Genomic DNA, 72,089 nt, shown 5'->3' on the forward strand with positions numbered 1-72,089 from the left:
AGACTGTCATCTTAAGGATGACACAGGAGGCATTTCAGAGTCCTACACAAAAGACTGGAATATTTTAGGCTAAGGTGGCAGAGATGGACAAAAGTAACAGATCTGAGATGTAAACAAAATTCATCTAGTGAATTGACCACAGACAGATAAATTAAAGAGGTTAATAGGTCATAGTTAAGCTATCTTAGCATGTCCTGGAGGGATGTTCTAAAGTTCTTTCCCAAACTGCCACCATCTTCATATCCACCACTTCCTTTCTGCCACATACATTCCATTCACATGGAACCATTTACCATTTCCTAAACATGGTTCACTCTAACATATCTACTTTTCCCCTTACACTGTTTATATGTTTTCACTCAAGGTTTACTAGCTTAAATTTTACCTCTTCTGTGAGTTTATTTAAATTTTATTTATATAGATTTATTTGCTCTCAAGAACACCATTGAAAACTTTTCTGTGCCTTACCAGATGTTATAGACTGAACTGTGTCCTATCAAATTTTATATGCTGAAGCCCTAACTCCCCAGTGTCTTAAAAAGTGACTGCATTTGCCAATAGGGACTTTATATAACTAATTAAGTTTAAATGAGGTAATCAGGATGGGACCCTAATCCAGTTGGCCTGGTTACCTTAAAAGACACAACAGGGATGCACGTTCACAGAGGAAAGTCCATGGGAAGACAAAGGAAAGAAGACAGCCATTGCAAGTCAAGATGAGAGACCTCAGGAGAAACCAAACTTGCTGACACCTTGATCTTGGACTTCTAGTGTCTAGAACTGAAAAGCCTGTGTTACTCCAGGAGTATTCAAAGTCAATCGTCCATTACCTGTCTAAGGTCATTAGAATAAGGAAATTTGGTTCTGAAACTTACCTCAAAATAAATATTTGAAATTATTTAAAGTAGCACTCATTTTTGTTTTATGCTAACAAATGTCTCAACAGAAATCTCTTGCCCTTTTCTGAAGTTGAACCTGGAGAAAAATCAGCTGACCAGTTCTGAAGCTAAGATAAGTGGACAACTAAAACTTATTAGATGTCTTAAGTTGTTGGTCAATTGTCAGTTCATTGCCAAAGAGAAGAAAATGAAGTAAAATAGTTTTCCATAAAATTGATGTCTATCTTCAAAACCAGTTAGAATAGTATTTTATAACATTTGTGAATTAGCTATCTTGGTATAAAGTTAATAGTAAACTTTATTACTAAATCAAATGTTCCACTGATCAATGGAACTCAGAGATAATCTCTCAAACATCTTTTTGTCCAATAGCAACAACAAATAACATTATGTGAGCTGTGCACTCTTTGGTTAATGCAGTTATAATGTCTTTTCTATTATAGTTTGAAAAGCAAAATGATGAACAAACAGGAAACAGACTGGTATTGGGAAGGGGGCAAAGGAGATTATCCCCAATAAGGTAGTCAATTTTCAGGTAACCAAAAATTGACTGCATACAGAGTCTGCACCTTGCTAATTTCTAGTAATGATTCTTAAATGTGGCAGTTCTCCACTTATATTAGCCTTGAAATTGATCAGCTGATTTTTCTCCAGGTTCAACTTCAGAAAAGGTAATGGACAACTGACTTTGACTATTCCTGGAATGACACAGGCTTTTATTTTGGAATATTATTTATTTTCTATGGACTCCCTCAGAAGAAATGGAGTAGCCATCGTGGTCAACTAAAGAGTCTGAAATGCAGTACTTTGATGCATCTTCAAAAACAACAGAATGATCTCTGTTCATTTGCAAGGCAAACCATTCAATATCACAGTAATCCAAGTCTATGCTGCAACCAGTAATGCTGAAGAAGCTGAAGTTGAACGGTTCTATGAACACCTACAAGACCTTTTAGAACTAACACCCAAAAAGATATAGTTTTCATTATAGGGGACTGGAATGCAAAAGTAGGAAGTCAAGAAACACCTGGAGTAACAGGCAAATATGGGCTTGGAATGCAGAATGAAGTAGGGCAAAGACTAATACAGTTTTGCCAAGAAAATGCACTGGTCATAGCAAACTCCCTCTTCAACACACAAGAGAAGACCCTACGCATGGATATCACCAGATGGTCAACACCAAAATCAGATTAATTATATTCTTTGCAGCCAAAGATGGAGAAGCTCTATACAATCAACAAAAACAAGACCAGGAGCTGACTGTGGCTCAGATCATGAACTCCTTATTACCAAATTCAGACTTAAATTGACAAAAGTAGGGTAAACCACTAGACCATTCAGGTATGACCTAAATCAAATCGCTATGATCATACAGTGGAAGTGAGAAATAGATTTAAGGGACTAGATCTGATAGATAGCATGCCTGATGAATTATGGACGGAAGTTTGTGACATTGTACAGGAGACAGGGATCAAGACCATCCCCATGGAAAACAAATGCAAAAAAGCAAAATAGCTGTTTAAGGAGGCATTACAAATAGCTGTGAAAAGAAGAGAAGTGAAAAGCAAAGGAGAAAAGGAAAGATATAAGCATCTGAATGCAGAGTTCCAGAGAATAGCAAGAAGAGATAAGAAAGCCTTCCTCAGTGATCAATGCAAATAAATAGAGGAAAACAATAGAATGGGAAAGACTAGAGATCTCTTCAAGAAAATTAGAGATCCCAAGGGAACATTTCATGCAAAAATGGGCTTGATAAAGGATAGAAATGGTATGGACCTAACAGAAGCAGAAGATATTAAGAAGAGGTGGCAAAATACACATATCTTGATCGCCACTACCAAGATAATCATGATGGTGTGATCACTCACCTAGAGCCAGACATCCTGGAATGTGAAGTCAAGCAGGCCTTGGAAAACATCACTACAAACAAAGCTAGTGGAGGTGATGGAATTCCAGTTGAGCTGTTTCAAATCCTGAAAGATGATGCTGTGAAAGTGTTGCACTCAATATGCCAACAAATTTGGAAAACTCAGCAGTGGCCACAGGACTGGAAAAGGTCAGTTTTCATTCCAATCCCAAAGAAAGGCAATGCCAAAGAATACTCAAACTATCACACAATTGCACTCATCTCACACGCCCTGGGGTTTTTCTTTGGAAGGAATGATGCTAAAGCTGAAACTCCAGTACTTTGGCCACCTCATGCGAAGAGCTGACTCACTGGAAAAGACTCTGATGCTGGGAGGGATTGGGGGCAGGAGGAGAAGGGGACGACAGAGGATGAGATGGCGGGATGGCATCACTGACTCAATGGACATGAGTCAGAGTGAACTCCCGGTGTTGGTGATAGACAAGGGGGCCTGGCATGCTGCGATTCATGGGGTCGCAAAGAGTCAGACACGACTGAGCAACTGAAATGAACTGAACTGAACTGCACACACTAGTAAAGTAATGCTCAAAATTCTCCAAGCCAGGCTTCAGCAATACGTGAACCATGAATTTCCAGATGTTCAAGCTGGTTTTAGAAAAGGCAGAGGAACCAGAGATCAAATTGCCAACTTCCACTGGATCATGGAAAAAGCAAGAGAGTTCCAGAAAAACATCTATTTCTGCTTTATTGACTATGCCAAAGCCTTTGACTGTGTGGATCACAATAAACTGTGGAAAATTCTGAAAGAGATGGGAATACCAGACCACCTGACCTGCCTCTTGAGAAACCTGTATGCAGGTCAGGAAGCAACAGTTAGAACTGGACATGGAACAACAGACTGGTTCCAAATAGGAAAAGGAGTAAGTCAAGGCTGTATATTGTCACCTTGCTTGTTTAACTTCTATGCAGAGTACATCATGAGAAACGCTGGGCTGGAGGAAGCACAAGGTGGACTCAAGATTGCCGGGAGAAATATCAATAACCTCAGATATGCAGATGACACCACCCTTATGGCAGAAAGTGAAGAGGAACTAAAAAGCTTCTTGATGAAAGTGAAAGTGGAGAGTGAAAATTTGGCTTACAGCTCAACATTCAAAAAACGAAGATCATGGCATCTGGTCCCATCACTTCATGGCAAACAGCTGGTGGAAACAGTGGCAGACTTTATTTTTTGGGGCTCCAAAATCACTGCAGATGGTGACTGCAGCCATGAAATTAAAAGACACTTACTCCTTGGAAGAAAAGTTATGACCAACCTAGATAGCATATTCAAAAGCAGAGACATTACTTTGCCGAGTAAGGTCCGTCTAGTCAAGGCTATGGTTTTTCCAGTGGTCATGTATGGATGTGAGAGTTGGACTGTGAAGAAGGCTGAGTGCCGAAGAATTGATGCTTTTGAACTGTGGTGTTGGAGAAGACTCTTGAGAGTCCCTTGGACTGCAAGGAGATCCAACCAGTCCATTCTGAAGGAGATCAGCCCTGGGGTTTCTTTGGAAGGAATGATGCTAAAGTTGAAACTCCAGTACTTTGGCTACCTCATGCGAAATGTTGACTCATTGGAAAAGACTCTGATGCCGGGTAGGATTGGGGGCAGGAGGAAAGGGTAGAAGAGAGGGTGAGATGGCTGGATGGCATCACTGACTCGATGAACGTGAGTCTGAGTGAACTCCAGGAGTTGATGATGGGCAGGGAGGCCTGGTGATTCATGGGGTAGCAAAGAGTCAGACATGACTGAGCAACTGAACTGATCTGAACTGAATCTTCTACTTACATGTTTAGGTAACTTGGATATTTTTATTTTTGGTGTCAGTCTCCATGAAGCATTTTTAATCAGCTTAAATGCCAATTATAAAAGTACTGTACTTTGAAACATTTAATCTTCAAATATTTCATTTTAAAATCTACAAACAGTGAGAGTTTTACTTCTTCTTTTCCAATTCAGATCCCTTTTATTTCTTTTTCTGCTCTGATTGCTGTGGCCAAAACTTCCAGTACTATGTTGAATAGTAATGGTGAAAGTGGGCACCCTTGTCTTGTTCCTGACTTTAGGGGAAATGCTTTCAATTTTTCACCATTGAGGATAATGTTTGCTGTGGGTTTGTCATATATAGCTTTTATTATGTTGAGGTGTGTTCCTTCTATTCCTGCTTTCTGGACAGTTTTTATCATAAATGGATGTTGAATTTTGTCAAAGGCTTTCTCTGCATCTATTGAGATAATCATATGGTCTTTATTTTTCAATTTGTTAATGTGGTGAATTATATTGATTGATTTGCAGATATTAAAGAATCCTTGCATCCCTGAGATAAAGCCCACTTGGTCATGGTGTATGATCTTTTTAATGTGTTGTTGGATTCTGATTGCTAGAATTTTGTTGAGGATTTTTACATCTATGTTCATCAGTGATGTTGGCCTGTAGTTTCCTTTTTTTTGTGGCATCTTTGTCAGGTTTTGGTTTAGGGTGATGGTGGCCTCATAGAATGAGTTTGGAAATTTACCTTCCTCTGCAATTTTCTGGAAGAGTTTGAGTAGGATAGACCAGAAACTATAAAGCTCCTAGAAGAGAACATAGGCAAAACACTCTCCAACATACATCAGGATCCTCTATGACCCATCTACCAGAATATTGGAAAGAAAAGCAAAATTAAACAAATGGGAACTAATTAAAATTAAAATCTTCTGCACAACAAAGGAAACTATAAGCAAGGTGAAAAGACAGCCTTCAGAATGGGAGAAAGTAATAGCAAATGAAGCAACTGACAAACAACTAATCTCAAAAATATACAAGCAACTCCTACAGCTCAATTCCAGAAAAATAAACGATCCAATCAAAAAATGGGCCAAAGAACTAAACAGACATTTCTCTAAAGAAGACATACAGATGGCTAACAAACACATGAAAAGATGCTCAACATCACTCATTATTAGATAAATGCAAATCAAAACCACAATGAGGTACCGTTTCATGCTAGTCAGAATGGCTGCGATCAAAAAGTCTATAAGCAATAAATGCTGGAGAGGGTGTGGAGAAAAGAGAACCCTCTTACACTGTTGATGGGAATGCAAACTAGTACAGCCACTATGGAGAACAGTGTGGAGATTCCTTAAAAAACTGGAAATAGAACTGCCTTATGATCCAGCAATCCCACTGCTGGGCATACACACTGAGGAAACCAGAATTGAAAGAGACAGATGTACCCCAATGTTCATTGCAGCACTGTTTATAATAGCTAGGACATGGAAGCAACCCAGATGTCCATCAGCAGATGAATGGATAAGAAGGCTGTGGTACATATACACAATGGAGTATTACTCAGCCATTAAAAAGAATATATTTAAATCAGTTCTAATGAGATGGATGAAACTGGAACCTCTTATACAGAGTGAAGTAAGCCAGAAAGAAAAATATCAATACAGTATACTAACGCATATATATGGAATTTAGAAAGATGGTAATGATAACCCTGTATGCAAGACAGCAAAAGAGACACAGATGTATAGAACAGTCTTTTGGACTCTGTGGGAGAGGGAGAGGGTGGGATGATTTGGGAGAATGGCATTGAAACATGTATAATATCATATATGAAACGAGTTGCCGGCCCAGGTTCAATGCATGATACTGGATGCTTGGGGCTGGTGCACTGGGATGACCCAGAGGGATGGAATGGGGAGGGAGGAGGGAGGGGGGTTCAGGAAGGGGAACACGCGTATACCTGTGGCGGATTCATGTTGATGTATGGCAAAACCAATACAATATTAAAGTAATTAACCTCCAATTAAAATAAATAAATTTATTATAAAATAAAAATACAATAACAAATCAAAAATAGCCTACCTGAATTCACATGTTATTATTGCAATGGCTTCCTCTCCAGTCATTTTTCTAGCTCTGATATTTTAACATCAAAACAACTGATCCCACATCTTATTTCCTATTTGTTTAAAGTTTATGTGAAATCCTCTTCAATTTTTTCATATGCAGGGGTTGAAGAGATGAAGGAAAGGTGCAACCTATTATGTCTTGCTTCAGTTTTGTTTTTATTATTATATTTTTATTTTTTCTGAGCTCAACTTTCTAGAAAAAGAAAATAAGTTGTGATCCATACACCTACTGTATGGAAAGATTTCACTGACAAGTGGTTTCTAAAGTGTTCACTTGAACATCAGGCAATAGCATCTGTACAAGGATTGTATATTAAACTATCAGACAGGGTAGGCAAGCAGTCTAAGTTATTTTTAGTTTAAAAATATTTTAGAAATAATTTTTCATAGATTTTTAACCCTTAGAAATATTTCACTGACCATTTCAGTACTACATGAAGAATTACTAAAATTTTCAGTAAACTGTTCCACATGTCAGAATATCTTTCATGCTTATCACTATTAGCCCACTAGTCTGCAAATTTGAGGTCATTTTGTTGACTCCATTTTATCAGCCACGATTTATTTCTTTATTCATATCTGCTGCATGTCCGCACAGACACTAGGCACCTATGCTTAAGAAGACCTAGTCAACATTGAAAAATATACTATATAAATTAGCTTTAATAGTATACCCTCAACATGCTATTTTAAGTGACTACAGATTCCATTTTTATCTGCTACACTATAGCCTGAATTACTAAACCTTTTACTGTACAGACAGCATGAAGCCAAGTTTCACAGAGATTTTTTTTAATAACACAGGCTTCATGACACATTTATTAATAACTATGCATCCTGAAAGAAGCAAAGTTATTATTGCAATATGATCTCCATAGTGCAAATAAGTAAAAGATTTTTAAAAACCCATGCAGTACACACAGCAGGTTCATTGGAGTAAGAACGGATTCATATGTGCACAAAATTTAGACAAGTATGAAAAACATCTCTCATTTTGTAATTTTTGCTTTTCTTTCTATTCTTTAACTTCCTCAGGAAAGACTGAAAAATATTTTTGTAACATCTGATAAGCCTTGCATTTTTGTCTTCTTTTCTCTGACAGTGAGAAATTTTACACAAAAGTGAGAAAAGCATTTCTAATAAGTAATGTGTTGCTAAGGGCAGTCCAAACTGTCCAAAAATAAATTGTAGTGAATCACATGCTGTTTTCAATGATTAAAGAATTTAAGGGTACTAAGAGCAATACGTGAACCATGAACTTGCACATGTTCAAGCTGGTTTTCAAAAAGGCAGAGGAAACAGAGATCAAATTGTCAATATCCAATGGATCATCGAAAAATCAAGAGAGTTCCAGAAAAACATCTATTTCTGCTTTATTGACTATGCCAAAGCCTTTGACTGTGTGGATCACAATAAACTGTGGAAAATTCTTCAAGAGATGGGAATACCAGACCACCTGACCTGCCTCTTGAAAAGCCTGTATGCAGGTCAGGAAGCAACAGTTAGAACTGGACATGGAAAAACAGATTGATTCCAAATAGAAAAAGGAGTACGTCAAGGCAGTATATTGTCACCCTGCTTATTTAACTTATATGCAGAGTACATCATGAGAAACGCTGTGCTGGAGGAAGCACAAGGTGGAATCAAGATTGGCAGGAGAAATACCAGTAAGCTCAGATATGCAGATGACACCACCCTTATGGCAGAAAGTGAAGAGGAACTAAAAAGCCTCTTGATGAAAGTGAAAGAGGAGAGTGAAAAAGTTGGCTTAAAGCTCAACATTCAGAAAACTAAGATCATGGCATCTGGTTCCATCACTTCATGGCAAATAGATGGGGAAACAGTGGAAACAGTGGCTGACTATATTTCTCTGGACTCCAAAATCACTGCAGACAGTGATTGCAGCTGTGAAATTAAAAGATGCTTACTCCTTGGAAGAAAAGTTATGACCAACCTAGACAGCATATTCAAAAGCAGAGACATTACTTTGTCAACAAAAGTCTGTCTAGTCAAGGCTATGGTTTTTCCAGTGGTCGTGTATGGATGTGAGAGTTGGACTGTGAAGAAAGCTGAGCGCCGAATAATTGATGCTTTTGAACTGTGGTGTTGGAGAAGACTCTTGAGAGTCCCTTGGACTGCAAGGAGACCCGACCAGTCCATTCTAAAGGATATCAGTCCTGGGTGTTCTTTGAAAGGACTGATGCTAAAGCTGAAACTCCAATACTTTGGCCACCTCATGTGAAGAGTTGACTCATTGGAAAAGACTTTGATGCTTTGATGTCACAGTCTAAATTTTCATAATCTCATCAACTCACAGTCCAAACCCTAAATCAGACCCATGGAAAGATGAGTCTTCTCCATAATTAAGGACAGCTGCTAAGGAATAATTCATCTCCATCTATTGACATATGAAACTAAAGAAACAAGTTAGCTGACTACATCTGACACAACTCAAATGTAGTTGAAACAAAGAGTAATAGTTATAAAAATTCCAGTTCAAAAATTGGAGAGGTGAATGTGAAAAAGACATAATAGTTCTGAATTCTAGCTGGAAAAATGTTAGGTTTTTCTGGATTAAGTTTCAAACTCTGGGAAATTTTTCTAGTGATTCTCAGCTCTACCTTCTGGGCTCTTGGCTCTGCCCTTAGAGTCATCCTTCCATTTTCATGAAAGACGTTCATTTTTCATAACTTTCCCAAAAAAACTAAATCGTAAACTGCATAATGTTTTAAGTGACAGAAGAATTTGTCTTCTTAAATCAAATATTTTCTCAATCTTCTAAATATTTGCATAATATTCCATTATATAAATGTAACCATTTTTAATTTAACTAGTCCATAGCAATGATTATTTTGATTGCTAATAAATTTTCTTAATTAGAAACAATGTTGTAATTAGCATCCTTGTGTATGTGTGTGTGTGTATATATATGTGTGAAATATAGGTATATACATATATATATCTATGTAATTATACAAGTATTTGTAGTGAAACAGGCTGGGACCTAGGACCCTTTGCTGTAGTGCTTGCACCTGGACAAACATCTCCTAAAGTGACAAAATACAAAGAAACTATAAGGGTCTAAAAACAACCATATGCATACACAGTTGGGTCAAATTATGGACAATAAGATTTAAAAAGACCAAAAGCCCAACTGCTACTTCTGAGAAGCTGGGAGCCAAAGCAGGGTACTGCGGATGCACCCAGCAGATAATACCACCAAAGGGGTGGGCAGGCCATCTAAGCCACCCCTCTGGCCTGACCTCTTGACCCACCCCTACCATCACCCCATATAAGAAACCAGCTTGCCCACCTAAGTAAGTGAGCTTGGGAACCTGTTACTTGTTTTCCTCCCCACTGCTGCAGCAGAAACTCCAATGAAACCTTGCCTGAATTTCTTGTCTGGCTTCTTACCAATTTCTATTGATTAAGGAACACCAGGAACTCTGATCAGTACAGTAGGATAAATTCCTAGAAATGAAATAACTGGGGTAAATGTTTTGCTCACTTAAAATTTTAATACATATTACAAAATTATTCTTAAAGGAGTTAAAACAGTTTATATTCCCACCTGTTAGTCATAGTTTCTGTGTTCCACAAACTGTGTAATTTTTTTAAAAATAAACCTATCATGTTTCAACATTATGCAAAATTTTACTAGTAAATTTTAGCAATGCTATTGTATTAACTTCTTTGTAAACATACATGCATGTCTTTTGTTCTCCTGTCTTTGAGGTTGTTGATCCTTTTCGTGTTGATTTATATAAGCTTTTATATAGCAAGAAAATTGCCCCTGGTCATATGTATCATTAATGTATTCATATTTGTTTCATTATTAAAATTTTGTACAAGTAAATTTTATTAGTATAACTATGTAAAATGTATAGATGTGTTCTTACTCATATGGGAAACACTGATCATAATTTTATTAAATAGGCCATGTTAAACCCCAATAGAGAACACTGACTGTTCTTGATTCTGATATTGATGGATACTGTAATAAATTCAATCTTATCAGCAATTCTTAGTGTTTTTCTCAAGGCTCTGCTATAAGGTGTTGGCAAGAAATTGAGTCTTTAACAAAGAAGGACCATTTCAAAGCTTTGGTAGAAAAGCATGTATTAGATATACTAAACTATTCTGCGGTGAGTAGAATTTGGAGTTCTAAATTCTTGTTTGGAGTTCTAAAAAAAAAAAAAAAAAAACTGGCTAAACTAGTTCAAAGAACTCAGGTAACCAGGTAAGCTGTGGTCATTACCATGTATGGACCACAATGAGCTGGCACCAGGTAATAAATTTTCAGAACTCTTTTTAGTCTGGAACCAGATGATATTAGAAAGGATAATGGTAAACCAAGGTCCAGAAGGACAAGAAATAATCAAAAGGACTGAATTAAATGAGAAAGATTAATTGTGTTGATTTGGGTTAGAACATTGTTGGCATTTAAATTTTTTTCTATCTCCTGACAAGCATCTCTGGAAGTCATTTCTCTTACTGATATATCTCTAAGTCTCACTTTAGACATACACTTTTTTTTAGTTTTGTTTTTTAGATTCTTTGGCAGTTTGAATGTAAGTTTTATTATTTTGATAAACTGACAGGATAGTCTTGAGTAATTAACTCATAATAAAAATGAAAACATTTCAAAAATAAAAAGATTTTGATCCTCCTACAAAATGAAAACATTTTGAAGCAATAATAATAATAATTGGTATAATAAAGTATTCATCAATAAATATATCTGAATTTCTACTCATACAAGGTAGTTATCAGACTAAAAGAATACAGAGAAAAGTAAGGCATAAAGTTTCCTTTTTTCTTTGCTGCTCTGCCCAGCTTGTGGGAATTTAGTCCCTGGACCAAGGATTGAACCCCAGGCTTGTGGCAGTGAAAGCCTAGAGTCCTAACAACTGGATCATCAGGGAACTCCCATAAATGAACCTATTTACAAAACAGAAAAGAGTCACAGAAGCAGAAGACAAACAGTTACCAAGTAAGAGAGAGGCGAGGGAAAAACTAAAAGACTGGGATTGACATAAACACTACTATACCTAAGAAATTACTTAGTATTCTGCAATGACTTGTATGGGAGCAGGACCTAAAAAAGAGTGGTGGTGGTTTAGTCACAAAGTTGTGTCCAACTCTTGTGATCCCATGGACTGTAGCTCGCCAGGTCCTCTGTCCACGAAATTTTCCAGACAAGAATACTGGAGTGGGTTCCCATTTTCTTCTCTAAGGTATCTTCCTGATCCAAGGATCTAACCCAGGTCTCCTGGATTGCAGGTTGTCTCCTGCATTGCAGGAAGATTTTTATGGACTGAGAGCTACCAGTGGATATATTTATCTATCTAAATAAACATACAACGGATTTGTTTTGCTGTATAGCAGAAACTAACACAATATTGGAAATCAATTATATTCCAATAAAAATTAATTTTAAAAAGCATAAAATAATCTTGTCTTCACTGAACTGACATTCTGATAACAGGAGACAGATAATATTTAAGTCAGTAGACAAGTAATCAAGAACATTTTCCAATGTAAAAAGTATTTGGAAGGATGTCAACGAGATTAAAGAACCTGGAAAAACAAATAGACAAATCAAGGAAAACCTATTTAATGAGCTGTGACCTGAAAATGATAAATGTTCAGCTGTATAAAGATGCTAAGAAAGAATAACAAAATAAATGTTAGACAAATTAGAACATCAATGTTTTAAAAGAAAGAAACTATTAAAAAATAGAAAATAAATGAATACTGTATATTGTAAGCATAAAAAAACAAAGTAAAACACATATGAATAAAATTTTGATGGATCTGACTGCCTGAAATATGACATTTTACCTGTGGGAAAATGTAACCAGAAGGAAAAGCAATAAACTGGACAAAGTATTTGCTGTGGCTATAACTGAAAAAAAATATTACTGTTAATATATAAATATGTTATAAATCAATTTTATAAGAAATAATAATTTCTTAATAATAATAAATTCTTATTTCCCAGTAGAAAGTGGCCAAAATACATGGAAAGGAAATTCACAAAGGAAAAACAAAGAGAAACCATGTCTAAAATACTCAAATTCTGAGTTAATCACATGAGCAGTAAACCAGTTAGTTACATATAATTTAAAAGATAAAATGTGATGTTTGTAAGTATGAATAAAAATCTTAGATATACACCTGAATAGACATTTCTTCCAAAGAAAACACACAAGGCCAACAGGCACATGAAAAGATGCTCAGCACCATTAATCACCAGAGAAAGGTATATCAAATCACAAGATAATCAAGGCTTCGCTGGTGGCCAGTGGTAAAAAGTCTGCCTGCTAGCACTGTTTACAATAGGCAGGACATGGAAGCAACCTAGATGTCCATGAATAAAGAAGCTGTTGTACACACACATGCATGTGTACACACACACACACACACACATATACATATAAATACATGCATTCAATGAATATTACTCAACCATTGAAAAGAATGAATTTGAGTCGGTTCTAGTGAGGTGGACGAACCTAGAACCTGTTGTACAGAGTGAAGTCAGAAAGACAAAAACAAATCATATATTAATGCATATATATGGAATGTAGAAAAATGTAGTGATGAACCTATCTGCAGGGCAACAATAGTGACACAGACATAGAGAAGAGACTTGTGGACACAATAGGAAAAGGAGAGGGTGGGACAAATTGAGAGAATAGCATTAAAACATTTACATTACCTTATGTAAAATAGCCAGTAGAAATTAACTGTATGACACTGGGAGCTCCACCTGGTTTTCTGTGACAACCTAGATGGGTGAGATGGGGTGAGAAGTGGGAGGGAGTTTCAAAGGAAAGGGGACATATGCTAATTCATGTTGATATATGGCAGAAGACAACACAGCATTGTAAAGCAATTATCGTCCAATTAAAATTAATTTATTAATTTAAAAAAAAGAATCCACCTGCCAATGAAGGAGACATAGGTTCAACTCCTGATCCAGGAAGATCCCACATGCCATGGAGCAACTAAGCCCATGCAACCCAATTACAGAGGCTGTGCACTAGCGTCCCGGAGCTACAACCATTGAGCCCACGTGCCACAACTACGGACGCCCATGCATCCGGGAGCCCGAGCTCTGCAACAAGAGAAGCCACCACAAGTAGAAGCCTGTGCACTGAACCCAGAGTAGCCCCTACTTGCCACAGCTAGAGAAAAGCTTGCACAGCAATGATATTTGATATTTTGATTTATTATTATTTTGAGTTGCAGTAGTACTTTTCAGATATTCTTAGTTTTTCTTTAATGACAATTATGAGTTTGCTATATTAGTTTATGATCATTTTAATATTTGCTAAACATTATGAGATGCATGCTGTAAGCATTTAAAGCTACTCCTCTATAGTTCGAGTTTCTATGAAATCTGCTATACAGATTTGTATATGTAGATATAGCCCTGTATTTACATATACATTATTTGTTAGAAAGAACCACTCTAAGCTTTTACTTTTTTATCTAGCACATCCATCTCTTATGGTAAGTGAACTAAAAGCTAAGCTGATGGTTCACAAAATCCCCTGAAGTAAAATCATTTTAGGTTGCTCTCCCAATTCATTTTTGCACACGACATGTTTTACAGAGGTCATCAAAGTCATGTTTTCATTTGGTGTGAATTAAAAAAGATAAAATATAAAATCCAGCAGCATAAAAATCTAAACATCTTGTTGATATGCCATTTAACAAAGCTAATTATAATCTCATATTTTACTCAGAGAATCATATGTCACATTTTGAGATTTTCTTGTTTGTGGATGGAGGAAAGTCTGAAAAATACTCAGTTAATCTTTGTGTAAGTAGTGTGATATATGGGGAAAAAAAATGTGGACTTCAGATAAGTGAGGGTTTCAACACTATCTTGAATACTTAACCTCCTCAAATGACAATCTTCTTAGCCATTAAAACACAAAAATTGGTTTTTGCAAGGTTGTTTTGAAGACTTAATGAGATAAGATGGGTAAAGTGCATAGCAAGTGACTAGTGTGCAATGTAGAAACAGACTCTCTGACAGGGAGTTGTAGGTAATCATGAACTTACAAAATATAATATTGCAAATAATAATAATAACCCTTTACATTAAAAAATAATTATATATATTATCATAACAGTACAAGGATGAAAACTTTGTAATGATGTAAAATGTAAAACTTCACATTTTACAAAAAAGAAAAATGAGGGACAGAAAGTTTACCTAAACTGAGAGCAGGGTGATGACATAATAAAATTAAAATTTAGTCTTTTTTAGAATATTTGCAACACCCCAAAAAGAACCTCCATACCCATTATCAATCACTCGTCATTCCTCTACAATTTTCCCACCTTCTAAAGAAAATGTTTAACTATTTTCATCTCTATGCTGCTGCTGCTGTCGCTTCAGTTGTGTCCAACTCTGTGCACCCACATAGAAGGCAGCCCACCAGGCTCCCCCATCCTTGGGATTCTCCAGGCAAGAACACTGGAGTGGGTTGGCATTTCCTTCTCCAATGCATGAAAGTGACAAGTGAAAGTGAAGTCGCTCAGTCGTGTCTGACTCTGCGACCCCAGGTGGGTTGCCATTGCCTTCTCCGTTTCATCTCTATAGAGCTGCTTAAACTAGACATTTCTCATAAAGGGAGAGTGGCTTTTTGTGAGTGGCTTTTCACCTAGCACAATGGTTTGATGTTGCAGCATGTATCATTCTCCTTTGACTGACAAATAATAACCATTCTATGAATATACCATATTTTGTTTATTCATCAGTAGAAGAGTATTTGGCAGGTCTGCTGCTCTCTACCCCATTATCCATTCTGTCTTCCCTCTTACTAACTAAGCCCTTCTCATTGTGGAGAATGATAATTTTGCTTGATAGAAAACATTTCCATTCCATTTTGCAGATTAGTTGGCCACATAACACAATTAGAATCAATTAGTCAAAGGTTAAAGTTGTTGAGTGGGGCTTTAGTGCCTTAAAAGATACTATCAAGTAAGTAAAAAGATAACCTTCAGAATGGGGAAATTATTTGCAAATTATATACCCAATAAAAGACTTGTATCTAGAACATATAAGGGACTCTTACAACTCAACAACAAAAAGACAACTCAATTTAAAAATAGGCAAAGGTTTTGAATAGACATTTCTTCAAATAAGACATATCCAAGTTACCAAGAAGTACACGAAAAGATATCCAGCATCATTAGTCATTAGGGAATTGCAAAATCAAACTGCAATTAGGTACCATGTCACAAGCACTAAGATGGCTATATTTAAAAAGTCACACAATGCATTGCCAGTGATACTGAGACACTGGAATTCTTTTGCATTGCTGATGGGAATGTAAAATGATGCATTCACTTTGGAAAGCATTTGGCAGGTTTTCAAAAAGTTTAACATAGATTTACTATATGGCAGAAAGTGAAGAACTAAAGAACTTCTTGATGAAAGTGAAAGAGGAGAGTGGAAAAAGTTGGCTTAAAGCTCAACATTCAGAAAACTAAGATCATGGCATCTGGTCCCATCAGTTCATGGCAAATAGTGGAAGCAGTGGCTGATTTTATTTTTCTGAGCTCCAAAATCACTGCAGATGGTGATTGCAGCCATGAAATTAAAAGACACTTACTCCTTGAAAGGAAAGTTATGATCAACCTAGACAGCATATTAAAAAACAGAGATATTACTTTGTCCACAAAGGTCTGTCTAGTCAAGGCTATGGTTTTTCCAGTGGTCATGAATGGATGTGAGAGTTAGACTATAAAGAAATCTAAACACCAAAGAATTGATGCTTTTGAACTGTGGTGTTGGAGAAGACTCTTGAGAGTCCCTTGGACTGCAAGGAGATCCAACCAGTCCATCCTAAAGGAGATCAGTCCTGGGTGTTCATTGGAAGGACTGATGTTGAAGCTAAAACTCCAATACTTTGGCCACCTGATGTGAAGAGCTGATTCATTTGGAAAGACCCTGATGCTGGGGAAGATTGAGGGCAGGAGGAGAAGGGGATGACAGAGGATGAAATGGTTAAATGGCATCACCAACTCAATGGACATGGGTTTGGGTAGACTCTGGGAGTTGGTGATGGACAGGGAGGCCTGGCTGCTGCAGTTCATGGAGTCACAAAGAATCGGACATGACTGAGCGACTGAACTGAAAAAGACAGGTATAAACAGTAGAGGGAAATATAACTCTTATACACTAACACTACAGTGGTCATTGTAAATGTTACTATTGCACTTCTCATGTTTGTGTCTATACTTTAAAGAGTGCTGGATTTGCTGCAGGTAAGCATGTTTCACTTTTGAAATAAATATTTCTGTTTAATCCAGTGTTCCAGTTCATATAGCATACTTTATACTCATTTTACTCATCAACATATTCAAGAAAGTTTTTTCATTTCCAGCAAGATCAGTGAATTTTTGCCATGGATCCTATATGAGATATATGAGACTATGTCAATATCTAGTACTATATTTAGTACACAGTGTTTAGAGAAAAGCTACTGAACCCAAATTGAAATGTAATTAATATCATAGTTAACACAACTGAGCGACTTCACTTTTACTTTTCACTTTCATGCATTGGAGAAGGAAATGACAACCCACTCCAGTACTCTTGCCTGGAAAATCTCATGGATGGAGGAGCCTGGTAGGTTGCAGTCCATGGGGTCGCTAAGAGTTGGACAGGACTGAGCGACTTCACTTTCACTTTTCACTTTCATGCATTGGAGAAGGAAGTGGCAACCCACTCCAGTGTTCTTGCCTGGAGAATCCCAGGGACGGGGGAGCCTGGTGGGCTGCCATCTCTGGGGTCGCACAGAGTCGGACATGACTGAAGCGACTTAGCAGCAGCAACATATTGTTATATTCAGAACAACAAAATGTATTTACATGAAGGATCAGCCTATGAAAGATACCAAAATTTTATCTATTCAAGAACGTAATACAGGAATACATAAAGAAATTTTAGTCTAGGTTAAATCCTATAAATTTGATAATTTGGAGAAAAATCTGATGTATTTGTTCTTAAATTTGAAATAATTTTTATGCCGAGATGTGCAACATCAAGAACATGTCCTAAAAAGGATGTGTGAAGTGTCATATGGTAAACCTAGATTTCTTTAAATTGGCAAAGTTCTTGAAGGCCATTGTGCACATCCATAAGTCACGTCCTACTGTTTATGACTGTATGGACTGTAGCCTGCCAGACTCTTCTGTCCATGAAATTATCCAGGCAAGGATATTGGAAAGGGTCATACCTTCCTCCAGGGGATCTCCCTGACCCTGGGATTGAACCCACATCCCTTAGGTCTCCTACATCTGCAGGCAGGTTCTTTACCACTAGAGCCACCTGGGAAGCCCACTTGGACACCATTATGTAACATCAATTCATCCTTTTGAAACATCCTACCTTCATTGAATTGTTATAAATTCACAGTGCTTTATCTTCCAATGTAGACAATAAAATACACCATGATAAGAGTTGCAAAACATTTACATTTAATAGAATTCTAGCCTCAGAAATGAATATAAATGTGCTTTCTGCTAACATATGACTTGTAACATCTACAATATATTGGATTGGCCCAAAACTTCATTCAAGTTTTTCTGTAACATCTTACAGAAAAATTCAAACAGTTTTTTGGCCAACCCAATATATAAATTGTGGAGAAGAATTTTATATAGTATACAATTCTAACCATTGTTATACTTATTTTATAGTCACATTCATCCAATTTAAACACACTGATCATATGGTCTATTATTTGTGTTTGACACATTGACTTCTCTGAAGTCTACTTGGAGAATCTACAGCATCTCAGTATGTTATGAAGGCATATATTTATTTAAACTATTAAGTAAATTAGGAAAAATACAACATATTTTTAGTTTATTCTCTTTACCATTTTCAACTTCTACCTTAAATATTTTTTCCTTCTTTGACACAAAGGTTTGTTTTTTTCCTTTAACTCTAGAAAAGTAGTCAATGACTTCTCTGGAGTTTTCAACATTAGGTATCTATAAATGACATATAAATACTTAAAATATACTTTGCTAGCCAGTTAAAGTGTTCCAATTACAAGACTGATAATAAGCAGATAGAGATGACAAGACCTTGTAGGAACTATCTGAATGTAAATGTGGTAAATTATTTTATTATCTCATATCTAAATACAATTTAAAGGGAGCTATATTGTTTCATTGTTGAGAGTAAAATTTTTAATATCTTAAAAATGCTTATCAAACATGTGTTTCACAGATATTTTTCAAAGTCACAGAAAATGCATCCACTACAAAGAAGTGCTCTATGTCAGTGGGCTCTGGAATCAGAAAATCCTATGTTCAAATCCTCATTTATCATGTAATCCTGGTAAAATCAATTAACTTCCCAAGATAAATATCTCATTTGTAAAGCAGGAGTAATATTACATACTTACTTCGTGGTATTGTTGGGAGGATTAGTCGCAAACACAAGTGTAAAGAGTTAAGCAAGTGCCTAACCAAGGATAAACACTTAATAAATGTTAGATTTTCTTTGCATCAGAAGGCTAAGAGATAGACATGACAGTAAAATAAGTAAATTCTGACTATAAGACTATTAAGATAATAAAGAGAACTACCAAGGATCTTTTAAAACTTCCTGTGTCTTCCCAAAATAGGTAAAACTGTTTCTCTGATAGGCTAGGTATTAACCTTATATCTCAACAGATTCACTTGCCTCTTTGTTGAACTTCAACTTCCTGTTACTTCCACGTATGATTTAACAGCTAGAAGCATCTTGCTTAAGGAAGAAAAGAGTTTCTATTTCTAGAAGAGTGAAGAGCTTTTAACTCAAAATTCATGACATGAAATCAAAATCCTTCACTATTGCTCCATCTTGATCATGTTTATCTCCTGAGCTTATGGTTCAATATATTGGATTCTTTCATATTAATTTCTTGCTGGTTAACTCTTACCAGAATGCAAAACAAAAGAGCATAGGTTTGAAATGAAGAACTTAATTTTAGGTCTTGGTTCCAGCATTGTTCCTGAGCATCAGGCTCTACATTTGTGAAAAAATAACTACCTTTCCTCCGTCACAGGAGAAAGTCAATGTTCACGTCATGGAGAAGGTAAAAGACATTGAAGATATGACATGAAAAACATTTTAGACAAAGCTTAGACTGTTAATAGAGAATTCCAGGCAAGCAGTCAAGTCGGTGAAGGGTGCCATGATGAGGGAAGCTTATGCTTTAGTTTTATAGTACTATAAACCTAATATAGGATATCTCTTCTTCTACTAAGATATTTTTTCCTGTTTTTACTAAAATGTTCTAATTTTAAACTAGGTAAGATCAACAACTAAATAAAAGTCAAAACTCACCAATCCCATCTACAAAAGCTTCCATAGGCTCCTTTTACTTTTCTGTGTATGTGTGTGTCCATGTACATACAAGCATATCCATTTGTTTATCTGAAACTAAGGCTGATTTTAATTACATGGACACTTTTACTTGTATATCTTTGTCTGTTTGGTTTGTCATTCTTATTATGTAAAGTATTTCACTTTCCTTTATGACTCCTCATTATCCTAAAGTGTTTCAAGTAACAGTGTTTTTAAAAAGTAATTTCCTCTTGGAATTTGGTAAAGGAAGAACAAATATATTAGGTACATATATAATTTTTCTTGACATTCATTTTTGAATTTTAAAAATAAACTATGAATTCTAGTTTCTTGAGCACTCAGTTTTCACTAGAACACACAGTGACAATTCCAGATCAAACTTAAGGCAGAAATACTTTAAAAGCTTTTCTTATATATTATATCATTATGTAAGCAATAAACATGTATTGTTTAAAAAATAGTAGAAACTAAAGGGAAGTTAAAAAGAATCACCTCTAATTCTACCACAGATTTTGCAGTATATGTTTCACAATTTTTACGTGCATGAATATACCATACTTTAAAAGTGTAATCATATTAATCCTAGTCTTATAATTAGTTTATTTCACTTATATGTGCTGTCTCTTCATGACAATAACCATGTATGTATATAGTAACTATAATGCCTTCACTATATATTGCATATACCAAATTTTATTTACCAATTCAACAAAACTGGACATTTACATTGCTTTTTTATATAAATAATATTATGATAAATATGTCCAAATCTTTGAATGATTGTCCAATTAATTCCCTTAGGATAAGTGTCTAACAGAATTATTTATGCCAAAGGACTTATCTTTTTAGCTTTTTAGTGTAGTTTGACAAAATCCTCCAAAGTGTTTCACTTTATTTTCACTCTCAACAGCAGGGCTGAAGAGAGCCTCTTTTCTATATTCTCACCAATACTGTTTTTTTTTTTTAATTATCTGTATATGGACTATCTTGCTTAACTCACATATCATTTATTACTATTAAGGTTAATCTTAGCTAGCCCTTGATCTTGTTCTATAAAATGCCATTTCCCATCCTTTGCTTATTTTTTCAAATGGTTTTCTTTGCATTGCTTAATAAAGAACTTTTTGTATATTAATGTAGATAACCTTTTATTTTGTATTATATATTTGTTTTTCAAGGTTTTCTCCTTTTAAGTTTATTTACTGTAGTTTTTGATATATAGAGGTCATAAAATCATATATGCCACTCATGTTATTGTTTCTGTTAACAAGGTCTTCTCAGTGCTATGACAGAAATATATATATATATACACACATACATACATATACAGTGGAGAACCTCAAGTCTCCTTGGGCTTGAGAGTCAGAGTTAGTGTCCCCTCCCTAGGACCCTTGGTTGGTATGAGGGCACACCTGTTACACATCCAAGGCTGCTCTGCTTCTCAAACACATTTAGCAAGCTATACTACCAATGTCCACTTACTTTTCTGTCTCCATCTCAGACTATAAGCTCCTTTAGGTTATGAACAGGCTTACCTATATATTGGCATAAATGGAAACTTTGCTAAGTTAGCCCTCTCAGTTATTGTTTAGCAGCATTCATAACCTGTGTTTGAACCTGCTGGCATAAGTTGCATTAACCCTGCATTACTGATACAAGTATTTAATTACATAAGCACTTGATAACCATTGTACTTCTCAAAAATATGTCATAATTATATTAGTTATACAAATGCTATGTTAATATTGGCTGCTTCTCAAGAGAGAAATTGTCTATTTTTTACATTTCTGGATCATCATTTTATTTCATTAACTGAGAATAACTGAGAATTGTAAATGAATGAATCAACAAATAAATACACAGTTCATAATCAAGGACCCCTAAACAAAATATATATCATATATATATCAAACAAAATATATATCAGTATATATCATAATTGCTCTAAATTTCCTGAAATTAATTTAAAATATTTTAGTTTCTCTATCCATATTATGATAGGACAGACCATAAAGAAGATTTCTAGTTTAATTTCTGCATTCATTATTGTGTCATATTGAAATAACCCAAGGAGCCTACAATATTTAAATTTTAAAATAACCATCAATGCCATGCTATCAAACACTTTACAGCAAAAGCATTTTGTCTCAAGTTGCCAATGAATTTTTATATTTTTTGTTAAATCATGGACTTATATGTATAAATAGCCTAGTGCAATGCTGGACAGGAGAATAATAAAAACAGATGGAAGACATTTTCACTTGAATGACCTTTTAGTTCACAGGCTTGAATAAGGCTGAATCTAGTTATGCAAAATAACTAGTGGTACTTCTGAGCACCTGTTCAGTCTTCTAATGTATTTAACCTTTGCTTCTAGGTTGTTGAGAATAACTGTGTTCTGTGATGGAAGGCAGATGTGCTTTGATGTTGATGTGGCTGTACAAGCCTATTCTAGTAAATTCTCTAGGGTAAAAAATGTACAACCTTGAAGATGACAAAAATTTGCTTCTGGCCTTTTCTCACTATGGAAAAAAACTTAAATGAGGAGAGTAAATGCTATATTTATTTTTCATCTTTTAGCATGAGAGGCAACAGCAAAATCAAATTGGGTTTATTCACAAGTTTTAATAACATATACAGATTAAGAGTATGTTAAAGTCACTTTTAGCAAACTAAAAAACTGATTTATTTAACAGAAGAGGACAGTAGCTCAGATGCTAGAGTCAGTATCCCGAAACCCAAATCTTGGTTCCAGCTCTTTACTGTATTAGCTGTATGAACTTGGAAAAGTTCCTGAAATTCTAGGTCTTCTTGGCTATAAAATGGGGTTTATAATACTATTAATCATTACTTCAATTCTTTAGACAATGCTAATAATTTTCATAGTGCACATTTAAGCATTCAATAATTATCCATTATTAAGGTTATTTATTATGTGAATGAAAGCCTAAATTATAACAGCTTCATGAATTCTTATGTATCCTTCAAAATCCAGATCAAAAGTCACTAGTTTTGAGAATCTTTCTTACCCAGAGGAGATCTAATTTTCTTTTCATCTGCACTTCTATTTATTCATTATCAGTTAATATGAGATTAATTTGTTGAATTACTATTTCAAGAAGCATTTGGGCTAGGGCTCAGTTTAGTTCAGTCACTCAGTCATGTCCGACTCTTTGCGACCCCATGAATCGCAGCACGCCAGGCCTCCCTGTCCATCACCAACTCCCGGAGTTCACTCAGACTCACATCCATTTAGTCAGTGATGCCATCCAGCCATCTCATCCTCTGTCATCCCCTTCTCCTCCTGCCCCCAATCCCTTCCAGCATCAGAGTCTTTTCCAATGAGTCAACTCTTCCCATGAGGTGGCCAAAGTACTGGAACCCTTCAAATAGGATTCCTCGAGGAGCACCAAGTATTCACAGTTCCATTTATTTGGGGGCTTTTGCTTTATGGAAAGAAGTGGCCAGGCAAAACTATTAGTGTAATTATGGAGATATAACAAGTCTGTGTATAAAAGGAAAAAATGAATAAATGAGGTGGCAGAGAGACTTGAGAAACCTTGGAGAGAAAAACCTGTATACCAGAAGAAATCTGTTAACTTTCTGGCATATATTGTGCAATGTGAGCTCTCTTCTTCACTAAATATTTAGCAAAATATCTATTTCTTATCAAAACCTTGTTTGATGGGTTTGGAACAGTGGTATAACAAAGTACCATTTTCATCCTGAATAGTTCAAAGAGAGAAAGAAGACCACCGATGAGCATTCTGACATCTGCCTATTTCCATGGCTAGCCTGTGAATTCCTGCAGCTGAGACAAAGTTTTTGATAGTTGATCCCTGCCAAAAGGTCTAAACACATGCTAGGGATTAAAAGAAAAGCTCCTATGTGTCTTTAACCATTCCAAACTATGAAATCCTATCTTACATTAATATTGTAAGATGAACTTGTAAATGTAGTCATATTATTCCTTTAAAAGGAAGTGAGATTCTGATAATATACCTAAACTGATCACAAACACTATAAGCAGAAATACCCATGATCACATACATAAATAAGAAAATATTAACCTATTTTTAAGCTTTATATAAAGTTTTCAAAAAATTTAGAGTTTGAACATGGCATTCTAAAGGCTGATTTTTAGAGCCAGGGTTTATGTTAAAAACCAAACAGTGTTTATGTTAAAAAAAATTATTAATTACACAGGTACGTTCCAACATTATTTAGTTAAATACACCAAACATATTCTTTGCCTGCTAAATATTATGCCTGTTTCAGCTGGGTTGGGACTGGTGAAGCTAAAGCAAAATTAAGGGCTCAAGCGTGCTAAAGGTGGGTGAAAAAACATATAAAATATACCATTAGGGCAGAGGCAAACTACAGAAGCAAACCTAAACACATTGCAATACATGTTTTTGTTTGCTCTTTTTTTAAAGTATAATTGACTTTTTATATTAGTTTCAGGTGTATAGCATAGTAACTTGATGTTTTTATACATTATGTTCCTATGCTGAACATTATGTTCCTATGCTGAACATTACATCCTTGTGACTTATTTATTCTATTTCCTCCATCCCACACCCCATTCCCCTCTGCCAATCAATAGTTTGTTCTCTGTATCTATGTCCGTTGTTGTTCTTCACATTCAACATATAAATGAAAATATATGTCTTTCTCTGACTTATTTCACTTAGTATAATGCCATGTGTGTCCATCTATGTCATCAAAAATGGCAAGATTTCATCCTTTTCTTATGGTATATGCACACACAATGAAATACTACTCACAATTATTCACAATTTCTTTCTTCATTCACCTTTTGATGGACACTAAGGTTGCTTCCATATCTTGACTACTGAATTGGGGGTGCATATCGTTTTTCAAATTAGTGTTTTTCTTTTCTTTAGATAAATACCCAAAAGCGAAACTGCTGGGTAATGTGGTAGTTCTATTTTTGATTTTTTGAGGAAGCTCCATACTGTTTTTCAGAGTGGCTGCACCAATTTACACTCCCAACCACAGTGCACAAGCATCTCTTTTTCTCCACATCTCTGAATTCCAGGTAAAGTTTTTTAAATTACTTCTAAAAATAGTCATTCTTACCAATTTATTACAAAAATCCTTTGGTACTTACAATTAAAACATTAACACCTCTTGCACACCTAATTATATCATGGCAGATTTGTCAATATATACACTTTCTATAATATAGACAGACTTGCTAGATTGTGTTTGTTTTGTCCATCGTCCACCAATGAATTTAGGCAAGGATACTTTTAGCTACAGCAGGAAGAAAATTACGGAATGAGACCAGTAATATGGTACTCCACTTGGGATGGTTAAAACCACACAATGTCTCAACACATGGCTTGGCCACTTGAATGAACTCATATTCAAAGTGCCACCAGTTTTGCTATTTAGAGCTGCTGAACCAAAGTTGATGAAACCAGCATCCATGGAAAGCAAAGAATTCTGGAGCTACTCATTCCTGACACTCCACAAGACATTTTAGAGATGAGCAAACAACTAGGAAAGGTAAAAAGTCACACACATGACTTTTAATGTTTCCAGTGTGTGCATATTCTACGAACGTCCATGCCTACACCCAACTGCAATGCTATCTCTAAAGGCTTAAGGAGATTACATAACTGAACAAAACTGTCACATCTTTTAAAATTACTAGCTGCAGGAGTTTTGTTTTTTTTTTTTTTTTCTTCAATCAACCAAAGCCTTTTATATTAGGATCCTACTACCTGGCTTTGGGATGATGACAATATATTAATAGCTTGGTCACTTCAATTACAGCATTTTGTCTGTTGTTTTCCTCTCATGCACTTAATGCCTGCTTTGTACAAGATGAAAGACACTTAGTGCAAATGCCCCTTGAAAACGAACACAAATAAGTTCACATAGTCAAAAATTAAAGACAGACAATCTTTCATTTCTACCTGTTTGTATTCTTTTGTCTGAGTGCTCCATTAGTCCCTCTCATCTGAAGTTTCAAATAAAGAAAATGCAATGCCACCTTTAAGTATAATTAGAATGGATAAATGAACAGAAAAGGAAGAAGCATTCACAGTCATTAATTGTCCTAACGGGTTCAATCTTGAAAACGTGAATAATGGATATTCTAAACAAAAGAGAAAGTGCACATTATGCTTAGAAGCAAAGTAAAAATCAGTGAGAGGATTGTCAGACAGGAGAAAAATACACGGTGCACATTGCTAGGCATCACTTAGAAATATATTTTTCCTCCTTATGACATTGTTATCATAATGGAATGACAGCCATACTGGTAGAAAGCTTTGGGTTTGAGTGAGTGAGTTCTGGAAAACTCCTCTTACTGAGAGGGCTATTATTAAGATGCTAAATTCTTTTCTGTGTTTAGACTGTATTTACATATTCTAACCATTTGATCATTTTTTGTTTGGTTAAAAAGAGATTCTGTTCTTTGTATGTGTTAAAAGATAAAGTGAAGTGTATGAAAGTTTTTGAGTTCATTTAGGCGGCCCCAAACTGAAAGTGTTTACGAGAAAGAAGCTTACAGAGACTTTTACAGAGAAAAGGCAGAAGCAAAGCAAGGAAAATGATTGGCTGTAGGATTGGAGGCAAGAGGAGAAGGGGACGACAGAGGATGAGACGGCTGGATGGCATCACGGACTTGATGGACGTGAGTCTGAGTGAACTCCGGGAGTTGGTGATGGACAGGGAGGCCTGGCGTGCTGCGATTCATGGGGTCGCAAAGAGTCGGGCAGGACTGAGCGACTGAACTGAACTGAACTGAAAAGCCTAGTTAGCTGTGATTGGCTGTCCCTTGAATTCATAATATTGAGGCATTTGAAAGCTTAGATTTTGGTTGGCTCCTGTAGTGCCGGAGTCCAACTTTCTGCGACCCTACGGACCTGTAGCCTGCCAGGCTCCTCTGTCCATGGGATTCTCCAGGCAAGAATACTGGACTGGGTTGCCATGCCCTCCTCTAACGGATCTTCTGGACCCAGGGATCAAACTCCTTTCTCTTATGTCTCCTGCATTGGCTGGCGAATTCTTTACCCCTAGCTCCACCTGGGAAGTCCGGCTGCTGTAGGCTGCTGCGGCTGCTAAGTTGCTTCAATCGTGTCCGACTCTGTGAGACCCCATAGACGGCAGCCCACCAGGCTCCCCTGTCCCTGCGATTCTCCAGGCAAGAACACTGGAGTGGGTTGCCATTTCCTTCTCCAATTCATGAAAATGAAAAGTGAAAGTGAAGTCGCTCAGTCGTGTCCGACTCTTCGCGACCCCATGGACTGCAGCCTACCAGGCTCCTCCGTCAATGGGATTTCCCAGGCAAGAGTACTGGAGTGGGGTGCCATTGCCTTCTCCACTCCTGTTGGCTACCACAGCGTTAAAGCCACCTCAGTCTAATGGCCTCCATGTTTAATTAACACATATGTTTGCTGTGTTTATGTGGATCTGTGATTATGTAGGTTAACTTTTCAAGTAGGCTCAGTTGCTAGCATTCTGGTAAAGAATTTATAGCAAGAGATGAGGGAGCAACTGCACATCCAAAAACCAAAATCCATAATTTTTTTTCCTATCAGAGAAACAGTGTGGTTAGGGAGTTAAGACTTGGTAAGCCTTATTCCTGGGGGGCTCATATCTCAGCTCTGTCACATTCTCTTGTGCTCTTGACCAAATTGTTTTCTCGGCATGCCTGTTTCCTTTGCAAACTGAGGATGTTAGTAGGTAGCTAATGGGATTTTGTGAGGAATGAATGATTGGATATACAAGCACTTGCTTGGAACAGTGCATAGCCCATGGCAAACAGCCCTTACCTATCAGAATAAATATAAAATATCATGATGATACATAGTACTGACAGCTGTGTTCTGAAGGTGATGTTAGAAGGTGGCATTACGTTTTTACATAATACTCCAGGATTCAAGTAATCTATCCAGAGTCTGAAGGGAAAGGTGTTTGAAAAATATAAAAATACTAAAGATTATTATTTATACTACAGGACTGATACATTGAGCTGGAAATAGTAGGTTTCCAGTTCAGTTCAGTTCATTTGCTCAGTTGTGTCCAATTCTTTGTGACTCCATGAACTGCACCAGGCCAGGCCTCCCTGTCCATCACCAACTACTGGAGTTTACCCAAACTCATGTCCATTGAGTCGGTGATGCCATCTAACATCTCATCCTCTGTCATTTCCCCTTCTCCTCCTGCCTTCAGTCTTTCCCAACATCAGGGTCTTTTCAAATGAGTCAACTCTTCGCATCAGGTGGCCAAAATATTGGAGTTCCAGCTGCCGGGGTCCAGCCCCGGTGGATCCAGGAAATTCGAAGGTGGGGACGGCGTCAGCGTCCTTGGAAAAATACATATTTAATTACAGATGTATAGAGAGATTAGAAATGGATAGTGTAGTAGGAGAATTAGTCAACAAAAGGAGGCTGAATCTAGATGGGAATTCAGCCAGAGAAATGGGAGCAAGAAAGAAGCAACATGGGGGAATCAGTCTTTCTGGAAACTGATCCAATTCCTTTATTTTGGGGTTTGCTTATATACCTTTTGTTACACATAGGGATGAATACAGAGTCACGTGGGGGTCAGCAGTCCTGACCTTTATCAAAATCAGGTGCTTCACATAAATGTATAAAAAAAAGGTCTTAGGGATATTACATCATCTTCTGTCCATGAGTGAGACCTGCTGACATTTTATGATCCTTTCTTTCTGATAACCAAAAAACTTATTTTTTCAAGGGTGTTTTTTTCTTAAACCAGGCACCACCCTCCAAATAAAGTTACATTCCTATAGGGTGAGGGTGTAGTGAGTTACAATCAAGAAAGGAATTTATTTAACCCAAGGTTAACATGATTAATCTTAAAGGTTAATACTTATTTCTCCTATATGCTTAAAGGTTAATGCTTATTTCTCCTATCTAGTTATATTCATTATAAGGGCAGGGAACATGGAGATTTAGCAGCAAACATCAGCCCAACAAATGAAAATCCTTTCACCAATGCTCCCCTTAAGATCTATCACGTCTTAAGATAGTGATAAAGTTACATTTTTACATGGCAAGGACACAGGGATTTATAATAAAGTACAGTGATCTATTACAAAAGAGAAAATTCATTAACTCAAAAAGTCTAGTATTGCTAACCTTAAAAACTATTATATTTCCTTTTCTATATTCCAAATACATTGATTAATATATTCCCAGGTGCCTAAGGATATGGAGGCCTAGCGGCAATCATTGACTCAACAATGAGAAAAGCCCTATGCTAATTAAGACTCTCAAAATACTCCAAAATTCTGTGCTGTTTATGGTTGAGAGGTAGTAAACAATCATGTGCTAGTGGCAGGAGTATGGATAATCCTGTCACACAAGCTAGTCTGTCAGCAGAGAGGTTTGACCTGAAACACCCTTGTCACACCCAGGGTAGGGAATAAGCAGCAATTATTGGCACAACAAATGAAAAACCCTTCACCAATATAATTCCTAACCAACCCATATACTAATAATTTCTAACTCCCCAAAAGAATTTGCCTTTAGTAAGTCTAAAACATCTCGTGCCTCTCAGATTGGGAAGCTGTAAACAATCACATGTGGCTGGACGAACCTATACAGGCGGGCTAGATAACCTTAGAGGAGTCTGTAAGCTGAAACACTCTTGTCACGGCCAGGAATTTTTATTGCCTTGGAGCTGCAAGTTAACTCCTTTTCCGAGAGAAATGGTTATGGGGGAGAACATAAAACAGACTCTGGTTTTGGGGTAGATGCTCAGGAACAGGGGGTTTCCTGAGGCTTGATCACGCCTTTGCATATGCCAAGCCTCCTTCCTCATGACCTTTGCTATGGGCGGAGTTCCTCACGCTGGCCCCCGGCATTCAGCTTCAACATCAGTCCTTCCAATGAACACCCAGGACTGATCTCCTTTAGGATGGACTGGTTGGATCTCCTTGCAGTCCAAGGGATTCTCAAGAGTCTTCTCCGACACCACAGTTCAAAAGCATCAATTCTTCAGCACTCAGCTTTCTTTATGGTCCAACTCTCACATCCATACATGACCACAGGAAAAACCATAGCCTTGACTAGATGGACCTTTGTTGGCAAAGTAATGTCTCTTCTTTTTAATATGCTGTCTAGGTTGGTCATAACTTTCCTTCCAAGGAGTAAGTGTCTTTTAATTTCATGGCTGCACTCACCATCCACAGTGATTTTGGAACCCCCAAAATAAAGTCAGCCACTGTTTCCACTGTTTCCCCATCTATTTGCCATGAAGTGATGGGACTGGATCCCATGATCTTAGTTTCTGAATGTTGAGCTTTAAGCCAACTTTTTCACTCTCCTCTTTCACTTGCATCAAGAGGTTCTTTAGTTCTTCTTCAGTTTCTGCCATAAGGGTGGTGTCATTTGCATATCTGAAGTTATTTATATTTCTCCTGGCAATCTTGATTCCACCTTGTGCTTCATCCAGTCCAGCATTTCTCATGATGTACTCTGTATATAAGTTAAATAAGCAGGGTGACAATATACAACCTTGACGTATTCCTTTTCCTATTTGGAACCAGTCTATTGTTCCATGTCCAGTTCTAACAGTTGCTTCTTTACCTGCATACAGGTTTCTCAAGAGGCAGGTCAGATGGTCTAGTAGTCCCATCTCTCTCAGAATTTTCCACAATTTATTGTGATCCTCATAGCCAAAGGCTTTGTCATAGTCAATAAATCAGAAATAGATGTTTTTCTGGAACTCTCTTGCTTTCTCAATGATCCAGCCGATGTTGGCAATTGGATCTCTGGTTCCCCTGCCTTTTCTAAAACCAGCTTGAACATTTGGAAGTTTACAGTTCAGGTATTGCTGAAGCCTGGCTTGCAGAATTTTGAGCATTACTTTAGTAGTGTGTGAGATAAGTGCAATTGTGTGGTAGTTTGAGCATTCTTTGACATTGCCTTGCTTTGGGATTGGAATGAAAACTGACCTTTTCCAGACCTGTGGCCAGTGCTGAGTTTTCCAGATTTGCTGGCATATGGATTGCTGTACTTTCACAACATCATCTTTTAGAATTTGAAATAGCTCAACTGGAATTCCATCACCTCCACTAGCTTTGTTCATAGTGATGCTTTCTAAGGCCCACTTACTTCACATTCCAGGATATCTGGCTCTAGGTGAGTGATCTCACCATCATGATTATCTTGGTCGTGAAGATCTTTTTTGTACAGTTCTTCTGTGTATTCTTGCCACCTTTTCTTAATATCTTCTGCTTCTGTTAGGTCCATACCATTTCTGTCCTTTATTGAGCCCATCTTTGCATGAAATTTTCCCTTGGTATCTCTAATTTTCTTGAAGAGTTCTCTAGCAGATTTTACCAAGATCATAAAGATAAGCTTTTTATAATATAATAGAGCCTATGGGGACATTGCTTTTCCTGTTATCTCTGAGTCTTTCTAGTTTTAGTTTGAAATATTCAGTAAATTAAATTTCATGTAAACTGATAACCAAATGTAAACTGGGTAAGTCTAAAGTACCTAATTCATTTTGATATGCCCCTTGTCTTGCATTTCAGGAATTCATCAATAGACAAAAAGTGACAAGTTTTCACCATAAGTAGAGAACTAGCCCTATATGGAGAATCATTTTGGAGTACATCTTAACACAATGGTCTTTATTAGTAAGCAGGTTTCTCCCTCTTGCCCCCACCCACCATCAAGACAATGAAGCATAGCCAATGAGGAATTAGAAGATGTGACTTAGTCAGAGATCTACCAGGCATGAAGAGGAAGTAGGAAGCAATGTATACCCTAGTCTTTCCAACCTGTGGATTTTGGAAGGAAAAAGCAAAATGGAGAGAAATTGAGGAAAGCATGCTTCTATTCCTGTCTCTTATTCTAGTTTAAACCTGATGTGTTCTGTGAAAGGGGGGTAGGGGGCAAACTATAGAAATATCCAGATAGGAATAGGGAAGCATGCCCTGGACATGGCATGAGGGAGTCTATAAGCTCCTAAGAGACATCCTTCAGGGACTAGAGTAAGACACTCATTATGACATGGGAGTAACAGCAGTTTTCACAATTGCCATAGGGAACATACAAAGGTGCCAATGGGCTTCCCAGGTGGCACTGGTAATAAAGAACCTGCCTGCCAATGTAGGAGACTGTGTAGAGACTTGGATTTGATCCCAGGTTGGAAAGATCCCCTGGAGGAGGGCATAACAATTCACTACAGTATTCTTGCCTGGATAATTCCATGCACAGAGGAGCCTGGTGGGCTACAGTCTGCAGGGCCGCAAAGAATCGAACACGACTGAAGGGGCTTAGCATTGCTGACACAGAAGACTGCAATTGAGAAGAGCAGCCAGTGGCAGAGACCCAATATCTGAAGGCAAGGGCCAAGTTAGCCCTCGTGGACCATTACATTCCAAAAGGCAAAGTGACACACATAGCCCAGCAGAGCAAGTTCAGAGATGGAGCTGACAGGGCCAGCCCTCCTAGATGGACAAGGGCCAGGTTACACAGACTGAAACCTCTCTCCAGTGTTGCTGGGTACCAACTCACCACCCTGCCCCCCCAAAGACTTGAACACATTCAGGGTGCTTAAGACCAAAAAAGACTAACACATTTTTAAGTTTTAGTTGAAAATACACTTCTATACTTCTATGCAACAGTGCCCCCAATCCAGCTAGTGGGGTTTATATTAATAATTAAATCAGATATAGAAAACAGAGAAACTACATCTTCTTTCTTGGTATCAGTGTTCATAAAAATGTGACCCCTTACACTCCTTCACCATGAAAGGCAATTGTACTGAAATACATGAAAATTGATTTTCTCCAAACTATCCAATGGCCAAATGTGTTCTCACTTAAGAGTCAAATAGTGGCTTTTCTTAGCACAAAGAAATACTTTGTATTATTGTACTTTTCATCTTTACATAAGATGAAAAAACTTATGTATCTTTCAATAAATGGAGAATTGAGATTGTTTTAGGTTTTGGTTGGTTTAGGGAGATTGGTTTCGAGGTGTTTTAAACTGAGTCATAGCTTTTGGTTTTCTTAGATACATAGTGTCCAAGGTACAAGAAAGCAAAAAGGACACACCAGAAGAGAATAGTAAGGTTTCCCAGGTTAGAATTTTCATGTGATTTGTAAGCAGTGGGAACTCAGGGGCCAAGAGTGAACATTTGGTTTGCATTACTTAACATGCTGTGCTGTGCTGTACTTAGTTGTTCAGTCATATTCAACTATTTGCAACTCCATAGACTAGCCATACAGGCTCCTCTGTTCATGGGGATTCTCCAGGCAATAATACTGGAATGGGTTGCCATGCCCTCCTCCAGGAGATCTTCCCAACCCAGGGATCGAACCAGGTCTCCCACATTGCAGGCAGATTCTTTACCATTTAAGCCACCAGAGAAGCCCAAGAATACTGGAATGGGTAGCCTACCCCTTTTCCAGTGGATCTTCCCAACCCAGAAATCAAACCAGGGTCTGCTTCACTGCAGGCAGATTCTTTATCAGCTGAGCTACCAGGAAAGTCCATTTAACATGCTGGGTTTCCCTTAAACAGTCTACAAAACAGAAGGAAAAAAAAACAACTTTTTTTAACTTTTCTTTTTACTGAATATTGCTTAACAAATCTTTTCCTAGAAAAAATGGGAATCATACTTCTCATTTTGAATTATAACCTCTGATACTTACCCAATCAAAAGCCAAGATTATTATAATCCATGAGGAAAAAGGGAGAAAAAATATTCTTAAATATTCCAATATGACTCATACAAAATTTAGCCAGATTGTCTTAAATAACTATAAGATATCCCTAAAAATTTTTTTAAGTAAATAAAAACAAAGATAATTTTGTATAAGTTTAGGGAGATGGATTGTTTACTTTTCTTACTAAATATCCAAAATAGGTTACCTAAACTGTCATATATAATATTATATATAAGCTGAAGTCTGAATATTTTTCAGAATTATACTATGGAAAGAATACAGATTTAACAGAATAGTGTTGATTCAAGTTCAATAGGGACACAAATTTAATATATACACAACTCAGAATTTCAAAGACATTAATATCCAATGAGTGTATTAAACAAGAGCATATGAGTTTTTCAACATTTAAGGTACAAGAGAAACACAGTAACAGGTAGATATGAAAGCTCGGTCTCTAGAGTTGAGTCTTAAGAGTCCAGCATGCTTTAATGGGATAGAGATATCAGGCATATCTTCTCATGGCTTTCCGTTTCAGCCATCCCTGAAGGACTACAGCAAACCTAATAGGCCAGTGAGAAGTTTAAAGCCAGGTGTTCTTAGTATGTATGGAGCCATGTCCACATCAGAAGTTGGGCGATTTCTTGACTCCTTTGACTCCTTGTTTGTTAAAACCTTGCATCGGTCTATATGCTCACAGTCTTATTTATCTCCTTCCGATACTTGCAAGAAGGGCATGATTTGTAATAAAATCAAAAAATAATAAACGAGATGTTATTTTTTATACCCAATCTCATCTTTCCCTTCAGTTCAGTTCAGTTCAGTCGCTCAGTCATGTCCGACTCTTTGCGACCCCATGAATCGCAGCACGCCAGGCCTCCCTGTCCATCATCAACTCCCGGAGTTCACCGAAACTCATGTGCATCGAGTCAGTGATGCCATCCAGCCATCTCATCCTCTGTCATCCCCTTCTCCTCCTGTCCCCAATCCCTCCCAGCATCACAGTCTTTTCCAATGAGTCAACTCTTCGCATGAGGTGGCCAAAGTACTGGAGTTTCAGCTTCAGCATCATTCCTTCCAAAGAAATCCCAGGGCTGATCTCCTTCAGAATGGACTGGTTGGATCTCCTTGCAGTCCAAGGGACTCTCAAGAGTCTTCTCGAACACCACGGTTCAAAAGCATCAATTCTTCGGCACTCATCCTTCTTCACAGTCCAACTCTCACATCCATACATGACCACAGGAAAAACCATAGCCTTGACTAGACGGACCTTACTCGGCAAAGTAATGTCTCTGCTTTTGAATATGCTGTCTAGGTTGGTCATAACTTTTCTTCCAAGGAGTAAGCGTCTTTTAATTTCATGGCTGCAGTCACCATCTACAGTGATTTTGGAGCCACCCCAAATAAAGTCTGCCACTGTTTCCACTGTTTCCCCATCTATTTCCCATGAAGTGATGGGACCGGATGCCATGATCTTCATTTTCTGAATGTTGAACTTTAAGCCAACTTTTTCACTCTCCTCTTTCACTTTCATCAAGAGGCTTTTTAGCTCCTCTTCACTTTCTGCCATAAGGGTGGTGTCATCTGCATATCTGAGGTTATTGATATTTCTCCCGGCAATCTTGATTCCAGCTTGTGCTTCTTGCAGTCCAGCATTTCTCATGATGTACTCTGCATAGAAGTTAAATAAGTAGGGTGACAATATACAGCCTTGATGCACTCCTTTTCCTATTTGGAACCAGTCTGTTGTTCCATGTCCAGTTCTAACTGCTGCTTCCTGACCTGCATACAGATTTCTCAAGAAGCAGGTCAGGTGGTCTGGTATTTCCATCTCTTTCAGAATTTTCCACAGTTTATTGTGATCCACACATGACTACTGGAAAAACCATAGCCTTGACTAGATGGACCTTAGTCGGCAAAGTAATGTCTCTGCTTTTGAATATGCTATCTAGGTTGATCATAACTTTCCTTCCAAGGAGTAAGCGTCTTTTAATTTCATGGCTGCAGTCACCATCTGCAGTGACTTTGGAGCCCCCAAAAATAAAGTCTGACACTGTGTCTTACCTTTTGCTATTAGGGATGTGTTAAAGCTAACAAAAAAGATATTATCTCTGGCAATATAGGGCATGGCAACCCACTCCAGTATCCTTGCCTGGAGAATCCCATGGACAGAGAAATCTGGCAGGCTACATTCCATGCACACAGTTGGACATGACTGAAGTGACTTAGCACACACGCACGCACGCACTGATTCCAGAACTCACACTCTTAACCACTGAGCTACTTTGCACTGTATTTTAGAAAGATGGCATCAGTGTAAATTGTACTTCAAAAAGAGGTGGACTGTTGATACATTGTCATGGCAATTAGGAAGCTCTAACAGAGATTGAGATAATGAAGTTCTAAGTGGAAAAGGAATTGAATGGGTTAAGGATTCAAAGGAAAGAGATTAAAAGCCAGCTCAGAGATTTAAGGGTATTGATAAAATAGCTCCACAAAATTCAGTTTAAATCAGGTCTGTAACATTACTTAAACTGTCACTGAGATAAAGAAAACATTTAGGATAGGTAGACTAGTGTCCCGGAGAAGGCAATGGCACCCCACTCCAGTATTCTTGCCTGGAAAATTCCATGGATGGAGGAGCCTGGTAGGCTGCAGTCCATGGGGTCGCTAAGAGTCAGACATGACTGAGCGACTTCACTTTTACTCTTCACTTTCATGCATTGGAGAAGGACATGGCAACCCACTCCAGTGTTCTTTCCTGGAGAATCCTAGGGACAGGGGAGCCTGGTGGGCTGCCGTCTGGAGTCGCACAGAGTCAGACACGACTGAAGCGACTTAGCAGCAGCAGCAGCAGACTAGTGTCCACCCCCTGAATTTTTATTTACTAGCTGTGCATCATTGGAACAGGAATTTAACCACATAGAGCTTTGCTTAATTGTCTGTAAAATGGGAGAGGGCTTAATCTCAAGAAAATGTCATGAAAATTAAATAAAGGAATAAATTTTACAACATCTATCATAATATCTAACGTATGGTGAGTGAAAGTTGCTCAGTCGTGTCCAACTCTTTGTGACCCCGTGGACTACAATTCCACGGAATTCTCCAGGCCAGAATACTGGAGTGGGAGGCCTTTCCCTTCTCCAGGGGATCTTCCCAACACAGGGATCAAACACAGGCAGGCAGGTTCTCTACTAGCTGAGGCATAAATGAAGCCCCTAATGCATGACATGCTTTCTCAAATCAAGGTTATAATCCAGGTTCAACAAATGTGGATTATGTTTCATTCTAATGCTGTCTCTCCCAAAAGAGTATGTAAGGGAGCTTGTATGCTACACACAGATTCCTTACAAAGATAAATAGGAAAGTCATTCTACGTGTACAGATGACATTGGTTTGAATATGCACGTCATGACCCAACTTCCTGGTGACATAAAAGTTTAGGAATGATTTTGGGAACTAGTAATTTTAGGGGAAGGGCATGTGTGAGGTTTTATGTCTCCTCTTAATGCTCTTTTCTTTGTGCCTTCACACCAAGTCCTTGAGATTTATTTTCTTTACTTATAACAAATAATGAAATCATCCCCGTTTTCCTCTGCTCATGTAATGTCAAAGGTTAACATTTATTTTGTTGTTAGTGAATTGAAAAAGGGTGCTAAATGAGAAACTACACAAAACTGATTTATAAACCAAAAATTACCTCTCCTCATTTAGGAGAAAAGTGTATGTACAAAGTTTAATTCTGTCTAAACAACATGGGTATACAAACTAGAAATATTTAATAGAACAAAGGATATGAATTTAAATTCATTCCATTGTCACAAAGATAAATATTTTTAAGTCAAAAAAGAGCTTCATCAGAAAATAATGGGAAAACTGAAATATCAGCATTAGAGTACTTTGACAGGAATATTTCCTTAATTATAATAGCTTTTCTCTGATTTTCAAATACAATATGATTTGCAAAGTAAGAAAGCCATATTGAAATTTTATAATGGAAAATAAAACCACTGATCACTACTTCCCTGAATATTTCCAAATTAATAATGTCAGGTTAGAAATATATGCATGATAAGACAAATAGATTGTAATTCTGGAAAGTCTTAAAAGACTTTCATTTCCTTATCTGAGGTCTTTAAAAGTAGACCCATCAACCATCTCAAACACATCCTCTCTTGCATCCTAAATGAATTAAAGAAAAAAGAAAAATTCAGCCTTGACAGCCCAAAAAAGATGGGTGGGCCTCAAACTTTCACGTTTGTAATAATGCATTCTCTTTTCTAATAGCAAGCTACAATTTACTTTTCTAATCCAAATTAGCTTTGCTTAAAGGTCAAATAAATAATGTTGTTAGAAACAACAGGAATGATATTTCCAACACTAATGCTTTGCTTCTGCAATATGATAAAATTCATATTAACCATAGAAATTAAGGACACAGCATAGCTACTTTAAATATTGCTATTCTAGAAAATATTTGTAGCTAGACATACACATCAAAAAATCACTAATAGTAGCACTGATATATATATATACTACATATGTAAAATAGGTAACTAGTGGGGAGCTGCTATATAACACAGGGAGCATAGCCGGATGTTCTGTGATAGCCTAGATGGGTGGTATGGGCTTAAGAGGGAGAGGGTACATATATAGTTATGAGTGAGTTGCATTGCTATACAGTAGAAACCAGCACAACACTGCAAAGCAATTATCCTCCAATTAAAACTTTTTAAAAAAAAATTTTAACAAATAGCTACTGCTAGTAAATAGTACCATGCTATCAGAATATTGCTGATGAGTTTTTCAATGCAAGATAGTCATTTGAAACATACATTTCTTGTGGCTTAGAAATAAAATTTTCCTTCTTTGGAGAATTAATTTATACTCCCAAGTGTCCTTCTTTCAATCTTTATAAATATCTTCCATTATGAGATATATACACTGAGAAGAATGCACAATACATAGATTCTCATTTAAAAAATTAAGATAATATAGCTATAACCACCTCTGAGATTAAGAAATAGAACCTTTGTTGCACTGCTAAAGCACACTCTTTTCTCTCTCCCAGTCAAAACTACCTACTTTTATCCAGAGCTAACCACTTTCTTGACTTCCATAATAAATTTTTTCTTGGTTCTTATTATGATTTTACCATTGTTATAATTCCCTAAAACATATTATTTCATTTTGCCTACTCTTTTGCTTTATATAAATGGGATCTATTCTATATATTCTTCTGAGAATTTCATAATTGCTCAACATTATGTTTGATTATCTGTGCTATTGTGTGCACAGGTTTTGAGTTAATACTAAGCTCTTAAAGTGAATTGAAGAGTTTTCCTCTTTCTATTCTCCAGAGGATTTTGTGCGAGATTAGGATTGTATTTTTTAATGTTGTAAAAAATTTTTCAGGAAAAATTATTATGTAGTAATGATAATTCATTAATTGTTTCATATACTTGTATTACCTTACATAATTTAAAATTTAATTATTATAAATATTAACTGTGCTATGTGTATCAATAAATGCACATATTAACTTCGTTTGGAATAGAGTTCAGTCTGTTTTTGTTGTTGTTGCTTTTTTCTCTCATTTTTTAAAAAAAATGAATCATGGTTTTTTAAAATTCTTTAGTGATTTAGGATTTTCAAAAGTTTCACACACAGGATATTATATAATCCCATAGTAACTCATATTTTCCCCCACCCCAATGTTGGTTATATAAAACCAATCCTATATTACCCTCCTCCCTTTCCTCGCTCCATTGGTAACCACTAGCTTGTTCTCTGTATAACTACGTGAGTCTGCTTCATTTCTGTTTTATTCACTAGTTTTTTGTATTTTTAGATTACACATATAAGTAATATCATAAAGCACGTGTCTTTTTCTTGACTTATTTCACTTAGCATAATGCCCTCCAAGTCTATCCATGTCACTGCAAATGGCAAAATTTCATTATTTTTATGGCTGAATAGTATTCCATTATATATATAGATACACACACACACATTTTCTTTATCCATTCATCTCTTAATGGACACTTACTTTGTTTCCATATCTTGGCAATTGTAAGTAATCCTGCTATGAGCATTGAGGAACACGTATCTTTCTGATAGTCATTTTGGCTTTTTCAAATATATATCCAGGAGTGTCATTGCTAGGTCATGTGGTAGTTCTATTTGTAGTATTCTGAGAAACTTGTATACTGTTTTCCCTAGTGGCCGCACCAATTTCCATTCCCACCAGCAGTGTATGAGGGTTCTCTTTTCTCCATATCCTCGCCCACATTTGTTTCCCATGGTCTTTTTGATGACAATCATTCTGACAGGTGTGAGGTGATGTCTCACCGCATTTTGGATTTGCATTTCCCCGGTGGTTAGCCATGTTGAGCATCTTTTCATGTGCCTACTGGCCATGTGCAGTCCCTCTTTGGAAAAAATGTCTCTTCAGTTTTCCTGCCTTTTTTTTAATTGAGGTTTTTTATGTTGAGTTGTATGAGCTGTTAATATTTATATTTCCAGATATTAATCCCTTATTAGTCATATTATTTGCAAATATTTCTCCCATTCATTAGGTTGTCTTTTCATTTTGTCAATGGTTTCCTTTGTTGTGCAAAATCTTTTAAATTTAATTAGGTCTTACTTGTTTATTTTTGCTTTTATTTTCTTTGCTTTAGGAGATGTATCCAAAACAATACTGCTGCGATTTATGTCAAAGAATATTCTGCCTATGTTTTCCTCTTGGAGTTTTAGAGTATCTGACTTTATATTTATGTCTTTAATCCATTTTATTTTTGCAAATGGTATTAAGGAATGTTCTAATTTCATTCTTTTACATGTAGCTGTCCAGTCTTCCTTGTACCACTTATTGGAGAAGACTGTCTTATCTCCATTATATATTCTTACCTCCTTCATTGTAGATTAACTGACCATAAGTGTGAGGGCTTATGTCTGGACTGTCTATTCTGTTCCATTGATCTCTGTGTCAGCTTTTGTGTGAGTGATTGGTTGGCTTTTAATTGAGTAGGTCTTTCTTTGACTTTTACAGCTATTTAAAGGAGTAGACTAATAAGTAGAAAAGGTTTGATTATTTCAGTATAAAGATAAAAAGCTTTTCTTCCACTAAATAAGTGAATATAGAAACATAGTTTTTAAGGTCTGTTTTTAAATAACTTGTGTGGATATTTTATTTTTATCATAAAATGATAATGTAATACCCCTTTCAGTATCAAATGCTAAGTCATATTCATCTGCTTACTCTATCATAATGCTGAGGACTCAGAGTCCATCTTTTCATGTTTTGGTGGAATTTCATATTATCCCAAAAGGGATAACCCCAATACCAAAATCAGTCTCATGGTGCATTGTAAGAGATAGAAATGCCTGTTAAATAAAAATGTGTTAAAACACTGATGGCCAACATGACTGAAGCCCAAAATTAATATAACTATCAAAAATTGAACTAGTAAGTCATGAATTTATGAATCTATTTAATATCTTGCATTTCATATTTTCAACTTCTTTGTGCTCTGATCTCATTTTTAAAGCAAATCCCTCCTGAATTAAATTAACTTTTAAAAACTTCATAGAAAACAGTATCCTCATCTATCAACAGGGTCTTTTTCATTTTGGAAACATAAAATACTTGCCTCTATTATAATTTGAATAATGAATTACACAATATCATTGGGTAGTTTCAAAGACTTAAGTAGATTTTTGTCAAAGGCCTATACATATATTTCCCCCAAGGGAAAAATTAAAGTGTGGTGTAAATCACAGACATGTAAACCTAATAGCAATCAAAATAAAATACTGGCCATATTAATTATCAGGTACTCCAGCAAAAGACTAAATAAACAAATGAAGGTTAGAGGAAATGAAAATTCTGCATAATTCTATTTTGGGATAGTACTAACAGTCATGTCAAAGTCAAGGCCAATGTACATCATATTCATTTTTATTCCATCTTGGAAGAAATTAATCACTTTAAAGTGGCTACCACTGTCAAACTAAAGGTTATAGATCTTTTCAAAATTGTTAGTTTATCAAGAGAAAATAGTCCTCATCTTAACCAGAGAGATATATTTTTGTGATCACAATATAACTACCTCACAATCTGTCAAAATATAGAAAACTTCATGGCACAGAAATCAAATTCCTTTTACTCATATTTTTCTCTCAATAGCCCTTTCTTGCATCTTTTCAACAATCTGAATTTAATCCTATACCCTATAAATAAAAGTATCCCTGAAATAATTCCCTATACTTAAGTAAAATAAACAGAGCATCAGAATTTTTCTCCTAAGAAAAATCATTGTATAAATTTATAAAAGAGCTTTTTAAAAGAAAATGTCTTTCAACAATTTTATGTATTACTCCATTAAGTAATTCAAGGGAGTCAAATCAGGCTGACTTAAAAAGTGAGAAAATACATGTGAAACTTTTACATCCCATCCCTGTTCTCACATCCTCTAGACCTATAAAGATGGCAAAATTATTGTGAAAGCCTAGATGCCTAATGTCACCATCTAGCCTTTCTCAAATTAGGAAGAAAAAAAAATTCAAGAGAACTAAGTGGGTTTCTACCTATTGTGAAGCCTTATCCCTTATTTAAGCATTAAGTCCCCACTGATAGGAATGAAGTTGCAACATCAACCACTAGGAAGCTCTTCTCTTGCTCTTAAGAATTGGAAGGTATACAGTCCAACCTAACTTTGCCTCTGATGGAATGCAGCATAGATTCAAGCACTAAATACAATTCACACTCACCTATGATAATTTTCATAAAGGTAAATTAGGGCCTGCCTCTACACGATTTTTATGTATTTGGAAGAATCAAATTCATAGTCATCACTTTCAATGTTTAGTTATTTGAAGAACAGGGCATTTCCTTTTGTTTTGACGTCCATATGTATTTAATTTATAGGCATTCAATACTGATCATTTGTACTTAAGGTATCTAAATTTTCCTTAGCCTCTGTTTAATGTTTGTTAATACATTCACCCCTTATTGCCTTCTGGTGCCTCAGTATACTCTGAATGGTAAGGATTTCTACTGTATCCCAAAATCTAACACTAAATTTTCAGTGAGTTCATTGAGTATAGAAATTATACCAATACAAATTTAAAAACTTACAAACTATTTAAGGTGACCTCTACCCAACATTCTAGAAGACAATTTTAGTTTCTTAGTTAGAAATATAGATTATTATTGCTGACAATTCAACATCATCCAACTATTTTTTTCTGATGATCCCAACAGTCTAGAGTTTAACAATTTCCCAAGACAAAAATCTGTGCTTGATTATTGTTCTATAATTTATTTACTCTTTGTGTGACCACCAACAGGTTCTTTAACTAAATTAAATTTTTTTTCTCATATATAAATTCTTCATATTTGTATTGTCTCACTTGTTTACTACACTAGATGGAACTTCCACTACAACATTATTACAGAAATAATGACATTAAACATACATACCTTATCTATATTTTTAGGGGGAAAGTGTTTGACATTATCAGTGAGTTTTAGCTGTAGGGTTTTGTGGAATAACAGGAGTATATTAATAAGAAAATTTCTCAATATTTTAAGCCATTCCATCCCTTTAATCTCACTGTTACATGAGTTATAATATTGTATTTAAAATGATATAACCAAGATAATAAAATGATAAGTCACAGTTTAGTGATATTTTTAAAGTCACTTTGAAAGCTGAAAAATACAGTTTTTTGTTTTTACTTGATGGAATGATATGCACCACAAAGTCCATTATTCTTTCCAGAAAACCTACATCATTTATCCCTTTCAATTATCAAGCATTTCAATTTCCTCCAATAATTTTATCCCAAAATTAAAATGCATGTTGATGAGATATAATCCTTAGTTTTTTGGGGTTTTTGTTTTGTTTTGTTTTGTTTTGTTTTCCTGTTGGGCTGCTCAGAACTGAGAGAATTTAAAACCTTATTCTTCCTAGCTTGATTAAACCCATGAGAAAATGTTCTTCCTTCTTAACAGATCAGTATAAAATATTATCCACAGGGACACCAAGCTCACATATGAATATACTATCCCTCCATTATTAACAAAGATAAATTACTACCTCATTATTTCTCCCTGCACGACAAATCAGCTCTACTTTTTAGGCTGCTTCAAATCCACAGATGTCTTAAAGGATTGCTCTTTCATTTATGTTTTAGGTACTCAATAATTCTGAATCTTGATTTAATTTGGTGGTCTTCTCAGAGAATAGTATATGTGCTAAATGAAATTTCCTGCAATCTACTGAGGTGCCAAATCTCTCTATTTTAAGACAGTTCCTTCTCTTTTTCGAATGTTATAAAAAGGAAAGTGGTAAGTTCATATTGCTTACTTCCTTAATACCAGAAATTAGCATGATTTAGAGTTCATTATAAAAAAAAGTAGGTAGGAGAGAGTATTCTAGGTTTTTGGAAAATAAGTGGTCATCTGAATTTTAATATCTTCAAATACTATTTAAAAATCAGATCACTTGAGAGCAAACAGAACCATCTGTAATCCATGCCTATAGTACAGATGATAGAACATACTAGAAAACTTAAATTGCATGTATATAGGGGAAATAAACATCCCAAACCAGGAGAACCAGCTCTAGAGTCCAGGATGGACCAGAAAGTCAGGCAAACATCATGCCAAAAATAGAGTTCTGTGCACCTAGGAATAAAAAATGAGAAATAAAATAATCACCATCCTCAAGAAAGTGGCTGCCCTTTGGGGGACAAAATACTGAGAAGAATCTGATACCTCTGACTCAGAAAAAATGACTACAGAAAAACTGAAGGCAGGGGAGTTAAAAGAATGTGAATTGCAGGTTTGGGAAAGCACAACTTTGTAAGAAGAGGGAAGAGACTTTAAAAACTGCTTCTTTAGTGAAGCAAAAGAAAAAAACAGGCAGTAGAGTTTAAAGATCCTACAAAAGCAAATCACAAAGCTAGAAGATCCTCCCTGAAGTCACCATGTAGTAAAGAACCTGAATGCTATAGTAATAAAAGAGCACAGTCCTATACAAAAACACAAAGAAAGACCTTCTAATTTCTCACACCTGCAGAGATGGCATCACCTGTTAACTGTTGATCCAGGAAATATAATTTTGGGAAAAAAGAGAAAATCCATACAAGTAAAGTTATACAAAGTCACTGTAAACTGAAAATGAGAATCAAAAGAGTTCATTGGATAAAAACTCTCCCCTTAAAATCAACCATGAAATAAAAGGATAAATATAATGCAACATGGCAATCTGAATTAAATATCATTAAATAAGCATTTATAGAGATGAAAATTTTAAATCTGAAAGGAGAAACAGATAAAACTAGAAAATGTGAAATTATAAGATTTGAATTCAAGAAGAAAACTGAAGGAAAAGCAATTATCTCAGATTTGGAAAATGAAGGATTAATTAGAAAGTGCCAAGGGTTTTGAAAAGCCATGACTGAAAACCGGACATGGAACAATGGACTGGTTCAAAATTGGGAAAGGAGTATGTCAAGGTTATATATTGTCATCCTGCTTATTTGACTTACATACAGAGTACATCATGCAAAATTCTAGGCTGGATGAAGCACAAGCTGGAATCAAGGTTACCAGGAGAAATATCAATAACCTCAGGTATGTGGATGACACCACCCTTATGACAGAAAGTGATGAAGAACTAAAAACCTCTTGATGAAAGTGAAAGAGGAGAGTGAAAAAGTTGGCTTAAAACTCGATATCAGAAAGCTAAGATCATGACATCCAGTCCCATCACTTCATGGCAAATAGATGGGGAAACAGTAACAGACTTTATTTTGGGGGGCTCCAAAATCACTGCAGATGGTGACTGCAACCATGAAATTAAGAGACACTTAGTCCTTGGAAGAAAAGCTATGACTAACATAGACAGCATATTTAAAAGCAGAGACATTACTCTGTCAACAAAGGTCTATCTAGTCAGAACTGTGGTTTTTCCAGTATTCATGTATGGATGTGAGAATTGGACCATAAAGAAGGCTGAGCACCAAAAGAATTGATGCTGTTGAACTGTCGTGTTGGATAAGACTCTTGCAAGTCCCTTGGACTACAAGGAGATCCAACTAGTCCATCCTAAAGAAAATCAGTCCTGAATATTCATTGGAAGGACTGCTGCTGAAGCTGAAGTTCCAATACTTTGCCCACCTGATGCGAAGAGCTGACTTATTATAAAATACCTTGATGCTGGGAAAGATTGAAGGCAGGAGGAGAAGGGGATGACGGAGAACGAGATAGTTGGATGGCATTACCAACTCAATGGACATGAGTTTGAGCAAGCTCCAGGAGTTAGTGATGGACAGGGAAGCCTGGCGTGCTATAGTCCATGGGGTTACAGAGAGTCAGACATGACCAAGTGATGTACTGAACTGAACTGTAATGAAAAAAGCCAAAAGAACAGAACACAAAATAAAAACATAAAAGTATCAGAGAGAAATTAATAGATTGGAAGATAGGTGAAGAGCATCCAACATATTTATAGGAGCCCCAATGAAGAAAACCAAACCAAAAATGAAGACAGTAATAGAGAGCCCCAAAATATATCCACATAAATATGTCCAACTCATTTCTGACAAATTTTCAAAAGTAATTCAATGGAGGAAGGGTAGTCTTTACAACAAATAATGTTGGAGTAATTGAACATCCAAAGGCAAAAAAATAAGCATTGAAGTAAATCTTATGCCTTATATAAAATGGATCATATATTTAAATATAAAACTATAAAACTTTTATGAGAAGATCAGATAAAATCTATAGAACTCAAGATTAGGAGTTCTTGGATTTGAAAACAAAAAGCACAATCCATAACCTGTTTTGTAAAAGTTGCTGTTAAGAGAGAAGGTAAGCCACAAACTAGAAACTGCAAATCTCATAACAAAGGACTCATACCTATAACACAGAAAGAATTATCTATATGTAAGAGTAGAAAATAAGTAATCCAATTAGAAAATGAGCCAAGGAATTGAACAGATACTTCATTAAACACAGTGGGAAATAAGCACATGAAAAGGTATAAAACATCATTAACTCTTATGGAAATGCAAATTATGAGATACTATAACAGACCTGCAGCCATGAAATTAAAAGATGCTTACTCCTTGGAAGGAAAGTTATGACCAACGTAGATAGCATATTCAAAAGCAGAGACATTACTTTGCCGACTAAGGTCCGTCTAGTCAAGGCTATGGTTTTTCCAGTGGTCATGTATGGATTTGAGAGTTGGACTGTGAAGAAGGATGAGCACTGCAGAATTGATGCTTTTGAACTGTGGTGTTGGAGAAGACTCTTGAGAGTCCCTTGGACTGCAAGGAGATCCAACCAGTCCATTTTGAAGGAGATCAGCCCTGGGATTTCTTTGGAAGGAATGATGCTAAAGCTGAAACTCCAGTACTTTGGCCACCTCATGCAAAGAGTTGACTCATTGGAAAAGGCTTTGATGCTGGGAGCGATTGGGGACAGGAGGAGAAGGGGATGACAGAGGATGAGATGGCTGGATGGCAGCACTGACTCAATGGACGTGAATCTGAGTGAACTCCAGGAGTTGGTGATGGACAGGGAGGCCTGGCATGCTACAATTCATGGGGTTGCAAAGAGTTGGACACGACTGAGAGACTGAACTGAACTGAAGTGAACTGATAACAGACCTATTAGAATGACTATAATGGGATTATAAATATTTTTCATTCTTTCCTTAAAAAAATATTAACAGTGCTAAATTCTGATGAAGATGCATAGAAACTTGATCTCTTACACACTGATACTACAGATGTAAAATGCTACAACTACTTTGAAAATTAGTCTAATATCATCAACCAAATAATTAGCTTGATTTTTTAAGAAATTCATTGTAGATCTCTAGTTATTTATCCCTCTAGTCAAAATAAATTACCCGGTATACTTTCCAAAGCTCTGTCCACTGAGAGATTTTCTTATAGGACTGTTCTTCAGGAAAACATCAGAGAGGGATTGCACTGCTGCAGCTGAACCATCTGTTGACCAAGCCCAGCTATGTTTTTTGTGAGTCCATGTATCATAGAGAACTCTCTATGTAGTCACAGGTAGAGACTAAGAGAGGCAGGAGACAATGTAACCAGATTAGACAATTATGGCACCTGGGCCACTTACTCATGCAATTCACTTGTCCCTTCACAGCTTGCTCAAGCCTGATCTGGTTTACGCTACTTCTATTTGATGATGGAGTGTTCCTATGCATGCACACATTTATGGCTAGTTCACGACAGGGTAACTGAGTGAACAATTATCCAGCATTGAATAGTTACTGTTTGCAGCTTTAGAAATTCCCAGAGGATAGCACACTTTGTTCCAAAATCCCAGGAGCCTGTGCTATGATTCACTGTTAAAAACTTGCTGAAGATCTGCTACAGCTTTCTGCCACAGACATTTCAACCACCATTGCATTTACTGAGACACATGTTCCAAATACAGAGCAGCTGGCATAGAACTTGCAGCTACTGCAAATTCTCCTCTTTTTCTGGGCTTTCCTCAAAATCATTAGTCTTTCAGTTACTTCATAAAAGAGAGTAGCTTTCCCAAAATGTATATGTTGCATCAAAAATCCAAAGCTTTGCTAGGCATTGTCTCTATTTCTTGGCAGTAGGATGGCCCACATACAGCAAATTTTCATTACTTTGTAAGAGGTTTATCAACATAACGCAGATCATTGAGCCTTTAGAAATTTTATGGAGGTGACATGTCTCTGAAGTTTCATAGAATTTATTTTCTATTCATAATAATCCATGCATGAGGGTCAGGGGCTTCTCCAATGGCTCAGATGGTAAAGAATCTGCCTGCAATGTGGGAAACTCGGGTTCGAACTCTGGGTCAGGAGGACTCCCATCCCCTGGAGAAGAGAATGGCTACCCACTCCAGTATTCTTGCCTACAGAATTCCATGGACAGAGGAGCCTGGCAGGACACAGTCTATGGCATCGCAGAGTCAGGCACAAATGAGTGACTAATACTTTCACTTTTTCACTTAGAGTAGTTGCTACTTCTGATCACAGGTCTATTAAGCATAGTATCATAAATGTAATATACCTTCTACTATGGATTTCTGTTAAAGGAAGCAATCAAATTCATTGTAGATTATATTTTGACATAGGGCTGGAGAGTTGATGTGGTCCTGAGTTAGGTCACTGAAGGTATAATGTTGGCTCTAGCTAGTAAAAGCAACCAGCCTCTGATAGTCTTCACTAGCAGGTAACAAGAAGCACTTCCCATATTTGCATAAAGAGTACCAAAAGATATGTGAGTTTGATCTAGCAGATGAATGAAAAAAAAGCATATCTGGATGAGCACCTACGATTGGATTCATCACCTTCTTAAGCTTATGGTAATCCATTCTTCAAGGTTCCATCTGTCTTCTGCACAGACCAAATAGGCAAGTTGTGTTAAGTAGCAGGAGTACCACCTCTACATTTTTCAAGTCCTGGATAAATGGCACTGATCTCTAAAATACCTACGAATGTGGTATTGCTTTCATTTTACTATTTTAGAAGGTTCAGGTAGTACATCAGTCAAGGTTCTTCAGAAAAACAGAATCAATAAGACATATATATGTGAGTGTGAATGTATGTATTGTTCACATGTTTGTGTACCCACAAACACACACAGCAAGTTAACTATAGATTCCCGCAAATCTATTTAAGTTCTTGGAACATCATGATTAACTATCCAATGGTAAGATCACTGCAGTTCAAATTATTTGGTCATTGCTTCAGATCAGCTATTCATTATAATATTCATGACCATCTTGTCTTTGGTGATAAAGTCCTATCACTTGCAGAGATACTGTCATCCACATGGAATTCAGGAAATTCAGTTGATTTCAACAATTTCTACTGTAATTTTTGCCTGAAAGAAAAACCAACACACACCAAAAACATACAGAATAAGAGAAGAACAAGAGCAACAGAGAGAAGGAGATGGGGTAAGATTACATCTTCTCCTCAAAAGCATATGAGATTATGCCCTCAAGGACAATAAAAATTGATCATATATTAGGCAATTAAAAAAATCTCAGAGTGATAAGGTAGCAATACAAAAATTCTTTGCTCAGATTACAACAAATTTAGAAATTAATAACAAAATCAAAAAAGTACTCACAACTGGGAATATGAAAACTTTTGCATTAAACAACTCTTGTTTTAAATAGGGACTCAATTATAGCATTTCTAAAATATAATGATAGCAAATATATTTTATTCAATGATCAGATTCAAGTTCTTAAGTTTTTATGGTGATAAAATTGAAAAATAAAATAAAAATGAATTAAAGTCCCAAATAAAGTTTAGAAAAATAATATTCTATGAGTATCTACTATATACCAGGTATTCTTGGCAACTTTATTATTAAAGCCATTCATTGAGTATTTAGTCTGCCTAGGCACTATACTAGGTATATTTAAAACATAACCCATTTCATGCTTATAATAATTTCATGGGGTAGCATTATTCCCATTTTGAAGATGAAAAAAATGAAACCCAGAATAATTTATCCAAGATCTGTAGGTAATAAGAGAACGAGGGTTTCAGAGATCCATCTGACTTCCCAACCTTTGTTCTCAGCCTTACTCTCAAAATACTTACTGTGGCAGTGCCTGAGATAATATTGATGGTATTATTTACAACACATGATTATGTTTGAACAATCAAACACAATTGAGGGGATGTAGTTTCTGTTGCCTACCCTAATTTTTAGCCTATACGTCTTACATGTTTAAATTTGAGAACAGGCAACTTTATCACTTAGGGAGAAAAAGGATCTCTAAAAGCACCTTAAAACATTCATTAAAAAATGCTTCATGACCAATAAAGAATTAAACATCATTTAGTGTACCAAGTGTTACAACGACAGCCAAAATTTACTCTCATGCCACTCATCTGAATTTATGTGACTTTCTGTCTTTAAAAATCCTCAGAAATCATACAAATTAAGTTTTAAATAATAAATTGACCCTTTGTGCTAAAATGCATATGATTTACTAACTTCACTCAAATGTATAGAGCTTCCAGCTGGCATGTCAGTAGACTCACATCTGGTTGTTTCATAAAATATGAGACAGGTTTCCTTTCGGTTCCTAAAGTACTGGCATTCCAGTGTGAAAATATGAATTGTAAGTAGACTATGTATCAAGTGTGCATCATGGCAATGCTATGGGAATGTGATTGTACCACCTAAAATCTGTTATTACAGATAAGTACTAGGATTTAAAACATTCAGTGTAAAACACTTTAACATCAGTTGCAAACCAGTAGTAGTGTGAGTCGCTCAGTCATGTCTGACTCTTTGCAACTCCCATGGACTGTAGCCCACCAGGCTCCTCTGCCCATGGGATTTTCCAGGCAAGAACACCAGAGTGGTTGCTACTTCCTTCTCCTGAAATGTGAAAGAGTCCGTGGTAGGAATAATAGGAGACACTGTCCAAACTGATGTGGTCATTTCTTTCACATCCTATTGAGATGCCATCTGTCTTAGTCCATTGAGGCTACTATAATACCATGACTGAATAGTTTATAAACAACATAAATTTCTCACAGTTCAGGAGGCTGAAAATTCCAAGATCAAGACACCAGCATGGTTGTATTCTGGTGAACAGTTCTGGGCTGCAGCTTCTCACTGTGTCCTTACATAGTGAATGGGGTAAGGGATCTCTATGGGATATCTCTTTCAATAACACTAAATATTTATTAAAAGGACTGATACTGAAGGTTAAGTTCCAATACTTTGGCCAACCGATGCAAAGAGCTGACTTAGAAAAGACCCTGATGCTGGGAAAGATTTGAAGGCAGGAGGAGAAGGGGGTGACAGACGATAAGACGGTTGGTTGGCATCACTGACTGAATGGACATGAGTTTGAGCAAGCTCCAAGAGATGGTGAAGGACAGGGAAGCCTGGCGTGCTGCAGTCCATGGGGCAGCAAAGAGTCAAACACAAATGAGCAACTGAACAACAACAAAAATCTCATTCATTAGTCTTTTCCCTCATGACCTAAAAACTTCCCAAAGGCTCCAACTTCTATCACACTGGTCATTAAGATTTCAACATAAGAATTTTAAGGAGTACGCAGACAGAACATAGCACCAGCTTATTGCACGTCTCTAAAAGGACAATGACCACCCTTCTCTTCCAATTATGTTAATTCTAGTAGTCCAAGTGAGTTCTTCATAGAATTGATGGTCCTCATAGTGGAGGCTCCTAGAAACCAGACTTTCATAAGATAATATAAAAATCAATTTAGCAAAACATGCCTATGCACAATCCATATGAATATACAGTTAAGACCCAGAGGCCTCAAGGTAATGTAGCAGTATTTAATGGAGAACTATGGCATAGAAATCTAGAGAGTTGAATATATTTCCACTCAACCATGAATACAATATGACCATGGAGAAGGTATTTAGCTAATCACGGTTTACCTTTTCTGAACTATCCCATGAAGAAAAAAATTATATATAATCTTCAAGGTTTGATTGAGTTATGAGATTCTATTGTATATGATTCTTGGCAAGATGGCAAAAGAACATGGCTGGCTATCTCCCTACTTGAAATCAAGTTTGGAGAAAGTATGACTTCCAGAAAGAACAATAAATTCAAAGAACTAGAAAGAAAAGGCACACAATACTGGGAAGAAAAGCTTTTTGAACACTTTTACAGGGACTGCATTCAGTTCAGTCCAGTCACTCACTCGTGTCCGACTCTTTGCAAACCCATGAATCACAGCATGCCAGGCCTCCCTATCCATCACCAACTGCCAGAGTCTACCCAAATCCATGTCTGGTGAGTCAGTGATGCCATCCAACCATCTCATCCTCTGTCGTCCCCTTCTCCTCCTGCCTTCAATCTTTCCCAGCATTGGGGTCTTCTCCAATGAGTCAACTCTTTGCATCAAGTGGCCAAAGTACTGGAGTTTCAGCTTCAACATCAGTCCCCTCAATGAACACCCAGGACTGATCTCCTTTAGGATGGACTGGTTGGATCTCCTTGCAGTCCAAGAGACTCGCAAGAGTCTTCTCCCACACCACAGTTCAAAAGCATCAACTCTGCAGTGCTCAGCTTTTCTCACAGTCCAACTCTCACATCCATACATGACCACAGGAAAAACCATAGCCTTGACTAGATGGACCTTAGTCAGCAAAGTAATGTCTTTGCTTTTGAATATGCTATCTAGGTTGGTCATAACTTTCCTTTCAAGGAATAAGTGTCTTTTAATTTCATGGCTGCAATCACCATCTGCAGTGATTTTGGAGCCCAAAAAACTAAAGTCTGACACTGTTTCCACTGTTTCCCCATCTATTTCCCATGAAGTGATGGGACCAGATGCCATCATCTTCATTTTCTGAATGTTGAGCTTTAACCCAACTTTTTCACTCTCCTCTTTCACTTTCATCAAGAGGCTCTTTAGTTCCCCTTTACTTTCTGCCATAAGGGCGGTGTCATCTGCATATCTGAGCTTATTGATACTTCTCCCAGCAATCTTGATTCCAGCTTGTGCTTCCTTCAGCCCAGCGTTTCTCATGATGTACTCTGCATAGAAGTTAAATAAACAAGGTGACAATATACAGCCTTGACATACTCCTTTTCCTATTTGGAACCAGTCTGTTGTTCCATGTCCAGTTCTAACTGTTGCTTCCTGACCTGCATATAGGTTTCTCAAGAGGCAGGTCAGGTGGCCTGGTATTCCCATCTCTTGAAGAATTTTCCACAGTTTATTCTGATCCACACAGTCAAAGGCTTTGGCATAGTCAATAAAGCAGAAATAGATGTTTTTCTGGAACTCTCTTGCTTTTTTGATGATCCAGCAGATGTTGGCAATTTGATCTCTGGTTCCTCTGCCTTTTCTAAAACCAGCTTGAACATCTGAAAGTTCACGGTTCACATATTGCTGAAGCCTGGCTTGGAGAATTTTGAGCATTACTTTACTAGCGTGTGAGAGGAGTGCAATTGTGCAGTAGTTTGAGCATTCCTTGGCATTGCCTTTCTTTGGAATTGGGATTGCATTACTTTTGAACAATTACTACCCAAAATATTAACACAGGTATTATTAGCAACAGCCCAGAATACTGGTGGAGGTGTACACAGAGGTGCTGTGAAGGCAAAACAAAAGTCCTGCAGGGAAGAGGAGAGGTCCCACCAGCTGCCCATCCATTCTTTGTATTTCACCTCGCAGAGCTGGGAAATAACATAGTCAGAGGACATTGTCCCTTCAGTGCTCCCTCTACCTCTGGGTTTAAAGTTAAAACTCTGCACAGAGGAATTACCTGGCAGAGTGAGAGCAAATGAAAGCCACTAACAGTAGTTTCATCAGTTGAAACCATCTATTCTAGGACATATAAGTTCACTCTCTTTAAACTATATAGGACTGACATAAACTAGGGCCCTTGGAGTAACAGAAAGAACTCACAGACAGAAAGAGTATCAGAAAAAACTAGCTCAGAGGCAAGATAACTAAACAGCTGATGAGGAAAACAACTTTGAAAAGTTTGAAATTTAGGATATTCAGCTTGGAATAGAATTATTAGAAGAGACAGACCAAGAACTGAAGTAAGAATGATGAACACACATAAAGAGATAAAGGTATTAGCATATCAAAAGAATAAGAAATTATTAACAATAGAATCTGCTGAGCCATCGGGGAAGCCAGGCGTTATCAGGTATAAAAATAATAGTTGAACAAAGGAAACACTTTTGATGGGACACAGGCAAGGATGCAGCCTCGAGATTTTCTGGCAAAGAAACAATAAGCCCTCTAAAGATTCAGATTGTTTATTAACTTATATACACAGTGAAAATAAGAGTGGTCAAAGGTTCTAGCTCTCTGCATCACTCATCCCACAGGATGGCTCTGAATATAGAGGATATAGGACTGTAACATAAATGACAGGACACACTGCTGTTAAGAAGCCAGGCCACCGCTAATTAGTTCAATAGCCTCATATACACCCAAGGATAAGTGAAGCAGGCATTTTCATAACTTCACTGGAACCAGGAAAGTAATGAGAAACTGCATCACGACAGGTTCCTTGATAGTTAGAGATGAGTGGGAAATGGTCACAAGCTCTCCCAGTTTCATATTCTAGGTGGATGAGAGAGCATTCTGTCAAGACTCAGATCAACTATGGTTTAAGCCTTTTCTCCATGACCTACGTGGATACATGCAAGGTTGTCAGGGTGTCTTGGTAGAGAATGCTCCTACAAATAGTATATATAAAAGAAAGTAAATAAACAGGGATAACATAAATAGAAATGCCAATGTTTGGATTATAAGAGATAAAGAAAGAAGAGTAAAAATGGAGAGGAAGAAATAATTGAAGAAGTAATGGATAAATTTTATAGAGTTAAAGAAAGTTAAAGACCTCAGATTGAAAACAAATCTAATAATGTTAAATTAGGAAAAGGAATGGAAAAATCACCTGTGAACATGAAAGAGGAAATTGGAGAATAACAAAAGGATTCTGAAAGTGTCTAAAGATAAACAGAAGTTAACCAACAATAAAAATTCAAGTTTACATTCAACTTCCAACAAATATGTGAAATAACTGCCAATCTTATAATTCCACATCTAGCAAGAATACCTTTCAAAAACAAACACAAACTAAAAATGTTTTCAGAAAAAATAAAAGCTGATGGAACAGAATTTCAACACTTCAGTCTAATAAAAGTCATTATAAAGAGAAATACATAATGTGGAAAGGAATAAAGAACATCAAAAAGGGTAACTATAAGATAAATATAAAGTAACATTGGCTATAGTTTTTGCCTATTCATAAGTCTGAGAATGTTTGACCTGAATTATTAGTGTTTGCATGTTTAGTTGTGTCTGACTCTTTGTGACCCTATGGATTGCAATCCACCAGTGTCCTCTCTCCATAGAATTTTCCCAGCAAGAATACTGGAGTAGGTTGCCATTTCCTTCTCCAGGGGATTTTCCTAACCCATTGATTGGACCCACATCTCTTGTATCTCCTGCACTGGCAGGTAGATTCTTTACCACTACACCACCTGGAAAGCCAGCAGGTTTCTCTAAAATGTGAGGTTTTCCATACCTCTTTGGACTCAGCTTTGGGCCCTAGTCATCAATTCCAGATGAGTAGAAAAATAATGAATATTATCCCTCTCTTGGGAAGATCCTCTGGTGGAGGGTATGGCAACCCACTCCAATATTCTTGCCTGGAGAATCCCATGGACAGACGAGTCTGGTGGGCTACAGTACACAGGGTCACAAGGAGTCAGACACGACTAAAGCAATTTAGCACACACACATGCATGCATTCTTATAAAAGCCCTCAAAACACATGAGACAACATTTCAAATATATACAAAATCAATGAAAAAACCAACTTGTACCCGAAAGATAAGAAGAGAAGATTCTTTTATCCCAGAACTTTCAGAGTATAGATTTGATGAAGGAAGACAACCTGAGTTGAGCTTAAAGAAGAGTTACACTATCAATGAAGAGGCAGAGGGCGGATAGTTCATTTTTTTGCAGTAACACGTTTTTACATGTTTTTGATAGTAATTTGCAGTGCATATGATATTTGAAGACTTGTTGGAAGTAGAAGCAAAGAAATTGGATGGACTGAAATGAAAAATTATTAAACCTGAGTGATAAGGAAAATAATAAAAGAATTTGAACAAATCGAAGAAGCATGGTAGAGGAACTAAGAGTAATATAAAGTTTTTAGTTTGAGACAAGTTCAACTTCATGTGATGGCAATGAATAAATTCAGTAGTTAAAAGAAAGACACTATCCATTTGTTTATTTTGTTTTTGTTTCTATTTTTCTAAGAGGTGGGTCAAAAAAGATCTTGCTGCATTTTATGTCAAAAAGTGTTCTGCCTACATTTTCCTGTAAGAGTTTTATACTATCTAGCCTTAGCTTTCGGAGAAGGCAATGGCACCCCACTCCAGTACTCTTGCCTGGAAAATCCCATGGATGGAGGAGCCTGGTGGGCTGCAGTCCATGGGGTCGCTAAGAGTCGGACACTACTGAGCGACTTCACTTTCATTTTCACTTTCCTACATTGGAGAAGGAAATGGCAATCCACTCCAGTGTTCTTGCCTGGAGAATCCCAGGGACGTGGGAGCCTGGTGGGCTGCCGTCTATGGGGTCGCACAGAGTCGGACACGACTGAAGCGACTTAGCAGCAGCAACAGCAGCAGACTTACCTTTAGGTCTTTAATCCATTTTGAGTTTATTTTTGCCTGTGGTATTAGGGAGTGTTCTAATTTCATTCTTTTACATGTACCTGTCCAGTTTTTCCAGCACCACTTATTGAAGAGACTGCCTTTTCTCCATTGTGTATTCTGACCACTTTTATGGGTATATCTCTGAGATTTCTATACTTTTCCACTGATCTGTTTTTATGCCAGTACCATACTGTCTTGATTACTATAGCATTGCAGTATACCCTGAAGTCAAGGAGCCTGATTCCTCCAGCTTTTTTCTTTCTCAAGATTGCTTTTGGTTATTCAGTGTCTTTTGTATATCCTAACAAATTATTAAAACTTTTTTTTATTTTATGAAAAATGTCATTGATAATTTGACAGAGATTGCTTTGAATCTGTATAATGCTTTGGGTAATAAGAGTCATTTTCACAAATAAGCAAATGAAACCTAATTAAAGATAAAAGCTTTTGCCCAGCAAAGGAAACCATAAACAAAATTAAAATTACCCTCAGAATGGAAGACAAAGCAACTGACAAAGGATTAATCTCCAAATTACATAAACAGCTCATATAGCTCAGTACTAAAAATCAAACAACTCAATGAAAATATGGGTGGGAGACCTAAACAGACTTTTCTCCAAAGAAGACATACAGATGGCCAACAAATACATGAAAAGATGTTCAACATCACTAATTATTAGAGATGCAAATCAAAAGTACAATGTAGTATCATCTCATACCAGTCAGAATGGCCAGTATTTAAAAATCTACAAACAGTAAATGTTGGAGAGCATGTGGAGAAAAGGGAATACCCTACACTGTTGGTAGGAATGTAAATTAATGAAATCACTATAGAGAACAATATAGAGGTTTCTCAAAAACTAAAAATAGGACTACCATATGACTGAGCAATCCCACTCTTGGGCATATACCTGGAGAAAATCATAATTCAAAAAGATACATGCACCCCAAAGTTCAATGTAGCACTATTTACAATTGCCAGGACATGCTGCTTCTGCTGCTAAGTCACTTCAGTCGTGTCCGACTCTTGCGACCCCAGAGACGGCAGCCCACCAGGCTCCCCTGTCCCTGGGATTCTCCAGGCAAGAACACTGGAGTGGGTTGCCATGTCTTTCTCCAATGCATGAAAGTGAAAAGTGAAAGGGAAGTCGCTCAGTAGTGTCCGACTCTTAGCGACCCCATGGACTACAGCCTACCAGGCTCCTCTGTCCATGGGATGTTCCAGGCAAAAGTACTGGAGTGGGGTGCCATTGCCTTCTCCTAGATAACATTTAACTGAAAAAAAAAAAAAAAAAAAAAAAAACCTCTGGAAGGATTTTAAATCTGCATATTAAATACTGGAAGAAAGCAAAGGGAAAGGAAAGTAGGATAGCATTTGGGTCACTAACATATAGCACAGAGAACACTGGAGAGCTTCAGAGGGTCTCCTCAAGTATTCAGCTGAGTACACAGAGTATACATGAGTTTACTACCAGGGTATGCATAGCGTATGCATAAAAGTCCAAGAATAGAATCATCTGAAAGGATTAGAGGTAACTGTCCAGTACTCAGAAAGGTCTGCAGATGGTGCTTACTCCCACAAGCCAGTTAGCAAACATCATAATTACATAAGACACTGGGTAGAGCATAGGGAGGTTTTGCTCCAGAAGTGGGGGGCTATTAGCTCCAAACTTAGTACTGTTCCAGTGTCACTTTTTAAAAAATCTTAATAATAAGACCCCAAAGGATCAACCGTCTCTACATATTTTCACTATTGGTGTTGTTCAGTCTCTCAGTTGTGTCCAACTCTTTGTGACTCCATGGACTGCAACACACTTGGCTTCCCTGTCCATTATAACCAAAAACAAAGGCCAAAATCTTATCAGGCATTCAAAGAAGGAGGAAAACACTACCCATTAAGAAAGGGGAAAAAAGAATCCAATTAAAGACATAGATGTCAGTAGACAAGAACATTACAAGCTATCAAAATCATATGCCACATGTTCACAAAGTGGAGACATGAATGATATTAACAAAAAAGACTCAAATTAAAATTCTACAGATGAATGTTACAATGTGTAAAATAGCAAATACACCGGGGAAGAGATTAATGGCAAATGAGACATTGTATAAGAAAACATGCATGACTTGGAAAATAGCAATAAAACCTTTCAAAGTGAAGAAAAGAAAATAGAATCTAAAATATGAAAAGAAAAGCAGTGAGTTGCAAGATAACTTTACAAAAATGAGTATAAATGTAATGAAGTCTCTGAAAGAGAGTTATGCTGGAGAGGTGCAGAAAATATTAAAGAAATAATGCATGATTATACACAATACCCAATATATGAAAACAACCTGTGTCTGTTGACAGGTAAATAGCTAAAGAAAATGTGGCATATATTCACAAAAAAGATCATTCAGCCATTAAAAAAATAAAGAAATTCTGTCTTTTGTGACAACGTGGATGGACCTTGAAGGAATATGCTAAATTAAACAAGTCAGAAAGACAAATACTATATGTTCTCACTTATATGTGTAACCTAAAATTGCTGAGTTCACTGAAATAAAGGATAGAATGGTGGTTGCTGGGACTAGGAGAGATGTTGGTCAAAGGATACAAACTTCCAGTTTGAGGTTTTAAGGTACATCATAGTGACTATAGCTAACAATATTGTATTATATATCTGAAAGTTGTTTAGAGAGTAAATCTTAAGTTAACATCACACACAAAAATGGTAATTAGATTAGGAAATGAAAGCATTAATTAACTGGACTATAGTAATTTCATAATATATATGAATATAAAAAAGTATCATGTTTCATATCTTAAACTTCAATAATACTTCAATAAAGTTTATTCAACAGTTATTATTCAGTAATAATTCAATAAAGCTGAACAAAGAAAATAAATAAAATCTATACACCAAGATTCAAGAGCTTCAGCAAAACCCAATCACACGCACACACAAACATACATACACAGACACACAGACACACAGACACACACACACACACACACACACCACTCCAAGGCACATTATAGGTCACAATCAGAACAAAAGAAAATCTCCAAAGCAACTAGAGACAAACTCCATAGAACAAAGGTAAGAAGACAGCAGATTTCTTATTATAAAAGAAATGATATCAAATGATAAATTAGTAGAGAAACATATATAAAATACTGAAAAAAGTTAACTTAAAATTCTAAACCTAGAAAAACATATCTGAGAAATGAAGATAAAATAGACTTTTTACAAACATACAAATTCTGAAGGAATTCATCAGACAGAAAATGGTATCTTATGGAAGAACAGAACTAAGCAAAGACATAAGGAACACTGGGAATATAATTGCATAGGTAAATATATTAAAATTTTCTTATTGTTTACATTTCTTTAAAATGTAACTGCCTGTTTACAAAACTAAAAATAATATTGTGTGGGTGCTAAAGGAAAATGAATGACAATACATGAAGTTGGAAGTAGGGGAGTAGGGGAAAGGTATACTGTGATAACTTAAAGATATAAAGATAACTTAAAACTATAAAGCATGAGGCAGCAACCAAATAAAGCTTAAGTATAATAAATGAACAAAAGACATAAAAATGGAACCATAAAAAATTCAAATAATTCAAAAGTAGGTGGAAAAGAGATTTAAAAGGAACAAAGAATAGATGGGACAAATGGAAAGCAAATTATGAGGTAATAGATTTCCATGTGAATAATTATTACATCATTGCATCATGTGAATAACAACACCAAATGCAAATGGCACAAATATCTCCAGTAAAAGGGACAGATTATTACACTGGAGTTTTTAAAAAGCAAGATCTGATTTCTACCCACTACTGCATCAATCAAGTCTAACCAGGGAAGCATCACGTGTGTGTGTGTGTGTGTGTGTATGTTTAGGGCAGGCACTTAAGAAAGGACGATCACAATGAATACAGAATTCCATGTACACTAACCAAAACTATTGGTCACAGGTAGAATTTCTTCTCTTCCCAGTAGAAACCTCTTGCCTGCTTTCAAGGCCTCTTAGCTCGTTGTGTCATCAGGCACTCAGATAACCCAAGATAATTTCCCTTAACATTAATGATCAATGACTTTAACTATACCCACAAAACTCATTCACAGCCACCCCTATGTTCAGATGATTTGGAAATGAAGTCTAGTCAAGTTCATGTTTAATTTGTGAAATATAGCTAAATCATTACTTATAAAAAGTTACAGTACTAAATTCCTACATTAGAAATGAAAAAAAGGTTTCCAGTCAATTATCTCAACTACTGATTTGAGAAACTAAAAATAAATAAATAAGCTAACAGTAAGTAGGAGAAAGGAAATAGTAAAGATCATAGTTGTTGTTGTTGGTCAGTCACCAACTCGTGTCTGACTCTTTGTGACCCTAGCACTGCAGCACGCAAGGCTTCTCAGTCCATCACTATCTCCTTGAGTTTGCTCAAACTTAAGTCCATTAAGTCAATGATGCAATCCAACCATCTCATCCTCTGTCGCCCCCTTCTCCTCCTGCCTTCAGTCTTTCCCAGCATCAGGGTTTTTTCCAATGAGTCAGCTCTTCACATCAGATGGCCAAAATATTGGAGCTTCAGCAACAGTCCTTCCAATGAATATTCAAGGACTGATTTCCTTTAGGATTGACTGGCTTGGTCTCCTTGCTGCCCAAGGAACACTGAAGAGTCTTCTCTAGCACCACAGTTCAAAAATGTCAATTCTTCAGCACTCAGCCTTCTTCATAGTCCAACTCTCACATCCATACATGAGTACTGGAAAAATCATAGCTTTGATTATGCAAACCTTTGAAGGCAAAATGATGTCTCTGCTTTTTAATACACTGTCTAGGTTTGTCATAGCTATTCTTCCAAGGGGTAAGCAGCTTTTAATTTTGTGACTGCAGTCACCGTCCGCATTGATCTTGGAATCCAAGAAAGTGAAATCTGACACTGTTTCCACATTTTCCCCATCTATTTGGCATGAAGTGATAGGACCAGATGCCCTGTAATCTTAGTTTTTTGAATGCTGAGTTTTAAGCCAGGATTTTCCTGGTGGCTCAGATGGTAAAGAATCTGCCTGTCATATGGGAGACCCAGGTTCAATCCCTGAGTCAGGAAGATACCCTGGAGAAGGGAATGACAACCCACTCGAGTATTCTTGCCTGGAGAATTCCATGGACAGAGGAGCCTGGTGGACTACAATCTACAGGATTGCGAAGAATCAAACTCTAGTGAGAGACTTTCACTTTTCACTCTCTTTCATTTTCATCAAGAGGCTCTTTAGTTCCTCTTCACTTCCTGTCATTTAAGTGGTATCATCTGCATATTTGAGTTGTTGACATTTCTCCTGGCAAGCTTGATTCCAGTTTATGACTCATCCAGCCCGGCATTACACATAGCAATCATAAAAATCATAGTAGTCATTAATAAAATGGAAACGCTACGCACACACGCTAAGTCGCTTCAGTCGTGTCTGACTCTGTGCGACCCTATGGACAGCAGCCCTCCAGGCTCCTCTGTCCACAGGATTCTCCAGGCAAGAATACTGGAGTGGGTTGCCATTTCCTTCTCCTATGCATGCATGCATGCTAAGTCGCTTCAGTCGTGTCCAACTCTGTGTGACCCCATGGACAGCAGCCCACCAGGCTGCTCTGTCCACAGGATTCTCCAGGTGAGAATACTGGAGTGGGTTGCCATTTCCTTCTCCAGTAAAATGGAAAACAGAAAAACAATTGGAAAATATCAAAATCAACCAAAAACTAGGTATATTGAAAAAATTAATAAATAGTAAGTTAGTCTACCAATAGTGATCAGAGAAAAAAGAGAGGACACTAACTTTACTATCAAGAATGAAAGAGTGGACATCACTATAGATTCCAAACATATTATAAATAATAAAGAAAAATTATGAAGACTTCTATGCCAGTAAGTTTGACAACTTTAGGCAAAATAGACAAATTTATTGAAAGAGGCAAAAACATCAAATCTAAGTCAAAATGAGAAAGATAATAGAGTTCATCTATTAAAGAAAATTAATTTGTAACTTAAAACATTCCTATCAAGAAGACTCAAAGAGCAGACAGCTTCATTTGTAAAGTCTCCTGCACATTTAAGGAAGAAAGAATACCTGATTTCCACAAACTTTCCAGAAAACTTAAGGAGGGAACTCTCCTCAACTCATTATATATACTCAGACTGACCCTACACAAAGCCATTGCCAAAAAAAAGAAAGAAAAATAAAAAAGAAAACTATAGATAAATATCTCTCGTGAAAAGTAACATGAAAGTGTTATTCACTCAGTCGTGTCCAACTCTTTGCAACCCCGTGGACTGTAGCCCACTAGGCTACTCTGTCCATGGAATTCTCCAGGCAAGAATACTAGAATCGGTAGCCATTCCCTTCTCCAGATCTTTCTGACCCAGGGACTGAACCTGTGTCTCCCACATTGCAGATTTCTTACAATCTGAGCCACCAGGGAAGCCCCAAATATCTCTCATAAACCTAAATTTAAAACTTGTAAGCAAATTTTTTAAATTGACCAATAATATATAAAATGGATAATACATAACACCCCAATTTTTTATTTCAGAAGCAGAAGGTTGGTCTAACATTCAAAAGTCAATCAATATAGTTCACCAAATATATCAAAACTTTGATAAAATCCAATGTTTATTTCAAATAGGAACTTTTAGTAAAGTAGGAATAGAAACTTTAACCTGTCAAAGCATCGGCTAAAAAACTAGAGCTAGTCAAACTTAGTAGCAAAATGATAATTCCCCCAAGATTGATAACAAGATTAGGATTCTACTGTCATCAGTTCTTTTCAACATTTTTATTATTGATTTTAATCCATGCAAAGGGGCAATAAAAAAAGCCATCTAGATTTGAAAAATAGAATTGAAATATCTCTACTCTCAGGTAACATGAACATCTGTTTTAAAAATCCAATAGAATATACAAAAATCCACTAGAATATATAATTTTAGCATACTTGCAGGATACAAGATTACATGCAAAATTAATTGCATATACTAGCAATGTTCATTTAGGAATTTAAAACAATATCATTTATAATGCATCAAATATGTGAAATACTTGAGTATAAAAGATGACAAAAAAATGTCACAATGGCCAGATTTTAAAAAACACAAAACATTGACAAAACCAAAATAATAAATGGAGAGATATACTGCATTCATGGTTTAGAAGACATGCTATTGTTAAAATGTCATTTTTATTCAAATTGATCTGTTAAGTCTCCTCAAATACAATCCCAATCTCAATCTCAGCAGCCACTTTAAAAATAGAAATTGACAAACTGATCTTAATATCCACATGGAATTGCAAAGGACTAGGTTAGGCAAAAAAAGAACAATATTGAAAGACTACCTGGTTTCAAGATTTGCTGTAAAGGTGCAATAATCAGATAGTGTGGTACTGGCAGAATTATAAACAAAACAACAAATTAGTCAAATGTACATAGTAGATTCCAGAAATAAATCCACACACCATATGGAAAGCTGATTTTTGACAAAGGTATTCAATAGTAAACAGAATCGTTTTAATAAATGGTGTTAACATAATTGGATATCTATTTGCAAATAACAAAACAATCATTGAATGCAAAATTAACCTCCAAAAAAGATCATATAACTCAAAAAAAATCTAAAAATTTTTAGAAAAAATATTGGAGAAACCTTCGATTTGCAAATTTGCGTTATTCAAATATGTGTTACATAACAAACAAAAAAGCATGAGCCACAAAAGGACAAATCGAGAAATAAGAATTAATCAAAATTTAATGGTTTTCAAAAGACTATTACAAGACTGAAAAGACAAATCACACATTTGGGGAAAATATAAGTGTACCATATAAACAAAGATGAAGATACATAGAAACAAAGATAGGCACATGAAAACATATTCAACATCATTAGTAATTAGTAATTAGGTATACACAAGTTAGAACAACAATGTGATAACATTACACACACTGCTTCTTCCATTCTGCAGTAAACCTCTCAGAAATAATTTTGACTTATATGGTTTAGAGTTTTAGAATAGGCAAAGGAAAAACTGGGAATTTTTTGTCCAATATTATTCTGAGGATATATATTCCAAATTATGCTAAAGTATTTCTTTAGATATAAAATTTTATAAAAGAAATTTATTTTTATGAGTATTTTATGCTATAATTAGAAGTATTATCAGAAAAATTTAAAAAATTCTGATACTGAATTTACTGTCTGACACAAAAATAATCTTAAGGATAGGAGTCTGAGTGGTATTCATATTTGTGTCTAGTGCTTAGCAACATTTGTAAAGCACATAGATGTGGAAACAAACCTTGAATATGGTTCCCATTGAAGCCCACACCTCCTGATATTGACACACCACCCTGTACCAAGGTTGACCTATGTAACCAACAGAATACAGCAGATGTGATTAATGTCACTTCCAAAATCAGTTATAAAAGACACTTTAGCTTTTGTTTGGAGTATGTTGTCTTCATTTTCCATCTTTTGATCTAGAAAAAGGCAACTCTTACATCATGAACAGCCCCACATGAGACATCCATTTTTCTACCAATAGCCACTCAATGAGCCTGGAAACTGATTTTCCAATTCAGTCAAGCTCTCAGGTGACTGCAGCCCTAGCTGATATTTGACTGCAACATTATAAGAGATCTTAAACCAGAACCATCTAAACTAAACTTCTTTCAGATTCCTAACTCTCAGAAAGTGTAAAATAAGTGTCTGTTTAGAAAAAGATTCACACAGTTAGAAAATGAACTTATGGTTGCCACGGGGAAGGGATAGTTAGAGAGTTTGGGATGGAAATTGTGCACACCACTATATTTAAAATGAATAACTAACAAGGAACTATTGTACTGGATTAAAGATTTACTGAGCATGGCCTGCCCACCAGAGCAAGACCCAGTTTTCCCCACAGCCAGTCCCACCCACCAGGAAGCTTCCACAAGCCTCTTATCTTCATCCATCAGAAGGCAGACAGAATGAAAACCACCATCACAGGAAACTAACCAAACTGATCAAATGGATCACAGCCTTGTCTAACTCAACGAAACTATGAGCCATGTAGGGCCACACACCCAAGATAAACAAGTCGTGGTGGAGAGTTCTGACTAAACCTGGTCTACTGAAGAAAAGAATGGCAAACCACTTCAGCATTCTTGCCTTGAAAACCCTATGAACAGTATGGAAAGGCCAAAAGATAGGACACTGAAAGATGAACTCCCCAGGTCGGTAGGTGCCCAATATGCTACTGGAGAAGAGCAGGAAATAGCTCCAGAAGGAATGAAGAGGCTGAGCCAAAGCAGAAACAATGTCCAGTTGTGGATGTATCTGGTGGTAAAAGTAAAGTTCAATGCTGTAAAGAACAGTATTTCATAGGAACCTGTAACGTTAGGTCATGAATCAAAATAAATTGGAAGTGGTCAGATGAGTTCAGTTCAGTCGCTCAGTCGTGTCCGACTCTTTGCGACCCCATGAATCGCAGCACGCCAGGCCTCCCTGTTCATCACCAATTCCTGGAGTTCACTCAGACTCATGTCCATCAAGTCCGTGATGCCATCCAGCCATCTCATCCTCGGTCGTCCCCTTCTCCTCCTGCCCCCAATCCCTCCCAGCATCAGAATCTTTTCCAATGAGTCAGCTCTTCACATGAAGTGGCCAAAGTACTGGAGTTTCAGCTTCAGCATCATTCCTTCCAAAGAAATCCCAGGGTTGATCTCCTTCAGAATGGACTGGTTGGATCTCCTTGCAGTCCAGGGGACTCTCAAGAGTCTTCTCCAACACCACAGTTCAAAAGCATCAATTCTTTGGGGCTCAGCCTTCTTCACAGTCCAGCTCTCACATCCATACATGACCACAGGAAAAACCATAGCCTTGACTAGACGGACCTTAGTCGGCAAAGTAATGTCTCTGCTTTTGAATATGCTGTCTAGGTTGGTCATAACTTTTCTTCCAACGAGTAAGCATCTTTTAATTTCATGGCTGCAATCACCATCTGCAGTGATTTTGGAGCCCCCCAAAATTAAGTCTGACAATGTTTCCACTGTTTCCCCATCTATTTCCCATGAAGTGATGGGACCAGATGCCATGATCTTGGTTTTCTGAATGTTGAGCTTTAAGCCAACTTTTTCACTCTCCTCTTTCACTTTCATCAAGAAGCTTTTTAGTTCCTCTTCACTTTCTGCCATAAGGGTGGTGTCATCTGCATATCTAAGGTTATTGATATTTCTCCTGGCAATCTTGATTCCACCTTGTGCTTCTTCCAGTCCAGCATTTCTCATGATGTGCTCTGCATAGAAGTTAAATAAGCAGAGTGACAATATACAGCCTTGACATACTCCTTTTCCTATTTGGAACCAGTCTGTTGTTCCATGTCCAGTTCTAACTGTTGCTTCCTGACCTGCATACAGATTTCTCAAGAGGTAGGTTAGGTGGTCTGGTATTCCCATCTCTTGAAGAATTTTCCACAGTTTATTCTGATCCACACAGTCAAAGGATTTGGCATAGTCAATAAAGCAGAAATAGATGTTTTTCTGGAACTCTCTTGCTTTTTCCATGATCCAGCGGATGTTGGCAATTTTATCTCTGGTTCCTCTGCCTTTTCTAAAACCAGCTTGAACATCAGGGAGTTCACGGTTCATGTATTGCTGAAGCCTGACTTGGAGAATTTTGAGCATTACTTTACTAGCATGTGAGATAAGTGCAATTGTGCAGTAGTTTGAGCATTCTTTGGCATTGCCTTTCTTTGAAATTGAAATGAAAACTGACCTTTTCCAGTCCTGTGGCCACTGCTGAGTTTTCCAAATTTGCTGACATATTGAGTGCAGCACTTTCACAGCATCATCTTTCAGGATTTGAAATAGCTCAAATGGAATTCCATCACCTCCACTAGCTTTGTTCGTAGTGATGCTTTCTAAGGCCCACTTGACTTCACATTCCAAGATGTCTGGCTCTAGATTAGTGATCACATCATCATGATTATCTGGGTCATGAAGATCTTTTTTGTATAGTTCTTCCGTGTACTCTTGCCACCGCTTCTTAATATATTCTGCTTCTGTTAGGTCCATACCATTTCTGTCCTTTATCGAGCCCATCTTTGCATGAAATGTTCCCTTGGGATCTCTAATTTTCTTGAAGAGATCTCTAGTCTTTCCCATTCTGTTGTTTTCCTCGATTTCTTTGCACTGATTGCTGAAGAAGGCTTTCTTATCTCTTCTTGCCATTCTTTGGATCTCTGCATTCAGATGCTCATATCTTTCCTTTTCTCCTTTGCTTTTTGCCTCTCTCCTTTTCACAGCTATTTGTAAGGCCTCCCCAGACAGCGATTTTGCTTTTTTGCATTTCTTTTCTATGGGGATGGTCTTGATCCCTGTCTCCTGTACAATGTCATGAACCTCATTCCATAGTTCATCAGGCACTCTATCTATCAGATCTAGACCCTTAAATCTATTTCTCACTTCCACTGTATAAATCATAAGGGATTTGATTTAGGTCATACCTGAATGGTCTAGCAGTTTTCCCTACTTTCTTCAATTTTAGTCTGAATTTGGTAATAAGGAGTTCATGATCTGAGCCACAGTCAGCTCCTGGTCTTGTTTTTGTTGACTGTATAGAGCTTCTCCATCTTTGGCTGCAAAGAATATAATCAATCTGATTTTGGTGTTGACCATCTGGTGATGTCCACATTGAAGTTCAGGAATGGCGGCGGTAAGGAGATACCTCTCGTCCAAAGTAAGGAGCAGTGGCTGTGCTTTGCTGGAGCAGCCGTGAAGAGATACCCCACGCCCAAGGTAAGAGAAACCCAAGTAAGATGGTAGGTGTTGCAAGAGGGCATCAGAGGGCAGACACACTGAAATCATACTCACAGAAAACTAGTCAATCTAATCACACTAGGACCACAGCCTTGTCTAACTCAATGAAACCAAACCATCCCTGTGGGGCAACCCAAGATGGGCGGGTCATGGTGAAGAGGTCTGACAGAACGTGGTCCACTGGAGAAGGGAATGGCAAGCCACTTCAGTATTCTTGCCTTGAGAACCCCATGAACAGTATGAAAAGGCAAAATGATAAGATACCGAAAGAGGAACTCCCCAGGTCATTAGGTGCCCAAAATGCTACTGGAGATCAGTGGAGAAGTAACTCCAGAAAGAATGAAGGGATGGAGCCAAAACAAAAACAATACCCAGTTGTTCATGTGACTGGTGATAGAAGCAATATCCAATGCGGTAAAGAGCAATATTGCATAGGAACCTGGAATGTCAGATCCATGAATCAAGGCAAATTGGAAGTGGTCAAACAAGAGATAGCATGGTGAACATCGACATTTTAGGAATCAGCGAACTAAAATGGACTGGAATGGGTGAATTTAACTCAGATGTCCATTATATCTATTACTGTGGGCAGGAATCCCTCAGAAGAAATGGAGTAGCCATCATGGTCAACAAAAGAGTCCGAAATGCAGTACTTGGATGCAATCTCAAAAATGACAGAATGATCTCTGTTCGTTTCCAAGGCACACCGTTCAATATCACAGTTATCCAAGTCTATGCCCCAACAAGTAATGCTGAAGAAGCTGAAGTTGAACAGTTTTATGAAGACCTACAAGACCTTTTAGAACTAACACCCAAAAAAGATGTCCTTTTCATTATAGGGGACTGGAATGCAAAAGTAGGAAGTCAAGAAACACCTGGAGTAACAGGCAAATTTGGCCTTGGAATGCGGAATGAAGCAGGGCAAAGACTAATAGAGTTTTGCCACGAAAACGCACTGGTCATAGCAAACACCCTCTTCCAACAACACAAGAGAAGTGGTCAAATAAGAGATGGCAAGAGAGAACATCAACATTTTAGGAATCAATGAACTAAAATGGACCAGAGTGGACGAATTTAATTCAAATGACCATTATATCTACCACTGTGGGCAAGAGGACTTAGAAGAAATGGAGTAGCCTTCATATTCAACAAGAGAGTGTGAAACACAGTACTTGGGTACAATGACAAAAACAACAGAATGATCTCTGTTCATTTCCAAGGCAAGCCATTCAATATCACAGTAATCCAAGTCTATGCCCCAACCGCTAATGCCAAAAAGCTGAATGGTTCTATGAAGACCTACAAGAACTTCTAGAACTAACACCAAAAAAAAAAAAAAAACTTCCTTTTCATCTTAGGGGACTGGAATGCAAAAGTAGGAAGTCAAGAGAAACCTATAGTAACAGGTAAGTTTGGCCCCAGAGTACAAAATGAAGCAGGGCAAAGGCTAACAGAGTTTTGCCAAGAGAACACACTGGCCATAGCAAACAGCCTCTTCAAAAGAGATGACCCTACACATGGACATCACCAGATCGTCAATACTGAAATCAAATTGATTATATTCTTTGTAGATGAAGAAGGAAAAGCTCTATAAGTCAGTAAAAACAAGACTGGGAGCTGACTGTGGCTCAGATCATGAACTCCTTATTACAAAATTTAGACTTAAATTGAAGAAAGTAGGGAAAAGCACTAGGCCATTTATGTATGACCTAAATAAAATCCCTTACCATTATATAGTAGAAGTGACAAATAGATTCGAGGAATTAGATCTAATAGACAGAATGCCTGAAGAACTATGGATGGAGGTTCATAACACTGTACACGAGACAGTGATCAAAACCATCCTCAAGGAAAAAAAGGCAAAAAATGCAAAATGGTTGTCTGCTGCTGCTGCTGCTAAGTTGCTTCAGTCGTATCCGACTCTGTGCGACCCCATAGACGGCAGCCCACCAGGCTACCCCATTCCTGTGATTCTCCAGGCAAGAGTACTGGAGTGGGTTGCCATTTCCTTCTCCAATGCATGAAAGTGAAAAGTGAATCGTTGTCTAAGGAGGCCTTAAAAATAGCTGAAAAAAGAAGAGAAGCTAAAGGCAAATGAGAAAAGGAAAGATATACCCATCTGAATGCAGAGTTCCAAAGAATGGCATGGAGAGATAAGAAAGCCCTCCTTTGTAAACAATGCAAAGAAATAGAGGAAAACAATAGAATAGGAAAGACTACAGATCTCTTCAAGAAAATTAGAAAAACCAAGGGAATATTTCATGAAAAGATGGGCACAATAAAGGACAGAAATTGTATGGACCCAGAAGAAGCAGAAGATATTAAGAAGAGGTGGCAAGAATACACAGAAGAACTATACAATAAAGATCTTAATGACCCAGATAACCACAATGATGTGATTACTCTCCTAGAGCCAGACATTTTGGAATGGGAAGTCAAGTGGACCTTAGGAAGCACCACTATGAGCAAAGCTAGTGGAGGTGATGGAATTCCAGTTGAGCTATTTCAAATCCTAAAAGATGATGCTTTTAAAGTGCTTCCCTCAATATGCCAGGAGATTTGGAAGACTCAGCAGTGGCCACAGGATTGGGAAATGTTAGTTTTCATTCCCGTTCCAAAGAAGGGCAGTACCAAAGAATGTTCAAACTACCACACAATTGCATTCATTTCACATGCTAGCGAAGTAATGCTCAAAATTCTCCAAGCTAGGTTTCAACAATGCATTAAACAAGAACTCCCAGAAATTCAAGTTGGATTTGTAAAAGGCAGAGATCTGTTTGCCAACATCTACTGGATCATAGAGAAAGCAAGAGATTTTCAGAAAACCATCTACTTCTGCTTCATTGACAATGCTAAAGCCTTTGACTATGTGGATCACAACAAACTGTGGAAAATTCTTCAAGAGATGGGAATACCAGACCACTTTACCTGCCTCCTGAGAAATCTGTATGCAGGTCAAGAAGCAACAGTTAGAACTGGACATGGAACAATAGACTGGTTCCAAATCAGGAAAGGAGTACGTCAAGGGTGTATATTTTCACCCTGCTTATTTAACTTCTATGCAGAGTACATCATGAGAAATGCTGGGCTGGAAGAAGCACAGGCTGGAATCAAGATTGCTGGGAGAAATATCAACAACCTCAGATATGCAGATGACACCACCCTTTATGGCAGAAAGCAAAGAGGAACCAAAGAGCCTCTTGATGA

This window comes from Oryx dammah, unplaced genomic scaffold (genome assembly GCF_014754425.2).
Source record: "Oryx dammah isolate SB20612 unplaced genomic scaffold, SCBI_Odam_1.1 HiC_scaffold_26, whole genome shotgun sequence".
NCBI classification, from domain to species: Eukaryota; Metazoa; Chordata; class Mammalia; order Artiodactyla; family Bovidae; genus Oryx; species Oryx dammah.